The sequence below is a fragment of the Notamacropus eugenii genome, chromosome 6 (genome assembly GCF_028372415.1).
Source record: "Notamacropus eugenii isolate mMacEug1 chromosome 6, mMacEug1.pri_v2, whole genome shotgun sequence".
Taxonomy (NCBI): domain Eukaryota; kingdom Metazoa; phylum Chordata; class Mammalia; order Diprotodontia; family Macropodidae; genus Notamacropus; species Notamacropus eugenii.
The window spans coordinates 230,165,259-230,237,347 of record NC_092877.1 but is presented as its reverse complement, the minus strand read 5'-3'; the positions used below and the strand labels follow the sequence as shown (position 1 = coordinate 230,237,347).

The window sequence follows — 72,089 nt, the reverse complement described above, 5'->3', positions numbered from 1 at the left end:
ATAACTGGCTTTTAAAGACGTCTTCTGCAAAACTACACATATATAGCCTATATTGAATTGCTGGCCTTCTCAGTGAGCATGGTGGGGGAGGGAGGAAGGGAGAGAAGCCAGGAATCAAAGGTTTAGAAACGAATGTTGAGAATTGCTTTTCCATACAACTGGAAAATAAGAAATGCAGATAAAGGGGTATAGAAATCTATCTTGCCATACAAGAAAAGAGAGAAGATGGGGATAAGGGAAGGGAGGGGAGTGATAGAAGGGAGGACACATTGGGGGAAGAGGTAATTAGAATGCACAGCCTATTGGAGTGGGGGGAGGGGAGAGATGGGGAGAAAATTTCGAACTCCCAATTTTGGGGAAAGGAATCTTGAAAACTAAAAATAAATTGAAAAAAGAAATAAAAACAAGGAAGATAGAACAATTTGTCACCAGGATAATACCCTATGACCAGGTGGTTGCTGTTGTTGTTATATCCTTAGTTTCCAAACTTGGAACCACGTTGCCATCAGAGAAATGAGGACATGACATGCCCTTGACTTTGTTTTTAGTGATGGAGGGTTGTACAAGGTGACCAGCCTCACTTCTCCTCCACAGTCATCTGAATCCAGTGATCAAATATTCATCAGGAAGACTGGAGATGACCAGGATGCACTGGGAGACCTTCATACCTGTAGGTCAAGGTCTATGCAGATCCTTCCTTAGGGTGAGGTAATGCTCATTCACGGAATAGGCCTGTTTAAGAAGTAGCCAGGTCGTGTCCCCTTTCGTGGGAAAAAGAAAAGCAAAGACATCAGGCTGGAAGGAAAACAGCAACAGTTGCTATTTATAATCTCTCTTAAGCCAGGAGAGCCCAGAAGACCCTTAGACATGGACCCTGTGATGTCTCCACTTAAAAATGCAGTATGTTTCATATTTTGGGAAAGGAGAGGAAAGGAAATAGGACACGATAGAAAAAAAAAGGAAAGGACAGGAAAAAAAGGGAAGGGAAGGGAACAGGAAGGAAGGGAGATGAAGAGAAGGGAAAGGAAGGGAAAGGAAGGGAAGAGAAAGGAAGGCAAAGGAAGGCAAAGGAAGGGAAAGGAAGGGAAGGGAAAGGAAGGCAAAGGAAGGGAAACAAAAGGAAACAAAGGGAAGGGAAAGGAGGGAAAAGGAGGGAAAGGGATGTGGTTTTGTTTGTTCTTTCCATTCATATTGTTCATTAGTCATTGCTTATATTTCTTTTTGTGTAATATTTTATAATTTCCCCAATTACATTTTGTTCCTTCTTATTAAATAAAATATTTAGAGTTTTCAGCAATCACTTCCACAAAATTTGGATTTCCAAATTTTCTCCCCATCTCTCCACTCTCCCTATCCCAAGAGAGCATACATTCTGATTACCCCTATCCTCAATTTGCCCTTCTTCTATCATCCCATACACACACTCTCTTATACTCTTCCTTTCAATTTTCCTGTACGGGAAGATTGATTTCTATACACCATTGACTGTATATTGTATTTCCCAGTTGCATGTAAAAACAATTTTTAGCATGTATTTTTTGTTACATTCTAAATTTAAAAAAAATATTTTCATAACTATGAGTTCCACTTTCTCTCCCTTCCTCTCTTCCCACCTACCCTCCATGACAAGGCAAACAATTTCAGGTGGGTTGCATGTGTGAAGTCATGCAAAACACTTCCTCAATAGTCATGTTGTGAAAGACCAACATTGTCCTCCATTCTATCCAGTCCCCCCATTTATTCTATCCTTTCCTTTGACCCTGTCCCTCCTCAAAACTGGGTGCACATGATTAACTTCTCCCTGAATCTGCTCTCCTTTCTATCATCTCCATCCCACTCCTGTCTTATTCCGTATGCCTATACTTTCCTGGAGGAGAAGATAAAATTCCATACCGATTTGAGAGAGCATGTTATTGCCTACTTAAGCCAAACCCAATGAGAATAAGGTTCACTCATTCCCTCTCACCTACCTCCTCTCCCTGTCCACACAAAAAGCTTTTCCTTGCCTCTTTTATAGGAGATAATTTACACCATTCTACTTCTCCCTTTCTCTTTCTCCTATTATATTCTTCTTTCACCCCTTAATTTTATTTTTGAGGTCATCCCGTCACATTCAGGGTGAGCCCTGTGTCTTCTGTCATTATGTGTGTGTGTGTGAGTGTGTGTGTATGTAAGTTAAAAATATCTTTCCTTGTAGGAATGTAAACAGTTCAGCTTTAATAAGGTTCTTATATTTATCTTATCTGTTTACCTTCTTCCTGCTTGTCTTGAATCTTGTAGTGGAAAGTCCAGTTTTCTATTCTATTTCTCTGAGTCTTTTCATCAAGAACGCTTGAAAGTCATCTATTTCATTGGATATCTACTTTTCGCCCTGAAGGATTATGCTCAGCTTTACTGAGTAGGTGATTCTTGGCTGTGATCCTATCTCCTTTGACCTCCAGAATATAACACTCCAAATCATTTGATCCTTTAATGTAGAAGCTGCTAAATTTCGCATTATCCTGATTGTCTTTCCACAATATTTGACTTGCTTGTTTCTCGCTGCTTATTATATTTTCTCCTTGACCTGGCAACTCTGGAATTTGGCTATAATATAACCAGGAGTTTTCCTTTGGGGATCTCCTTCATGAAGTGATCAATGGATTCATTCAAATTCTATTTTACTCTCTAGTTCTAGAATGAGTACAGTTTTCCTGTATAATTTCTTGAAATAAAATGTCTAGGCTCTTTTTTTTATCATGACTTTCAGGTAGTCCAATAATTTTTAGGTTGTCTCCCTTGCATCTATATGCTAGGTGAGTTGTTTTTTTTTTTTTTTTAATGAGATAATTCACATTGTCTTCACTCCTTCTGAATTCCACCAACAATGCCCTACTTTGTTTACCTTTCCAGAATTCTTTCAGTATTAACTATTCACAACTTTTGTCATATTTTTAAATTTGTGAATGTCAAGTGAAACCTCAGGGTTCTTGTGATTTGTATTTCTACTCTCACTAGTTATTTGGAGAACTATCTCATATTACTATTAGTTTGTACTTTTTGAGAAAATTTATATGCCATCATTATTTGTTCATCCAGTCCTCAATTCATAGATCCCTTCCTTATTCCTAGATCTTAATCTAAACCTAATTTCTAGGTTTCCTTTGACGTTATCCTAAGAGTTTTAGTCAAAGAGTGAACCTTTAATAAAATTGCTACTGTCATTGGACTGAACCTACACTGTGCCACTATATAATATTCCCTTCTTTAAATATGTAAACATACTGTGTTCTACTAGTCAACTTTTCTTTGTTTTTCACTAGTACCAAACATTCTTGATGGTTACTCCTTTGCATTATTTATTGGAATATTTATTGGACCGCTTTTGTTCCCATTTTTTCGTTGAGAATATTGAGTATTTAATCCTAGAAATATGTTATATCATTAAGTTTTCCTAATTATAAAGCAGTCTTTGGCAATTTGATTGGCATGACATTAAAAGAGCTCTGAGTTTTCATTTTTCTATTTTTTTCTTTTCAAGTCTATCTATTTCTCCTATGACTTTTAGTATTTCTTCTTCCATGATTGTCTTCTTTTTCTCCCAGGATCAAAAGACCACATGGACCATTTTCCTCTTCAGGTGAGCATGTCTCACCAAATTCTTTCTCTCTCGTAACTTTCTTTTCTGAGAAACTGCCCTCAAAGTTAACCATGCACACACCAAGAAAAATGTTCATCCAGGTGATACTGTTGGCTTGCTCCGAAGAATTTTAGTTCTGTGGACTTTCCTTTCTTCTACTGAATCTGGCACTCTCCCTAAAATGTTCAGTTTTTTAGATTTTTCTTTTTTCTAAATAATTTCTTTAATTTCCTTTGTAATTCAAATACTTGTAACAATTTTCTTTCTCAAATATTGTTCTTTCCTTATCATAGAATTATGATAGTTGATTATATTATTTCGTTTTTCTTTACTGTACTAAATTGACTTGAGTTCCTCTCATTTGAAATACTTGCTTGTCCATTTGAATGCTTCTTTATTTGTGTACAATAAATAACCTTGTAGAATAAATGGTCTTCATGAACACCGTGAACTCCTCCTGGAGGACGAACTGGAAAACTTCTTGGAAGACCACCTGGAAAACCTCCTTGATGGTCACCTGGAAAACCTCCTTGGGGACCACCTGGAATACCTTCTTGTGGGTCACCAGGATGACCTCTGTTTTTGATAACCTGGTGGAGTATCAGGGGCTGAATCTCTTGACACAGTATCTCCAAGGGGCCCTGGATGCCCATGTTTTTTCCTAACCACCTTGTTCCTTGACAATGGGCTTGTTGCCCTGTTCCTCTTCAGAATCCCACAGCCACTTGGTGCTGCTACATCTCCTGGATCTTCTGAACTTTGTTCACTCTCTGTGAGGAGACAGCACACCTGGAGAAAACTCAGATGAAGGAAGAGGCTTGATATGCAGTGGATGCAGACAAAATGGTTGATGTCATAGGTTAATTGTCCAAAAAAGGGAGCCCTTGCTACCTTCTCAGAATTATTGAATTAGGGTGACCCAGGTTTACTTGGTGGATGTTTAAGGATCTAAGTGATTCAGTCTTGTCCCAGGCTCAAAGTAAGCCTAGACAAGATCATCTGAAAGAAGATCGTAAAGAGAGAGGAAGGGAATAGGCTTAACCTAAGCTCAGGTAATGACAGCAGTAGAAGACATTGACAACACACGATATCAAAACCATGATTTATCCCTTCAATTGTGTCTTGGTGACGTGTTCCTTACACATGAATCCCTTCAGTTGTAGTTCACTATGAATGGATACTTCCTATGTATTTCTAGTTCATTCCAATTATCTACTTAGTATATGTGTAGGAAAATATATTCAAGCTTCAGGGAACTGTGCAAGAATTTACTTTACATCATGTTCTGTACTTCTTATGAACTGTGTCCATCAGTCAAAATTTATTAAGTGCCTTTCATGTGCTAGTTCCTCTGACTGACTGGTAAAAAGCTAAACAGCTGAGAATTCCCTCTTCTTTAAGGAAGATTCTGTGACATGAAATTTCTAGTACATGGTATAATTAAATGATGTCCTAGAGAAAAAGAGGATATGTGTGGTATAGTTTAGAAGAATGAAGTGAGTGAAGGAGGAACTGAAGAAAACAGAAGGAAATATTTGATTTAAATGTCAGTAGCCTGCCTCCCAAAGATTTATTATGGTTATGAATTGAATTATCATGGATTTCTTACATTCTAGCCATTTAAGAGGGAGAAAGTGAATGAAGCAAGATTCCTGGAAATAAATGGAGACAGGATAAATAGTTATCTGGTTTCTTACAATAAAGATGGAGCTGGATTTCTTATGAGTTGCTTCATCCTGTGACAAAGAGCACATCCCAAACAGCTGTTGCACTGAGTAAAAGAATCATAAAACTGAAAGGAGGCTGAAACACAACCCCCACCAATATATGATATGAAAGCCCTTGGAATGTATTACTTTGTGATGCATATAGAGACAATTTCATTGGAAAAGGCAGTGAAGTCCAGCTGCATGTTAGAATGTTTTCTACCCTGCAGTCTCACCTCTATTCTGTACAAAGTCTTCACCTGGATAATCTATAGGGGGAAATGTGAAATAAGAAGGAAGGACAATTTTTTGTTCTGCATCTTCACTTTAGGCTACAAGTTTTTGCTGTGTTTTCCTCATCTTGGGTTAATATGACTTTAAACCTGAATAAGGCCTTCTGGGGTCTTATAGCTCCAGTTTCAAAAGGAAGGAAATAATCTTATTTCCATACTGTTAGGATTTCAAGAGAGCTAAATATCCTCATGTTCAAAAGATATCTAGCTTATCAGAGGATGTGTTTTTTAAATAAGACTTAAGATCATAGTATTTTCAACTGGAGAATACCCTAATTCTCATCTAATCTAACTGTCATTTTCAAAAGAAATACTGGAGGAACTGAAGGAAGATTGTCAAGCCAACAAGCTTTATTGAGCTGTGAACCATGCACCAAGTACTGTGAGTTACCCAAGGTCATACTGGTAAGAGGTAGAATTTTAACATAGGTGTTTTGGCCCCAAACACATTAATTTTAACCCAGTAAGTTGCCTTTTACAGGAGCACTTGATTAAGAACCGAAGGATTGGAGTTCATATCATAGCTTTCAAACTATTAGTCAGCTATTCCAAGGGAAAGTCATTAAACCTCGATGACCCTGTGTTTCTTCATCTGCAAAATGATGATAATAATCTCAGTGAGAGACAGAATGACACAGAGAAACAAAAGGCAACCTCAGAGCCAAAAAGTCACGCCTTCAAATTCGACCTCTTAACCCTAGTGGTAATATGAACATAGGCAAATTGCTTACTGCTCTCAGAACTCCAAGAAACTCTCTCAGACTCTAAATTGTTGAGTAGATGCAGGTAGATCTACATGGGGAAAAGGAGTTGAAGATTGATTCCCCACTGAATACGTGTTCCATCCCTTGATTTGAGCTATATCTGAAAAAGGTACAACACTAATATAACTTCAGAGGCCTGAGATCCCATAAGATGGACACTATTGATTCTCCACTTGGCTAACTCTATATGTTGCAAATATCTGATAAAAATAATGAAATTGCATTCCAACACCTTGTGTTATTAGGCAGGATGCCAAACACTGGCATATTTGGAAATGTTAAAATTTTGAGTGTGAGGATTCCTTTTCACGGAAAAAAAATATTGTCATGTCATTTCTGGTTAGAATTTCAGGTCCATGAAGGCAGAAACTGTTTCACTCTGATTTTGTTTCACCAGCTTTGCTTTTCTTCCCTAGGAATACATCCTTATTGATTGATTGATTGATTACTGATATTATGCAGATATAGTTCATTTTTCTTGCAGAATGAAGGGGTTTATGGGCGAGGAACAATTCATAAACCTTTCTGGGAAATTTTAGTCTCTGGCAGAGCAGTCTCATGACAGGGGGATCTTATGTACTTTGGAAGCACTGGATAAACACACTCACAAAAAGTCCATGTGGTAAATAAATAATTGAACTGAATGTCTGTAGAGTGGCAAAAGCAGAATGGAAAAATTTAAAATTCAGTCATCTCCACATTTCCAAATGTACTGAGATGTTTTGTCCCAGTAATGGATATGTTTCATTACAGAGAGAACACTTTTGCTTTTCCTTAACAACATTTTGTACCACTTAATTCAATTCAATTCAGTTCAATTCAGTGAGATGTTGTTATTACGTGCCAGTCACTTTTTTAGATGTTGGGTGTACAAAGAAAGAATAAGCAGTTAACGATGTTGAGGAATTTAAATCTATTTGGGAAAACAACATGCAAATAGAAAATGAATGCAAAATATGTAAAAGATAATAATTTCTTAGGTGAAGACAACATCTGAACAAGGAATAAGGAAGGAAATCAAGACTGATTTCCTGTAGGAGTTGATAAATAGAAATTTACCTGAAGGTAGAAATGTAAGAGGTAGAGGTGAATGGCAAACGGACATGCAGTTGCAGGGGGTGGAGGTGAGATATTATTTCTGAAAACTGAAGTACAAAACCGCTGAAGCTCGGGAGAGTCCAACCTCCACCATGGAAGGAGAGCACTACTTTAAGAAAGAGTTAAAAGTCAACTGATATGTGGAGAAAATTACCAAACAATGGAGAAAAATGCTGACTCTAGAAAGTCATTATGGTGACAAGGAAGATCAAATGACACACTTAGAAGAAGATAGCAAAGTCAAAACTCTTACATCCAAGGACTCCAAAAAGAAATATGGATTGGTCTCAGGCCATGGAAGAGCTCAAAAAGGATTTTGAAAATCAAAATAAGTAGGTAAAACATTGGGAAGAGTAATTAGAATTATGCAAGAAGAAAACAGAAAACAGTTTGGAAAAGGAGATACAAACAAGAGATAGAGACCATTATGAAGTGGAAAATGCGTAATTTTGATTACATTAAATTGACAACTTTTTGCACAAGGAATTGCAATGCAACCAAGATAAGGAGGCAAGCAGAAAACTTGGAGAGAATTTTTGCAACTAATGTTGCTGGCAAAGGACTGTATTCTAAAATATATAGAGAACTGAGTCAAATGGAGAAGGATGTAAGTCCTTCCCCAATTGATAAAAGGTCAATGGATAGGAACAGGCAGTTTTCAGAGGAAGAAATTAAATCTTTCTATAACGACAAGAAAAGACGATCTTAATCACTACTGATTACAGAGATGCAAATCAAAACACCTCTGAGGTACTACATCCCACCTATCACATGAGTTAACTTGACAAAAAAGGAAGATGATAAATGTTGGAGAAGGTGTGGGAGAGTTGCAACACTAATTCATTGTTGGTGGAGCTGTGAGCTGATCGAACCACTCTGTAGGGCAATTTGAAACTATGGCCCAAATGGTTACAAAAGTGTTCTTACCTTTTGAACCAACAATATTGCTTCTAGGGCTATATCCCAAAGAGATCACAAAAATGGGAAAGACAAAAATATTTATAGCAGCTCTCTTTGCGGTGACCAAAACCTGGAAATCTAAGGGATGCCCACCAATTGGGGAATGGCTGAACCAGTCGTGGTATATGAATGTAATGGAATACTATAGTAATATAAGAAATGATGAGGAGGAAGACATCTGTGAGGCCTGGAAGGACTTACAAGAATTGACGCTGAGTGAAAAGTGCACAACCAGGAAAACTTTGTACACAGCAGCCACCACAGTGTGTGAGGTGGTAGACTTGGTACTTTATTGCAATGCAAGGACTTAAGTAATTCCCAATGGTCTCTTAAGGCAAAATGCCTTCCACATCCAGGGAAAGAACTATGGAATTCGATGGCAGAATGAAGCAGATCATTTTCTTTTATATAATGTTCTGGTTTGTTTTATGATTTCTCCCATTCATTTTGATTCTTCTGTGTAACATGGCTAAGGTGAAGATGTATTTAATAGGAGTGTTTGTGTACTACCTATATAGAACTATAGGCCATCTCCGGGAGGGAGTGAGGAGGTAGCAGCAATGGGGGAAAGGAAATGAAAATTCTGAGATGTATGGAAGGGATTGTGGAGCACTGGAAACCAATAAAAAAAGAATTTTTTGACTACCTGAAATTGAGGATCAGAAAAACTAGCTGGCATCTCATCTCTCAAGAAATTATCAGGAAAACTGTATTGATGTCCTACAACCAGAGGGCAAAATAATCACTTAAAGACTCCAAAAATCATGTACTGAAAGTGATCCCAAACTGAAGTGCAGCTATTGTCCATGAACAATGTTCTTAACCAGGTACCAACTTGAGTCATTCACTTCATGGTGCTTAACTGCTGTAGTGGCTTCTTCTTAATTTCAGTTGCCCCTGAAAACCAACTCATTATTGCTCTTCTCTGGGAGAGGTATCAATATACTTGGACTCTCCTTCCTTTCAGCACCTATGGAACTATCACTCTGCCCCAAAGGCTTAGCCTTACTGGCAATCACATCTCCCCCTGAAGGAGTAACAAAAGAAGAAATTTCTACAGCACAGAGAAGGATGCTCATTATGAGGCAGGAAAACTAAAAACAGAGGAATGCATACTTGATAACACTACAGGAATAGGGGTTCACCTAAACAGTTTCAGAATACTCCCTAAAAACTGAAAATTCGTTTGGATGGAACACCTTCATTCATTCAGCCACTGAGGACACAGCAAGCTAGTAGAACTTGCCCAACATGTTGAAGGGAGAATTTCATCTGGCTGCCACCACCACCACCATCTACAAGATTAGTTACACCCACCCCAAACACAAAGCATCCAACACTCTGAAGCCATCTTGTGGATGGTTTCATCTCCCAGATATACCCTTTCAAATTTGGCAGGTAGACTTCATTCATTTCCCAGCTGTCCATGGTTACAAAGATGCTTTGCTTATGGTCTCTAGGTTTCCCTGGTGGATGGAAGTATGGCCCTGTTGTACTGACACAGCCTCTGGGGGAGAGCAAATCCTCTTAGAAGAAAACATCATTCCATTATGGGGAGACCCTCAAGAAATGTGTAGTGCTTTAATCCTGGACAATCACTCAATATCTCCATCGTAAGTACCTATCACCACCAACACCCTGCCTTCAGGAATTATTGAAAGAGTTAATGGGGGAGTTAAAACGTCTTCTACTAAATTCTCTGAAAACATGGGTACCCCCTGGTACAAAGCCCTTCCTTTACTCATGTTGAGCCTTAGATCTAGACCATTTCATTCCTACAAGCTTAGTCCCTACGAGATAGTAACAGAATGCCTTATGCCACTGTACCCATGGGTTGGAAGCATAGGAGTCAAAGGTTCATGTACTGGGTTGGCAAAGAAAATCTCAGAAACCCACCAACTTGTTTCACAGTACCATTCTTTGGGAATGCTGCCTGAGACCTGGCTCCTGACACAACACAGTGACTGAGTTTATTGGAAACACCACCAAAGACAAATCTCTCTAGGGCCATGGTGGCAAGGGCCTTTTGAAATCCTGCTCACCACTCCCACTGCTGCCAAACTAAGATGAGTAGAGTCCAGAATCCACATGTCGTATCACAAAAGGTATACACTGAACACTTTGACTGTGAAATCCACTGGTGACTTGATCTTGAAAACGAAATAGATTCCAATGCAACAGATATCTGAGGCAGACAGCTGTTCCCAAGGCCCACAGGCTGAGAAGCAAATGACAACAGATGCAGATCACTAACCCAAGAGACAAGACATGGCCTGAGATTTGCAGTTACACCCTCAATGAACTAAGCTGCTTCTCTCTCTTACGATTGTCCTCTTAGTGCAATTCTTGATGTTGGCAGAAATAGCAGTCTGGGGCTTCTCATTATTGTGGGATTCTACTGTTCATTCTAATGCTGTACCTCAAATCAATACAGCGTATGACACTTATTCTACTCCTAGCCCCCTTACTCTGACCAACAGGCTTAAATGCTTTGCCCTTCCTCCCATACTCCCACCCCAATCAACCAATCACAAGCTCAAGGCAAGGTTTCTCCAAAACACTCCAAGTAACGAACTTTTGGCAAGTTATTCACAGCACTAGTCCTTCACGCTTTAGCCACTGTCTCAGTGTTGGAAACCTGGATAAAGACTCCAATGGGAGGGTCTTATTTTACTGGCTGTCCCAGCATGCTCCCAAAACCCCTGCTCCTCTTTGGGCAGAGAAGTCAGCCAGTCCTCGTCTGTTCCACAGAGCAGCAGTTTTTATGAACGGAGCAGTTCTCATCCCCCACCTTCAACTCTATCCTTAGTCTCATGATGCTATCAAAGTCGCAAGCATTAAAATACCAGCAAGTGCATCTCCCTACGGGAAAAGGGAACACCTTAACCAAGAAATAGAGAACTTAACCACAGAACTGAGGACCCCCAACATATTAGGCCCTCACCTACTGGATTCTTCACGTTCAGGAGTCTCAAGAAACCCACTCTACATTCTGGATGCAGATGGAAACTCAAGCCCCTACCTTGGATCATCAAATCCCATTCCATGTAATTCTGCATTCATCCTCAGCTCCTCCTGGGTTTCTTCCTTGTGTGCCTCCCTTGATTCCTCTGGCCAGTTTTTATGGTCACAGGTTTATCTGAACTGGATTGGAGTATCTTAGACCACTACAAACACTCCTGTGGTAAGTGCCATAAGACAGCTTGCCCGAACAAATCAGGTAGCACACCATTGACCTCTGTCCCAAATAAAGGCAACTGTAAAGGCATCCATTCGGTTTCCAGCATCGACTGGCAATCCCAGAATGCCCTCTTTTTCCCATGCCTGGAAGCACTCTACTCCTTGAGTTTCACTCATTTTGCCTGGAATTCATTCTCTAAAATCTACCTTTCCAATTGAATTGCTCCCTTCCTCAGTACTGTTCTTCTTATGCTGCTCTGCTCTATACCACAGTCTCCCTCCCTTCCAGGAAGGTCTTGGAACCATTGCCTATACAATTCCCAAATTATTCCTATTACCAGAGAATCACTCTGCTCAAAGTTCTCTCTGGTTATGGTTGTCCATAACCACGAGTAGAGGATCAATTTACTGCTCTTGGTGCTCTGTTAGTGGCCACCTGGTCCCGAAATGATACCATAGCCACTTTTGGTACACAGGGTTTCTCTTTTAGAAACCTCTTGGAAGGGTTACCCATGGGCCTACAGCATGCTGGAAGCTCATCACCAGCCTCCAAATGCAGATGGTTCACTTGCCCTCAGAGAACTGCAAAATCTCTGGCTGTTGGACACCCTGATCAATGGGCAAGGAGGAGCATGTGCCCCCACTGGGAGGGAATGCTGTTTCTATTCCAACCAGTCTTCTCACGTAGAGGAGCACCTCAGTGCACTAAATGTGCCCGCAAAAGGTTTATGGAATAGATACCACAACATTCTAAAGCAGGTCTCCCTCTCAACTGTTGCCTAGAAACCTTGACAGCATTCTCCTCTATACTCTTGTTACTCTGTTGTCTCTCTTTCTTATTTGGCATTCTTGGCATTCTTCATGTATCTCAATTAATCACTCTTGATTCACATCCAATCAAAATCGTATTTCAGGTGGATGTTCCTCCTCATTATGCAGAGCCTTCACAGCCTTTGATAAAAAGGAGGGATTGTTATATATTTATGATTTTCACGTTAATTTACATGGTGTGTTTTAATGATGATACTGTCAAGATTGATTGGAACTTCCATATTTCCCAGGAGATTTTCTCTTGGAAGCCATAGCTACAGCCAACGCGCTACACCAGAAACAGATACACCAAAACTCCTGACATTCTAACAATTCACAAATTGCTGAGTTTTGAGCTGCCAACAGGACAAAAACAGAGGCTGCTGCACTACGGTTCCCATCATGCTAACTCTGTTCTTTGTACCCCACTAAATAATCAGAAGGCTCAACCATGCTTAAGACTTGAGACAATCAACTTAAGAACTGCGCACACAGAACTCTAGGCCACCTGCATAGTCCCTAAAATGCATGCATGTGGGAGCCTAACAGGCAAAGTGTTTCAGGACCTAAGAAGAATTGCATTGTGATCTACCTTCTTGTGGGTTTTTTTGGTATATAGCCCTGTCTTTGCACAGTAACAGAAACCTTTGTCCTGAGGGAGAATTTCATAGGCCAACTTGTCTTACTCACTCTGAAATTAATTAAACAATTATTTCATTCCTGATGCACCTGTCTCTATCTTACTCTGCTCAACTTTGTCTATTCCCAGATTAGAACCTTAAGGAGCCTGGACTGCATTTTAAAATTCTTTTGACATATATAGTTATTTGAATACTGTCTCCACCATTAGATTATGAGCTCATTGAGAGCATTTTGCTTTATTTTGTTTCAGTTTAGTTTTTCTCTTTGTTTTCTGCCTTTCTCTGTATCCAAGTGCTTACCATAGTGTTTGGCAGACAGTAGGCACTTAATACATGCACATTGACTGACTGAGAGTGATTGATGGGATCATCAGATTTTCTCTTAGATTTTTAGCTCTATTCACAAAAATAGGAAAAGAGGGAAAAAATCAGAAACGATTTAAAGGAAATGATTGAAGATGATACAAAAGTTTCAGGTACATTCTGTTCTTCAAATCCTTCAAGTAGTATGAATTTGAAAGGGGCTGAAAACTATTTGTTATGTGGATGGGTCCCATCCGTTTTGAAGCATGGCTAACTTTGGGGACTCAAAACTGTGCCACAAATTCCAGGTCAGGGCTGTACATCAATCGAATAATATGGAATCAGTCAAGCACCAAGTAGCCATACTTCTGTCACTGTGTCTAGAAACCAGTATACTGAAAGATGAGTGACATAGAATACGATAAAGAGAAGCAGGAGTCAATTTTTAACTACTTGTGTATTTATTGGTATTGTAAAGAAAGGGAAGGAGAAGATAAAGAGGTATGTACTCTTCCAATATCCGGGTCCACATGAGGATTGAAGGATGCCTCTCAAACATACATCTTCCTTTTCAGGCACTGAAATAAGAAAGGAAGAAGCTTTTAGGAGATGAAAAGTGCTTGACTGGCTCCCTGGCCTACAGGCAATGGCAATGACAAAGTCATACATTACTGCAATTTTGAAAAGAAAACAAAAGAATATTTAGAGAGAGACACTGGACAGGGACAGCTATGAGTAGCACAAAGAAAGCAGGAAAGAATAAGTGATTTTTTGATCTCTCGAATTCTCTCTCTCTCTCTCTCTCTCTCTCTCTCTCTCTCTCTCTCTCTCTCTCTCTTTCTCTCTATTTCTCTTTCTCTCTCTCACTTTTGATCTCTCTCTTGCTTTTGACGTGTCTCTTTCTTGTTCCCTCCCCAATGCTGCCGATCTATGTTTCCCCTGCACCGTCTCTATCGCTGTCCCCATGTGCCAATCCGGGACAAGGAGACATAAAGAAGCAAAATGGAGCACATAGTCTGCAGAAGAGCGAAGCAGAATCAAACTAATAGAAAATAGGAAAGAGGTGAAAAGGTATTCTGGGACTGACAAAATGTCAGTTGACAGTCGCTACATATTCAAACATGGACAATCCTTCACTGAGAAGAAAAATGAAGTACCTTGGTGGTGGGGAGAGGTGATGACTTCCTTACTGGCCACCTTGAGGGCCTCCCTGCTGTCCACCTGGAGGACCTCCCTGAGGACCACCTTGACGGCCTCCCTGCTGGCCACCTGGAGGACCTCCCTGAGGACCACCTTGACGGCCTCCATGCTGGCCACCTTGAGGTCTTCCCTGCTGGGCACCTTGACGGCCTCCCTGCTGGCCACCTTGAGGTCCTCCCTGCTGACCACCAGAAGGACCTCCCTGAGGACCACCTTGACGGCCTCTCTGCTGGCCACCTTGAGGTCCTCCATGCTGGCCACCTTGAGGTCTTCCCTGCTGGCCACCTTGACGGCCTCCCTGCTGGCCACCTCGAGGTCCTCCCTGCTGGCCACCAGAAGGACCTCCCTGAGGACCACCTTGACGGCCTCCCTGCTGGCCACCTTGTGGGCCTCCTTGCTGGCCACCTTGAGGTCCTCCCTGCTGTCCACCTGGAGGACCTCCCTGAGGACCACCTTGACGGCCTCCCTGCTGGCCACCTTGAGGTCCTCCCTGCTGGCCACCTTGTGGGCCTCCTTGCTGACCACCTTGAGGACCTCCTTGTGGGCCACCTGGAGCTGCATCTCCTGATTCGTCATCTTCAGGAGGACCTTGAGTTACAGGTTTTTCATCACCACCTTCTTGATTGCCAGAATCTGGATCATCTTGCTGGGAGTCGTTTGGTGCTGCTGTTGGACTTTCTACATTTTGTTCTTCTAAAAGGATACAGATTAGATAAACAAAAATCAGAAGAAGGAAAAAGTCTGACATGCAGTGAATGCAGACAGAGTGATTTGTCTCATAGGCTAATTGTCCAAAGGATGGAGCCCTTGCTACCTCCCCTGTAGTGTTGAATAAGGGTGACCCAGGCTTACTCGATGGATAACTAAGAAGGATTTGAGAGATCCTTTCTGGTTCCAGTCTTAAAGGAAACCTAGATGAGATTGTGTGATGGAAGATCATATTAGTCATTGGCAAGGCTCAGGCCTAACCTAGACTCATGCAATCACAGCGGTAAAAGATATTGTAAGCTTGTTCTATCAAAAGCATGACTTCTCCCTTTCTGTGTGTCTTAGTCACAGTTATTTCTTATATGTGCATCCCTCATTTGTGGATGGCCTCACGTTCTCTGTGTATGGTTTCCTCTTACATATTTCTTATAAAATTCGACTCTTCTACTTAGTATACTGTGAAGGAATGTCAATGCAATCTTCATCATACAGGTAAAGAATTCACAGCATGTTTTTTTTCTTTCTCATGAACTATGTCCATCAATACATATTTGTTAAGTGCCTAAAATGTGCCAGGTCCTATGACTGACTCATACCTCTGAGTCAAACCTCTCAGTGTGGACTCTTGCCCTATAATTTAAAGAAAATTCTGTCCCATGAAATTCCTACTAAATGGGCCAAGCATATGATGCCCTGGAGTGAGAGAGATCTTATGAACTATGATAAGGAAGAATCAAGTGGGGAAAGAAGGAAACTGAGAAAGAAAAGGAAAGATTGGATTTAAATGAGGGCAGCCTGCAGGATAAAGATTTGTTATGATCATGAATGGCACTGTTAATGATCTCCTACATTTGAGCTATTTCAGAAAGTAAACAGATTGAGGCTGGTAGGTTTATTGTCAGAGAGGAGAAATGGTAGTTTGTTCTTTGGTTTTTCAAAAGTGGGCCAAAGTTTCTTATGAATGGCCTCATCCCTTGATATGGATCACATCCAAAACAGCTGGTGCTCTGAATACTTGAATCTTTCAAAGTGAGGAGAAGCTCAAGTATAGTACTCCACAATTTATGGTACAAAAGTCCTTGGGAATTTTTAATTGATTACCTATGTAACTGAGACAGTTACCACATTAATACAACTTGAGAATACACAGATAACATATATTGCATATTATTATGTTTCCCCACTTATTCTAACTCTATATGACGTCAATACTTCTGAAAAAATAATAAAATTGTATTCAGCACTAATTTTATTGGGCAGAATGCCCAATATTGGCATGTTTAGAAAATTTTGGCTAGTTCTATGTAAACAGTTCCCTTTCTAATTTAAAAAAAAAACCGTTTTGGTGTAATCTCCAGTTAAGATGTTACCTCCATGAAGGCATAAATTTCGTCACTCTAATTTAGTCCTCTACTTTTGTACTGAATCCCCGGAAATAAATGTTTGTTCATTATTGGTGTTAGGAAGACATAGCTTCCTCTTGACCCAGAATCAAGAGCCTGATGACTGAGGCAGAATTCAAAAGTATTTAGGGAATAGTTTAGACTCTGCCTGAGCAGCCCCATTTCAAAGAGAACTTTGGTATATTGGAAGAATTGTACACACACATTGAAAAAAAAGGGCTCCATATAGTAAAGGGAAGAATTGAAATGAATATATATATATGTATACATATATACATATACAGTGTCACAATCTCAATTGAAAATGTCATCTGCATGTTTCCCAAACTTTATTTTTTCCCCCAGGAGTGGAAACATTTCAGAAAACATAAAAAAATTTTAATTGCTTTTCAGTATTTTATGTTAGATAACTGAGTTCATTAAGAATGTATTAAGTGGCTGTTATGTGCCACTTACTTTGTGAAGTGCTGGGTGTGCAAAGAAAGAGTAAACAGTCCCTGAAATTGTGGATTTAAAATTGCATTTTGGAAAAAAATGTACAAAAATAACATGCAAAGTATATAAAAATAATAATTTCTTAGGTGAAGAGAACATCTGAACATGAAGTCGAGCAAGGAAATCAAGAAAGATTTCTTCCTAGAGAAGACAGAAATGCAACATTAACAGAAGCTAGGAATTCCAAGAGGTAAAGACGAGTAACAAATATGAAATAATGGAATGTTATGCATTCCGAATATCAAGGAACATAGATAACTGAAGAAAGGAATAAATAGAGTCTAAAGAGTAAGTTGGAATTGACTTGGTACCCAGGGAAGAAAAGAGATTTGAGGAGTCATCAGAACATGGAAATGAAGACTAACACCTCCTTTTAATCTAACTCTAGGAAGATAAAAATACCTGAATAACTGAGAATGGTAAACTCCAAATGATTTCACTTTAAACATAACCCTGACCTCCACACCAACAACCTCCTCACATGATCCTAGATTCTCTGTGTCTCCCACTTACCTTCATCTGTCAATTGAGCTGCGCTCAGGCCCAGCAGGGCAACTGACAAAAGGAGCAGGAGCCACTTGGTAGCAGCCATGGTGTCGATGCTATCTGTGTTGCATGGACTGAAGGCAACTGCTCTTATAAGGACCTCAGAAAACAATGTCCTCTTTGAAACATCACTCTCAGTCCCTTACCTGAAGAAACTGTTCATATCCTGATCAGTTCCTTCTCTAAGTTTTGGTTGGATTTTGTTTGAGGGCTGGCAAAACTCCTGCCCAAAAAGTCACCACGAAATAAAAGGTAGCCAAAGCCTTTAAAGCCTGCTTGCCTGGAAACACCGCATATGATGTGGTGATAACCGTAATGGCTGGTCTTCAATCCTGTGATTCCCCTGCCTTGCTTGAGGGTAAATTTTGATATCCTGTGTTGCAAAAGTCATTCAAATGTCATTGACTCATGAACTTTCACTGACTTTTTTCCAGTGCCAGGAATGAGCTATCAAGGTCAATATACAATGGAAGGTTAAAAAACAGAAATGAAATTACTAGATACAGTAACTGTTCAAGCAAGCTCCTGCCCCATCTACTCCTATTAAAAGCTACATAAACATCAACCTCTGTTCTCCTTGGTCACCTGAGGATACCAGCCATCATGGCACCTAGCTAGCATACCTCTCCCCATTACTGCTTCTACCCAATATCTTAAATGATATTTCCCAAAACTTAACTAAATTAGGTTTTCAAAAAATATTTGAGGTTCAGAAAACATTTTTCCTCAAAACTAATGTGTCCCTCCATCTTTCCTTCAAATGTTCTACTCACCAAACGTCTCTATCATGAACTACTTCTCCAGGTAAAGAGGTACTCAACCCATTTCCTGACCACATTCATTGGCTTATAGGATCTCATTCATGGACTTACGGAAGGGATTTTAGAGACCATATAGTCCAATTCCCTCATTTTTAGATAAAGAGCATGAAGCCCAGTGGGTGAAGTAACTCATCCACAGTCATGAATAGGTAGCAGAGTCAAAGTGCTAAACCTTTGCCTATCAGTTTTTCTCTTAAGGGACAAATGATTCATCATTTATTATCCGGGACGGAGACTGGTCATTGCAACCAGCCACTATTGGGATTTTTATTTACATAATTATAGTCATTGTACATATCGTTCTCCTAGTTCAGCTTCTGTCACTACATGAATTCACAAAAATACTACAGTGTTTCTCTGATATAATCATAGTCTTCTTATCTGATAATTCAATTAACAAATCACATCTTTACATTTACATGATCATGATATGGTTAGCCGTCCTCTAGTAGAAGGCACTTATGTTATTTCAATTTCATTTTGCACAAATAAAAATAAAGTTTTAATTAGCTTTTTATATACAGAATTATTCCCTCTGATGATTACTTCCTTGATTTATATTCAAAGTACAGATATTGAGAAAAAGGATATAAACAGGTTATTTACAAATCTTTTAAAATTCTAATTGTTTTGAAAAGCATGAAGAGGAATAGCAAGAACCATACATGACTGGAGGAAAGAATAGAATGTAAAGATTAATTTTTGTTTCACTTGTAAGCCAGGGAAGAAAAGAGACTTGAGGAGGCATGAGAACATGAAAAATAAGAGTGCCAACTCCTATTTATCTAACTTCAGGAAGACAAAAGTACCTGAATTCCCACATTGACTGAAACTGTCTAAATGTATCTGTCTTCCCATTGCTATTGATGTTCAGTCCCTTCAGACATGTCTGACTCTTTGTGATCCCATTTGGGGTTTTCTCAGCAAAGATACTGAGTGGTTTGTCATTTCCTCCTCCAGCTCATTTTACAGACTAGGAATTGAAGCAAACAGAGTTAAATGAATTTTGGTATCAGAAAGGACCCTGGCATACCCAGGAGGCCTTGCTGTACAAGTTCTAAGATCTGCTTTTCTAAAAGGAGAGCAACTTTTGAGGGGGTCAACGATCACTTTAATGGAGCACATATATCACTCACTTACTTCAGGGGAAAAAGTCATCACCCTGAACTTCAGAGAAAAAACTAATGGAGAAACACAGATGAACAGGCAGGGTTTCCAACTGCCTGACAGTAAGAAATACACACATCACAGATCAACAGACAGATCCAACTGTATGACCATATACATACATACATACATATGTTTATATGTGTGTGAATATAATATATAACATATAGACATATATACATGTGTGTATATATGTACACATCCAAACACACATGCACATACACATGCACATGTATGCGTTCACACACACACAGACACACACACATAGACACACACATATATATATATATACATATATATGTATATATATATATATACATATATATATATACATATATATATATACATATATATGGTCAAACATCTGGGCTTTCGAAGCTGAGGGCTCCTTTGCTGCTACCCAGAGTGACATATGGCTAAAGAAATACTTCCAGTGAATAAGCTCCAAAGTACAACCTCACCTCAGAGTATTTACACATGTTCAGAGTTGGAGGGCAGGACACTCTAATCCTGTGCCTAAATAGAAATTAACGAAAGATACTGGAGGCCTATTAATGGGTGAGGAAGATCTAATTAACATTACACTTGCCAGTGTGACTTACCCACACTCAAGTGTCTGAGGCAGATTTGAACACAGGAAGATGAATCTTTCAGACTCCATTTCCCAGCACCCTATCCACTAGGCCACATCACTGCCTATTTTCCCTCAAAAATAAACTGTATCCTTCTTTAAATAACTTTGCTAGTGATAGGGTTGTAACACGAGACTTCGGAGTCATTTTCATAGCCATTCATCTAATAATTAATGAAGTGGAACAATCTTTAAAATGGTTGTAGATGGTTTGAAATCCCTTTGGAAAAAACATGTTCAATTGCATACTGTGGCAGACAAGACTGTAGGTTACTTTTACTGAAATAATATTTTACTCTTTTCCCTTTATTATTTCTATAACAATCAATGATCTACTGGGCAACGGAAGGGTGAGATTTATTTTTAAATTAAATTGCTTTACAAGTAAAAGATATAAATATCTTTTTCAGAAAATGCAAATATCCATATTTTCCTTAGCCATCTGATTATTGGGTAATATTTTGACCATCTATTGATTTCATTCTTATAAATGACTTACATATCAGATGATCAGAGACAATTAATGTAAATGGTATCCCACTCCACTATTCATCTTCTTAATCTATTTACATTGACTTTATTCATTTTATATCTAAAACATGTAAAGTGTTTTAGATTTCATATTCTAAAAATTTCACCATGGTCAAAACTGGAAAGTATATATCTTTCTATTTTCTTCTTTCTGCCTTTCTTCTTTCCTTATTTTATTCTTTACTTCCGTAATTTTTTGGATTAGTTTACATATCCATTTCTTCCCTATTGTCACACATGGTGTAATATATAGTCATCACCATGAACTTCAGAGGAAATACTAACAGAGAAACAAAGGTCAACCAACAGACAGACTTTCCAACTGTATGAGAGAAGGCAATACATACATCAGACATCTGCAGACAGATACAACTATGTGACCAGACACACACACACACACACACACACACACACACACACACACACACACCTCTTCTGTAGGCTATATTTGTCCTTCTACAACTTTACAATATGGAGGTGCAACCAGAATGTTGGAGAAAAGCTAAGAGACTGACTGAGTGAGCTCTGCTACCTTTAATTGGGGGGGGACATTAAATAAGTCCTCTAAAGGAATTCTGAAGCAACAGAATCCACAAAAAACATGTAGTTCAACAATTTTCCAAACCAAAGCAGCTTAGAGGGACTTCAGGAAAGGTCCATCTTACTTCGATAAAAGCAGAGTGTATCCCAGGTAATGTGATCTTCACGTAGGTCAGAGGCAGACTTTTCGTCATGGCATAGATCAGAAAATAGGCCCATGCTCCTGGCTCAGGAGGCCAGTGGCACAGGAAGGCAGCTGTGAAGGCTCCAGCCCCAGTGGAGCAGACATCTTGCCAGGCTTGGAACCCACATCACAACAGGCATGACTAATGCCAGGTTGCCCCAACAAAGCAACTGAGGCAACACCCCTGGAGGAACAAAGTCAGAAAGCCAATGTTCATGGCTCTGGCTACCAGTATGGGAAGCTTAAGACAGGACCCCTGGTATCTCAGGAGCAGAGTTCAAATTGAAAAGTCAAGAAACAGACTAGAAAAGTGAGCAAAACAAAAGAGAACCCTGACCATGGAATGACACTACAGAAACACAGAAAATCCAACAATAAACTCATAAGAGGACAACAAAATTGAAACAATTACATGTGAATCCTCATAGAGGAATGTGAGCTGGTATCAAGCACAAAAATCCTGTTAGAAAAGATCAAAAAGGATTTTTTAAAAAATCAAACAAGACAGGCAGAAGAAAAATTGAGGAAACAAATGAGTGATGCAAGAGAATCTAAAAAAAGAGGTCCATAATATGGAAAAGGAAGCACAAAAATTGAATGAAGAAAACAACTCCTTAAAAAATAAAATTGACCAAATGGAAAAGGTGGTACAAAGGCTGAGGAAAAATAATACATAAGAATTAGACTGGGGAAGTTGAAGCTAATAGCACTAGGAGACTTCAAGATTTAGTTAAATAAAACCAAAAGAAAAAAAATCAGAAAAATGTAAAATACCTTACAGGTAAAACAACTGACACAGAAAATAAATCTGGAAGAGGTAAATTAAGAATTACCTCAAAGGCACGATCAGAACAACAGCCTGGACAACTTACTCCAAGACATTATCAGTGAAAAGCCCCAATCCTAGAACAAGAGGGTAAAATAGTCATTGTAAGAATTCATCTATCACCTCCTGAAAAAAAATATAAGATTAAACTTCCAAGAAAAATTGTAGTCAAATTCCAGGATTGTCAAGTCAAGGAAAGAATACTGCAAGTAGCCAGAAAGAAACACCTTAAATATCAAGGAACTACAGACAGGACTGCAAAGTACCTGGCAACTTCTACATTAAAGAAGAAGAAAATTTGGAATATGATAGTTTAGAAGTCAAGAGAGCTTGGATAACAAGCAAGTAATACCAATTACACAGCAAAACTGGGCATATTCTTTCAGAAGAGACAACCAACATTCAATGAAACAGTGAAATTTCAAATTTTTTGATTAAAAGATCAGATATGAACAGAAAATTTAACCTTCAAGTATAAGACTCAAGAGAAGCATAAGATAGTAAGAAAGAATAAAGAAAATACTTATTTAACTAGGTTAAACTGCTCACATTGCTATACAGGTTGATGATACTTGAAATTCTAAAGAACTGTGTCTCTATTTGGGAGGTTATAAATAGAAATATACATAGACATATACCCCTTTATTTCTGAATAAGTTGAATTTGATATGATGATATAAAAAATGAGGAGGTAAATCTATTAAAAATACCAGTATTAAAAATGATAAGGGTGAATTCACAATCAACGAAGAGGAAATTGCAGCAATAATTATGAGTTATTATACCCAACTGTATACTAATAAATCTCAAAATCTAAGTGAAATGGCTGTATAGTTTTTAGATAGATTAATTACTCAGATTAACCAAAGAATAAATATAATATTTCAATAACCCATTTCAGAAATAGAAATTGAATAAGTCATCAGTGAACTCCCTAAGAAAAAAATCTCCATGGCCAGATAGATTTACAAGTGAATTCTATCAAACATGTAAAGAATAATTAATTGCAATACTATATAAACTATTTGCAAAATTCGACAAAGCAAGAGTCTTACCATATTCCTTTAACGAAACAAATATGATGCTAATGCTTAAACCGGGAAGAGCCAAAAGGAAGAAGAAAAGCTACAGACCAATGTCTCTAATGAATATTTGTGAAAAAATTTTAAGTAAAAGAAGATAGAGGGTAGAAGCTGTGGAGTGGGTGGCATTGACTGTGGTTTTCTGGTGGTGTAACCACCCAGTGATCACCCTTCAGGCAGGAGAAGCATCACTGCTTAGGGGCCCCTGCCCTGAGAAGAGGTATATGATTTTTTTTTTCCTGAGGACTGCTTTAGCAGTTGTATCCCAAACATTTTGATGGCAGAATTGAACGCTGGACCTGTAGAACCTCCCTCCTCCATAGCTCATAAAATACCTCTAAAAATGACTCTAAACAAATTCTAGAGCAACACAAGGTACAAAACGATAGAGTGAAAGGTATTTCCAGCTAAGGACAGCCTGGAAGGCTCGCAGGAATGATTTATCGCACCAGGCACTGAGCAGAGCACAGTGCAGACTTGTCCACCTAGCACCAGCAGGAACAGGACTGCAGCAGGCCTCAGCAAAGGAATCCTCAGCAACAGCTGCACTTCCAAGATTCCTCAACCAACAAACACCAAAGACAGCTTCAAAGGTAAGTGAGAAAGCTCTCTCACCAGCATCAGAAAGGAACACTGTCCGGCCTCTCTAGCAGAAGCAACTGCAATGACAGCTTTGATTTTTGGAGGCCTCAGCCTAAAGCCCCTAGGACAACTGAGCCACTGATCTGGGTCTCAGCCCTGAGTGGCTCTCCTGGGTTGAAGAAGAGTACTGCCAGCGCAGCAGGTGGAAGCTCTGAAGGAGGAACTCTACTGGCAGATGCTGGCCAGAACAGAGTGCTTATGGTTGCTCCCAGCTCAGAATGCAGGGTAGGAGAGGAGTAAGCTCCTCTTCTTGATTAGGCCACCTTGGAGGAACTGAGAACTTCCAGGTCCCCAGACTATACCCTCCTCTTCACAAAGGACTCAAAAGTCAAGTAACTGGCTAGGAAAATGCCCAAAACGGGTGGGGGGGGGGGGAAGACTATAGAAAGCTACATTCTGGGTGAACATGGATATTCTTCCATCATTTTGGATGAGGAAGAAAAATGCATTCCAACAGAGGAAGAACCAAAAGTCAATGCTGCTTCATCCAAAACCTCCAAAACTAATATTCAATGGTCTCAGGCCATGGAAAACCTCAAAAAAATATTTTGAAAATGAAGTAAGAGAGGTGGAGGAAAAAATGGGAAAAGAAACGAGAGTGATGCAAGAAAATCATGAGAACTGAGATAACAGCTTGCTACAGGAGACCCAAAAAAATGCTGAAGAAAGAAAAACCTTCAAAAATAGGCTAACTCAGTTGGCAAAAGAGGTCCAAAACGCCAGTGAGGAGAAGAATGCGTTAAAAAGCAGAATTAGCCAAATGGAAAAGGAAGTTCAAAAGCTCACTGAGTAAAATAGTTCATAAGAAATGTGAATGAAGCAGAGGGAAGACAATCACTTCACGAGAAATGAAGAAATTACAAAACAAAACCAAAGCAATGAAAAATAGAAGCAAATGTGAAATATCTCATTGGGAAAACAACTTACATGGAAAATAGATGAAGGAAAGACAATTATAAAATTGTGCGACTACCTGAATCCATGATAAAAAAAAGGGAGCCTAGGCATTATCTTTCATGAAATTTTCAAGGAAAACTGCCCTGATACTCAAGAGGCAGAAGCCAATATAAATATTGAAAATATTCACCAATCACCTGCTGTAAGAGATACAAAAAGAAAACCTCCTAATAATATTGTAGGCAAATCCCAGTGTTTCCAGCTCAAGGAGAAAATATTGTAACAGCTAGAAAGAAAGAATTGTAGTATTGTGGAAATAAAATCAGGATAACAGATCTAACAGATTCCTAATTAAGGGACAGAAGGACTTGGAATATAATATTCCTGAAGTCAAAGGAACTAGGATTAAAACCAAGAATCATCTACACAAAAAAAACTGACTGTAATACTTCAGGAGAAAATATGGTCATTTAATGAAATAGAGGACTTTCAAGCATTCTTGATGAAAAGACCAGAACTGAATAGAAAATTAGACTTTCAAATACTGGAATCAAGAGAAGCATGAAAAGGTAAACAGGAAAGACTAATCACATTGGATTTACTAAAGGTGAACTGTTTACATTCCTACATGCAAAGACAATATTTGTAACTCTTAAAACGTTTCTCACTATGTGGGTAGTTGGAGGGATTATGCACATATATCTAAAGACAGAGAGCACAGAGTGAGTTGAATAGGAAGGGATGTTATCTAAAATAATAAAATTAAGGTGAGAGAGAAGAATATATTGGGAGGAGAAAGGGAGAAATGGAATGGAGCAAATTAACTCTCATGAAAGAGGCAAGAAAAAGGTCTTTTCAATGGAAGGGAGAAGAGTGGAGGTGAGAGGGAAAAAGGGAAGCTTCTTCTCTTCACATTTATCTTAAGGAGGGAATAACATGCACATTCAATGTGATATGAAAACCTATCTTACACTACAAGAAAGCAAGAGAGAAAGGAATAGTTGGGTAGGGTGGATGATAGAAGGGAGGGCCAATGGGAAGAGGGAGTAACTAGAAGTAAATACTTTTGGGGATTGAAAAGGTCAGAGAAGAGTATAAACAGAGAGCAGGATAGGATGGTGGGAAATATAGTTAGTCTTATATAACTGGCTTTTAAAGATGTCTTCTGCAAAACTACACATATATAGCCTATATTGAATTGCTGGCCTTCTCAGTGAGCATGGGTGGGGAGGGAGGAAGGGAGAGAAGTTGGGAATCAAAGGTTTAGAAACGAATGTTGAGAATTGCTTTTCCATACAACTGGAAAATAAGAAATGCACGTAAAGGGGTATAGAAATCTATCTTGCCATACAAGAAAAGAGAGAAGATGGGGATAAGGGAAGGGAGGGGAGTGATAGAAGGGAGGACACATTGGGGGAAGAGGTAATTAGAATGCACAGCCTATTGGAGTGGGGGGAGGGGAGAGATGGGGAGAAAACTTCGAACTCGCAATTTTGGGGAAAGGAATGTTGAAAATTAAAAACAAATTGGAAAAAAAAATAAAAACAAGGAAGATAGAGAAATTTGTCACCAGGATAATACCCTATGACCAGGTGGTTGCTGTTGTTGTTATATTTGTCCTTAGTTTCCAAACTTGGAACCACGTTGCCATCAGAGAAATGAGGACATGACATGCCCTTGACTTTGTTTTTAGTGATGGAGGGTTGTACAAGGTCACCAGCCTCACTTCTCCTCCACAGTCATCTGAATCCAGTGACCAGATATTCATCAGGAAGACTAGAAATAACCAGGATGCACCGGGAGACCTTGGCCCCTGTAGGTCAAGGTCTATGCAGATCCTTACTTAGGGTGAGGTAATGCTCATTCACTGAATAGGCCTGTTTAAGAAGTAGCCAGGTCGTGTCCCCTTTCGTGGGAAAAAGAAAAGCAAAGACATCAGACTGGAAGGAAAACAGCAACAGTTGCTATTTATAATCCCTCTTAAGCCAGGAGAGCCCAGAAGAGCCCTTAGACATGGACCCTGTGATGGCTCCACGTAAGAATGCAGTATGTTTCAGGTTTTGGGATGGGAGAGAAAGGGAAATAGGACACGACAGAAAAAAAGGAAAGGACAGGAAAAAAAGGGAAGGGAAGGGAAGAGAAAGGAAGGGAGAGGAAGAGAAGGGAAAGGAAGGGAAGGGAAAGGAAGGCAAAGGAATGCAAAGGAAGGGAAAGGAAGGGAAGGGAAAGGAAGGCAAAGGAAGGGAAACAAAAGGAAACAAAGGGAAGGGAAAGGAGGGAAAAGGAGGGAAAGGGATGTGGTTTTGTTTGTTCTTTCCATTCATATTGTTCATTAGTCATTGCTTATATTTCTTTTTGTGTAATATTTTATAATTTCCCCAATTACATTTTGTTCTTTCTTATTAAATAAAATATTTATAGTTTTCAGCAATCACTTCCACAAAATTTGGATTTCCAAATTTTCTCCCCATCTCTCCCCTCTCCCTATCCCAAGATAGCATACATTCTGATTACCCCTATCCTCAATTTGCCCTTCTTCTATCATCCCATACACACACTCTCTTATTCTCTTCCTTTCAATTTTCCTGTACGGGAAGATTGATTTCTATACACCATTGACTGTATATTGTATTTCCCAGTTGCATGTAAAAACAATTTTTAGCATGTATTTTTTGTTACATTCTAAATTTAAAAAAAAATATTTTCATAACTATGAGTTCCACTTTCTCTCCCTTCCTCTCTTCCCACCTACCCTCCAGGACAAGGCAAACAATTTCATGTGGGTTGCATGTGTGAAGTCATGCAAAACACTTCCTCAATAGTCATGTTGTGAAAGACCAACATTGTCCTCCATTCGATCCAGTCCCCCTATTTATTCTATTCTTTCCTTTGACCCTGCCCCTCCTCAAAACTGGGTGCACATGATTTACTTCTCCCCGAATCTGCTCTCCTTTCTATCATCTCCATCCCACTCCTGTCTTATTCCCTATGCCTATACTTTCCTGGAGGAGAAGATAAAATTCCATACCGATTTGAGAGAGCATGTTATTGCCTACTTAAGCCAAACCCAATGAGATTAAGGTTCACTCATTCCCTCTCACCTACCTCCTCTCCCTGTCCACTCTAAAAGCTTTTCCTTGCCTCTTTTATAGGAGATAATTTACACCATTCTACTTCTCCCTTTCTCTTTCTCCTATTATATTCTTCTTTCACCCCTTAATTTTATTTTTGAGGTCATCCCGTCACATTCAGGGTGAGCCCTGTGTCTTCTGTCATTATGTGTGTGTGTGTGAGTGTGTGTGTGTGTGTGTAAGTTAAAAATATCTTTCCTTGTAGGAATGTAAACAGTTCAGCTTTAATAAGGTTCTTATAATTTGTCTTTTCTGTTTACCTTCTTCATGCTTGTCTTGAATCTTGTAGCGGAAAGTCCAATTTTCTATTCTATTTCTCTGAGTCTTTTCATCAAGAACGCTTGAAAGTCATCTATTTCATTGGATATCTACTTTTCGCCCTGAAGGATTATGCTCAGCTTTACTGAGTAGGTGATTCTTGGCTGTGATCCTATCTCCTTTGACCTCCAGAATATAACACTCCAAATCATTTGATCCTTTAATGAAGAAGCTGCTAAATTTCGCATTATCCTGATTGTCTTTCCACAATATTTGAACTGCTTGTTTCTGGCTGCTTATTATATTTTCTCCTTGACCTGGCAACTCTGGAATTTGGCTATAATATAACCAGGAGTTTTCCTTTGGGGATCTCCTTCATGAAGTGATCAATGGATTCATTCAAATTCTATTTTACTCTCTAGTTCTAGAATGAGTACAGTTATCCTGTATAATTTCTTGAAATAAAATGTCTAGGCTCTTTTTTTTATCATGACTTTCAGGTAGTCCAATAATTTTTAGGTTGTCTCCCTTGCATCTATATGCTAGGTGAGTTGTTTTTTTGTTTTTTTAATGAGATAATTCACATTGTCTTCGCTCCTTCTGAATTCCACCAACAATGCCCTACTTTGTTTACCTTTCCAGAATTCTTTCAGTATTTTCTACTCACATCTTTTGTCATATTTTTAAATTTGTGAATGTCAAGTGAAACCTCAGGGTTCTTGTGATTTGTATTTCTACTCTCACTAGTTATTTGGAGAACTATTTCATATTGCTATTAGTTTGTACTTTTTGAGAAAATTTATATGCCATCATTATTTGTTCATCCATTCCACAATTCATAGATCCCTTCCTTATTCCTAGATCTTAATCTAAACCTAATTTCTAGGTTTCCCTTGACGTTATCCTAAGAGTTTTAGTCAAAGAGTGAACTTTTAATAAAATTGCTGCTGTCATTGGACTGAACCTACACTGTGCCACTATATAATATTCCCTTCTTTAAATATGTAAACATACTGTGTTCTACTAGTCAACTTTTCTTTGTTTTTCACTAGTACCAAACATTCTTGATGGTTACTCCTTTGCATTATTTATTGGAATATTTATTGGACCGCTTTTGTTCCCATTTTTTCGTTGAGAATATTGAGTATTTAATCCTAGAAATATGTTATATCATTAAGTTTTCCTAATTATAAAGCAGTCTTTGGCAATTTGATTGGCATGACATTAAAAGAGCTCTGAGTTTTCATTTTTCTATTTTTTTCTTTTCAAGTCTATCTATTTCTCCTATGACTTTTAGTATTTCTTCTTCCATGATTGTCTTCTTTTTCTCCCAGGATCAAAAGACCACATGGACCATTTTCCTCTTCAGGTGAGCATGTCTCACCAAATTCTTTCTCTCTCGTAACTTTCTTTTCTGAGCAACTGCCCTCAAAGTTAACCATGCACACACCAAGAAAAATGTTCATCCAGGTGATACTGTTGGCTTGCTCCGAAGAATTTTAGTTCTGTGGACTTTCATTTCTTCTACTGAATCTGGCACTCTCCCTAAAATATTCAGTTTTTTAGATTTTTCTTTTTTCTAAATAATTTCTTTAATTTCCTTTGTAATTCAAATACTTGTAACAATTTTCTTTCTCAAATATTGTTCTTTCCTTATCATAGAACTATGATAGTTGATTATATTATTTCGTTTTTCTTTACTGTACTAAATTGACTTGAGTTCCTCTCATTTGAAATACTTGCTTGTCCATTTGAATGCTTGTTTATTTGTGTACAATAAATAACCTTGTAGAATAAATGGTCTTCATGAACACCGTGAACTCCTCCTGGAGGACGAACTGGAAAACTTCTTGGAAGACCACCTGGAAAACCTCCTTGATGGTCACCTGGAAAACCTCCTTGGGGACCACCTGGAATACCTTCTTGTGGGTCACCAGGATGACCTCTGTTTTTGATAACCTGGTGGAGTATCAGGGGCTGAATCTCTTGACACAGTATCTCCAAGGGGCCCTGGATGCCCATGTTTTTTCCTAACCACCTTGTTCCTTGACAATGGGCTTGTTGCCCTGTTCCTCTTCAGAATCCCACAGCCACTTGGTGCTGCTACATCTCCTGGATCTTCTGAACTTTGTTCACTCTCTGTGAGGAGACAGCACACCTGGAGAAAACTCAGATGAAGGAAGAGGCTTGATATGCAGTGGATGCAGACAAAATGGTTGATGTCATAGGTTAATTGTCCAAAAAAGGGAGCCCTTGCTACCTTCTCAGAATTATTGAATTAGGGTGACCCAGGTTTACTTGGTGGATGTTTAAGGATCTAAGTGATTCAGTCTTGTCCCAGGCTCAAAGTAAGCCTAGACAAGATCATCTGAAGGAAGATCGTAAAGGGATTGGCACGGAATAGGCTTAACCTAAGCTCATGTAATGACAGCAGTAGAAGACATTGACAACACACGATATCAAAACCATGATTTATCCCTTCAATTGTGTCTTGGTGACATGTGTTCCTTACACATGAATCCCTTCAGTTGTAGTTCACTATGAATGGATACTTCCTACGTATTTCTAGTTCATTCCAATTTTCTACTTAGTATATGTGTAGGAAAATATATTCAAGCTTCAGGGAACTGTGCAAGAATTTACTTTACATCATGTTCTGTACTTCTTATGAACTGTGTCCATCAGTCAAAATTTATTAAGTGCCTTTCATGTGCTAGTTCCTCTGACTGACTGGTAAAAAGCTAAACACCTGAGTATTCCCTCTTCTTTAAGGAAGATTCTGTGACATGAAATTTCTAGTACATGGTATAATTAAATGATGTCCTAGAGAAAAAGAGGATATGTGTGGTATAGTTTAGAAGAATGAAGTGAGTGAAGGAGGAACTGAAGAAAACAGAAGGAAATATTTGATCTAAATGTCAGTAGTCTGCCTCCCAAAGATTTATTATGGTTATGAATTGAATTATCATGGATTTCTTACATTCTAGCCATTTAAGAGGGAGAAAGTGAATGAAGCAAGATTCCTGGAAATAAATGGAGACAGGATAAATAGTTATCTGGTTTCTTACAATAAAGATGGAGCTGGATTTCTTATGAGTTGCTTCATCCTGTGACAAAGAGCACATCCCAAACAGCTGTTGCACTGAGTAAAAGAATCATAAAACTGAAAGGAGGCTGAAACACAACCCCCACCAATATATGATATGAAAGCCCTTGGAATGTATTACTTTGTGATGCATATAGAGACAATTTCATTGGAAAAGGCAGTGAAGTCCAGCTGCATGTTAGAATGTTTTCTACCCTGCAGTCTCACCTCTATTCTGTACGAAGTCTTCACCTGGATAATCTATAGGGGGAAATGTGAAATAACAAGGAAGGACAATTTTTTGTTCTGCATCTTCACTTTAGGCTACAAGTTTTTGCTGTGTTTTCCTCATCTTGGGTTAATATGACTTTAAACCTGAATAAGGCCTTCTGGGGTCTTATAGCTCCAGTTTCAAAAGGAAGGAAATAATCTTATTTCCATACTGTTAGGATTTCAAGAGAGCTAAATATCCTCATGTTCAAAAGATATGTAGCTTATCAGAGGATGTGTTTTTCAAATAAGACTTAAGATCATAGTATTTTCAACTGGAGAATACCCTAATTCTCATCTAATCTAACTGTCATTTTCAAAAGAAATACTGGAGGAACTGAAGGAAGATTGTCAAGCCAACAAGCTTTATTGAGCTGTGAACCATGCACCAAGTACTGTGTTACCCAAGGTCATACTGGTAAGAGGTAGAATTTTAACATAGGTCTTTTGGCCCCAAACACATTCCTTTTAACCCAGTAAGTTGCCTTTTACCGGAGCACTTGATTAAGAACCGAAGGATTGGAGTTCATATCATAGCTTTCAAACTATTAGTCAGCTATTCCAAGGGAAAGTCATTAAACCTCGATGACCCTGTGTTTCTTCATCTGGAAATTGATGATAATAATCTCAGTGAGAGACAGAATTACACAGAGAAACAAAAGGCAACCTCAGAGCCAAAAAGTCACACCTTCAAATTCGACCTCTTACCCCTACTGGTCATATGAACATAGGCAAATTGCTTACTGCTCTCAGAACTCCAAGAAACTCTCTCAGACTCTAACTTGTTGAGTAGATGCAGGTAGATCTACATGGGGAGAAGGAGTTGAAGATTGATTCCCCACTGAATACGTGTTCCATCCCTTGATTCGAGCTATATCTGAAAAAAGTACAACACTAATATAACTTCAGAGGCCTGAGATCCCATACGATGGACACTATTGATTCTCCACTTGGCTAACTCTATATGTTGCAAATATCTGATAAAAATAATGAAATTGCATTCCAACACCTTGTATTATTAGGCAGGATGCCAAACACTGGCATATTGGGAAATGTTAAAATTTTGAGTGTGAGGATTCCTTTTCACGGAAAAAAAATATTGTCATGTCATTTCTGGTTAGAATTTCGGGTCCATGAAGGCAGAAACTGTTTCACTCTGATTTTGTTTCACCAGCTTTGCTTTTCTTCCCTAGGAATACATCCTTATTGATTGATTGATTGATTACTGATATTATGCAGATATAGTTCACTTTTCTTGCAGAATGAAGGGGTTTATGGGCGAGGAACAATTCATAAACCTTTCTGGGAAATTTTAGTCTCTGGCAGAGCAGTCTCATGACAGGGGGATCTTATGTACTTTGGAAGCACTGGATAAACACACTCACAAAAAGTCCATGTGGTAAATAAATAATTGAACTGAATGTCTGTAGAGTGGCAAAAGCAGAATGGAAAAATTTAAAATTCAGTCATCTCCACATTTCCAAATGTACTGAGATGTTTTGTCCCAGTAATGGATATGTTTCATTACAGAGAGAACACTTTTGCTTTTCCTTAACAACATTTTGTACCACTTAATTCAATTCAATTCAGTTCAATTCAGTGAGATGTTGTTATTACGTGCCAGTCACTTTTTTAGATGTTGGGTGTACAAAGAAAGAATAAGCAGTTAACGATGTTGAGGAATTTAAATCTATTTGGGAAAACAACATGCAAATAGAAAATGAATGCAAAATATGTAAAAGATAATAATTTCTTAGGTGAAGACAACATCTGAACAAGGAATAAGGAAGGAAATCAAGACTGATTTCCTGTAGGAGTTGATAAATAGAAATTTACCTGAAGGTAGAAATGTAAGAGGTAGAGGTGAATGGCAAACGGACATGCAGTTGCAGGGGGTGGAGGTGAGATATTATTTCTGAAAACTGAAGTACAAAACCGCTGAAGCTCGGGAGAGTGCAACCTCCACCATGGAAGGAGAGCACTACTTTAAGAAAGAGTTAAAAGTCAACTGATATGTGGAGAAAATTACCAAACAATGGAGAAAAATGCTGACTCTAGAAAGTCATTATGGTGACAAGGAAGATCAAATGACACACTTAGAAGAAGATAGCAAAGTCAAAACTCTTACATCCAAGGACTCCAAAAAGAAATATGGATTGGTCTCAGGCCATGGAAGAGCTCAAAAAGGATTTTGAAAATCAAAATAAGTAGGTAAAACATTGGGAAGAGTAATTAGAATTATGCAAGAAGAAAACAGAAAACAGCTTGGAAAAGGAGATACAAACAAGAGATAGAGACCATTATGAAGTGGAAAATGCGTAATTTTGATTACATTAAATTGACAACTTTTTGCACAAGGAATTGCAATGCAACCAAGATAAGGAGGCAAGCAGAAAACTTGGAGAGAATTTTTGCAACTAATGTTGCTGGCAAAGGACTGTATTCTAAAATATATAGAGAACTGAGTCAAATGGAGAAGGATGTAAGTCCTTCCCCAATTGATAAAAGGTCAATGGATAGGAACAGGCAGTTTTCAGAGGAAGAAATTAAATCTTTCTATAACGACAAGAAAAGACGATCTTAATCACTACTGATTACAGAGATGCAAATCAAAACACCTCTGAGGTACTACATCCCACCTATCACATGAGTTAACTTGACAAAAAAGGAAGATGATAAATGTTGGAGAAGGTGTGGGAGAGTTGCAACACTAATTCATTGTTGGTGGAGCTGTGAGCTGATCGAACCACTCTGTAGGGCAATTTGAAACTATGGCCCAAATGGTTACAAAAGTGTTCTTACCTTTTGAACCAACAATATTGCTTCTAGGGCTATATCCCAAAGAGATCACAAAAATGGGAAAGACAAAAATATTTATAGCAGCTCTCTTTGCGGTGACCAAAACCTGGAAATCTAAGGGATGCCCACCAATTGGGGAATGGCTGAACCAGTCGTGGTATATGAATGTAATGGAATACTATAGTAATATAAGAAATGATGAGGAGGAAGACATCTGTGAGGCCTAGAAGGACTTACAAGAATTGACGCTGAGTGAAAAGTGCACAACCAGGAAAACTTTGTACACAGCAGCCACCACAGTGTGTGAGGTGGTAGACTTGGTACTTTATTGCAATGCAAGGACTTAAGTAATTCCCAATGGTCTCTTAAGGCAAAATGCCTTCCACATCCAGGGAAAGAACTATGAAATTCCATGGCAGAATGAAGCAGATCATTTTCTTTTATATAATGTTCTGGTTTGTTTTATGATTTCTCCCATTCATTTTGATTCTTCTGTGTAACATGGCTAAGGTGAAGATGTATTTAATAGGAGTGTTTGTGTACTACCTATATAGAACTATAGGCCATCTCTGGGAGGGAGTGGGGAGGTAGCAGCAATGGGGGAAAGGAAATGAAAATTCTGAGATGTATGGAAGGGATTGTGGAGCACTGGAAACCAATAAAAAAAGAATTTTTTGACTACCTGAAATTGAGGATCAGAAAAACTAGCTGGCATCTCATCTCTCAAGAAATTATCAGGAAAACTGTATTGATGTCCTACAACCAGAGGGCAAAACAATCATTTAAAGACTCCAAAAATCATGTACTGAAAGTGATCCCAAACTGAAGTGCAGCTATTGTCCATGAACAATGTTCTTAACCAGGTACCAACTTGAGTCATTCACTTCATGGTGCTTAACTGCTGTAGTGGCTTCTTCTTAATTTCAGTTGCCCCTGAAAACCAACTCATTATTGCTCTTCTCTGGGAGAGGTATCAATATACTTGGACTCTCCTTCCTTTCAGCACCTATGGAACTATCACTCTGCCCCAAAGGCTTAGCCTTACTGCCAATCACATCTCCCCCTGAAGGAGTAACAAAAGAAGAAATTTCTACAGCACAGAGAAGGATGCTCATTATCAGGCAGGAAAACTAAAAAAAGAGGAATGCATACTTGATAACACTACAGGAATAGGGGTTCACCTAAACAGTTTCAGAATTCTCCCTAAAAACTGAAAATTCGTTTGGATGGAACACCTTCATTCATTCAGCCACTGAGGACACAGCAAGCTAGTAGAACTTGCCCAACATGTTGAAGGGAGAATTTCATCTGGCTGCCACCACCACCACCATCTACAAGATTAGTTACACCCACCCCAAACACAAAGCATCCAACACTCTGAAGCCATCTTGTGGATGGTTTCATCTCCCAGATATACCCTTTCAAATTTGGCAGGTAGACTTCATTCATTTCCCAGCTGTCCATGGTTACAAAGACGCTTTGCTTATGGTCTCTAGGTTTCCCTGGTGGATGGAAGTATGGCCCTGTTGTACTGCCACAGCCTCTGGGGGAGAGCAAATCCTCTTAGAAGAAAACATCATTCCATTATGGGGAGACCCTCAAGAAATATGTAGTGCTTTAATCCTGGACAATCACTCAATATCTCCATCGTAAGTACCTATCACCACCAACACCCTGCCTTCAGGAATTATTGAAAGAGTTAATGGGGGAGTTAAAACGTCTTCTACTAAATTCTCTGAAAACATAGGTACCCCCTGGTACAAAGCCCTTCCTTTACTCATGTTGAGCCTTAGATCTAGACCATTTCATTCCTACAAGCTTAGTCCCTATGAGATAGTAACAGAATGCCTTATGCCACTGTACCCATGGGTTGGAAGCATAGGAGTCAAAGGTTCATGTACTGGGTTGGCAAAGAAAATCTCAGAAACCCACCAACTTGTTTCACAGTACCATTCTTTGGGAATGCTGCCTGAGACCTGGCTCCTGACACAACACAGTGACTGAGTTTATTGGAAACACCACCAAAGACAAATCTCTCTAGGGCCATGGTGGCAAGGGCCTTTTGAAATCCTGCTCACCACTCCCACTGCTGCCAAACTAAGATGAGTAGAGTCCAGAATCCACATGTCGTATCACAAAAGGTATACACTGAACACTTTGACTGTGAAATCCACTGGTGACTTGATCTTGAAAACGAAATAGATTCCAATGCAACAGATATCTGAGGCAGACAGCTGTTCCCAAGGCCCACAGGCTGAGAAGCAAATGACAACAGATGCAGATCACTAACCCAAGAGACAAGACATGGCCTGAGATTTGCAGTTACACCCTCAATGAACTAAGCTGCTTCTCTCTCTTACGATTGTCCTCTTAGTGCAATTCTTGATGTTGGCAGAAATAGCAGTCTGGGGCTTCTCATTATTGTGGGATTCTACTGTTCATTCTAATGCTGTACCTCAAATCAATACAGCGTATGACACTTATTCTACTCCTAGCCCCCTTACTCTGACCAACAGGCTTAAATGCTTTGCCCTTCCTCCCATACTCCCACCCCAATCAACCAATCACAAGCTCAAGGCAAGGTTTCTCCAAAACACTCCAAGTAACGAACTTTTGGCAAGTTATTCACAGCACTAGTCCTTCACGCTTTAGCCACTGTCTCAGTGTTGGAAACCTGGATAAAGACTCCAATGGGAGGGTCTTATTTTACTGGCTGTCCCAGCATGCTCCCAAAACCCCTGCTCCTCTTTGGGCAGAGAAGTCAGCCAGTCCTCGTCTGTTCCACAGAGCAGCAGTTTTTATGAACGGAGCAGTTCTCATCCCCCACCTTCAACTCTATCCTTAGTCTCATGATGCTATCAAAGTCGCAAGCATTAAAATACCAGCAAGTGCATCTCCCTACGGGAAAAGGGAACACCTTAACCAAGAAATAGAGAACTTAACCACAGAACTGAGGACCCCCAACATATTAGGCCCTCACCTACTGGATTCTTCACGTTCAGGAGTCTCAAGAAACCCACTCTACATTCTGGATGCAGATGGAAACTCAAGCCCCTACCTTGGATCATCAAATCCCATTCCATGTAATTCTGCATTCATCCTCAGCTCCTCCTGGGTTTCTTCCTTGTGTGCCTCCCTTGATTCCTCTGGCCAGTTTTTATGGTCACAGGTTTATCTGAACTGGATTGGAGTATCTTAGACCACTACAAACACTCCTGTGGTAAGTGCCATAAGACAGCTTGCCCGAACAAATCAGGTAGCACACCATTGACCTCTGTCCCAAATAAAGGCAACTGTAAAGGCATCCATTCGGTTTCCAGCATCGACTGGCAATCCCAGAATGCCCTCTTTTTCCCATGCCTGGAAGCACTCTACTCCTTGAGTTTCACTCATTTTGCCTGGAATTCATTCTCTAAAATCTACCTTTCCAATTGAATTGCTCCCTTCCTCAGTACTGTTCTTCTTATGCTGCTCTGCTCTATACCACAGTCTCCCTCCCTTCCAGGAAGGTCTTGGAACCATTGCCTATACAATTCCCAAATTATTCCTATTACCAGAGAATCACTCTGCTCAAAGTTCTCTCTGGTTATGGTTGTCCATAACCACGAGTAGAGGATCAATTTACTGCTCTTGGTGCTCTGTTAGTGGCCACCTGGTCCCGAAATGATACCATAGCCACTTTTGGTACACAGGGTTTCTCTTTTAGAAACCTCTTGGAAGGGTTACCCATGGGCCTACAGCATGCTGGAAGCTCATCACCAGCCTCCAAATGCAGATGGTTCACTTGCCCTCAGAGAACTGCAAAATCTCTGGCTGTTGGACACCCTGATCAATGGGCAAGGAGGAGCATGTGCCCCCACTGGGAGGGAATGCTGTTTCTATTCCAACCAGTCTTCTCACGTAGAGGAGCACCTCAGTGCACTAAATGTGCCCGCAAAAGGTTTATGGAATAGATACCACAACATTCTAAAGCAGGTCTCCCTCTCAACTGTTGCCTAGAAACCTTGACAGCATTCTCCTCTATACTCTTGTTACTCTGTTGTCTCTCTTTCTTATTTGGCATTCTTGGCATTCTTCATGTATCTCAATTAATCACTCTTGATTCACATCCAATCAAAATCGTATTTCAGGTGGATGTTCCTCCTCATTATGCAGAGCCTTCACAGCCTTTGATAAAAAGGAGGGATTGTTATATATTTATGATTTTCACGTTAATTTACATGGTGTGTTTTAATGATGATACTGTCAAGATTGATTGGAACTTCCATATTTCCCAGGAGATTTTCTCTTGGAAGCCATAGCTACAGCCAACACGCTACACCAGAAACAGATACACCAAAACTCCTGACATTCTAACAATTCACAAATTGCTGAGTTTTGAGCTGCCAACAGGACAAAAACAGAGGCTGCTGCACTACGGTTCCCATCATGCTAACTCTGTTCTTTGTACCCCACTAAATAATCAGAAGGCTCAACCATGCTTAAGACTTGAGACAATCAACTTAAGAACTGCGCACACAGAACTCTAGGCCACCTGCATAGTCCCTAAAATGCATGCATGTGGGAGCCTAACAGGCAAAGTGTTTCAGGACCTAAGAAGAATTGCATTGTGATCTACCTTCTTGTGGGTTTTTTTGGTATATAGCCCTGTCTTTGCACAGTAACAGAAACCTTTGTCCTGAGGGAGAATTTCATAGGCCAACTTGTCTTACTCACTCTGAAATTAATTAAACAATTATTTCATTCCTGATGCACCTGTCTCTATCTTACTCTGCTCAACTTTGTCTATTCCCAGATTAGAACCTTAAGGAGCCTGGACTGCATTTTAAAATTCTTTTGACATATATAGTTATTTGAATACTGTCTCCACCATTAGATTATGAGCTCATTGAGAGCATTTTGCTTTATTTTGTTTCAGTTTAGTTTTTCTCTTTGTTTTCTGCCTTTCTCTGTATCCAAGTGCTTACCATAGTGTTTGGCAGACAGTAGGCACTTAATACATGCACATTGACTGACTGAGAGTGATTGATGGGATCATCAGATTTTCTCTTAGATTTTTAGCTCTATTCACAAAAATAGGAAAAGAGGGAAAAAATCAGAAACGATTTAAAGGAAATGATTGAAGATGATACAAAAGTTTCAGGTACATTCTGTTCTTCAAATCCTTCAAGTAGTATGAATTTGAAAGGGGCTGAAAACTATTTGTTATGTGGATGGGTCCCATCCGTTTTGAAGCATGGCTAACTTTGGGGACTCAAAACTGTGCCACAAATTCCAGGTCAGGGCTGTACATCAATCGAATAATATGGAATCAGTCAAGCACCAAGTAGCCATACTTCTGTCACTGTGTCTAGAAACCAGTATACTGAAAGATGAGTGACATAGAATACGATAAAGAGAAGCAGGAGTCAATTTTTAACTACTTGTGTATTTATTGGTATTGTAAAGAAAGGGAAGGAGAAGATAAAGAGGTATGTACTCTTCCAATATCCGGGTCCACATGAGGATTGAAGGATGCCTCTCAAACATACATCTTCCTTTTCAGGCACTGAAATAAGAAAGGGAGAAGCTTTTAGGAGATGAAAAGTGCTTGACTGGCTCCCTGGCCTACAGGCAATGGCAATGACAAAGTCATACATTACTGCAATTTTGAAAAGAAAACAAAAGAATATTTAGAGAGAGACACTGGACAGGGACAGCTATGAGTAGCACAAAGAAAGCAGGAAAGAATAAGTGATTTTTTGATCTCTCGAATTCTCTCTCTCTCTCTCTCTCTCTCTCTCTCTCTCTCTCTCTCTTTCTCTCTATTTCTCTTTCTCTCTCTCACTTTTGATCTCTCTCTTGCTTTTGACGTGTCTCTTTCTTGTTCCCTCCCCAATGCTGCCGATCTATGTTTCCCCTGCACCGTCTCTATCGCTGTCCCCATGTGCCAATCCGGGACAAGGAGACATAAAGAAGCAAAATGGAGCACATAGTCTGCAGAAGAGCGAAGCAGAATCAAACTAATAGAAAATAGGAAAGAGGTGAAAAGGTATTCTGGGACTGACAAAATGTCAGTTGACAGTCGCTACATATTCAAACATGGACAATCCTTCACTGAGAAGAAAAATGAAGTACCTTGGTGGTGGGGAGAGGTGATGACTTCCTTACTGGCCACCTTGAGGGCCTCCCTGCTGTCCACCTGGAGGACCTCCCTGAGGACCACCTTGACGGCCTCCCTGCTGGCCACCTGGAGGACCTCCCTGAGGACCACCTTGACGGCCTCCATGCTGGCCACCTTGAGGTCTTCCCTGCTGGGCACCTTGACGGCCTCCCTGCTGGCCACCTTGAGGTCCTCCCTGCTGACCACCAGAAGGACCTCCCTGAGGACCACCTTGACGGCCTCTCTGCTGGCCACCTTGAGGTCCTCCATGCTGGCCACCTTGAGGTCTTCCCTGCTGGCCACCTTGACGGCCTCCCTGCTGGCCACCTCGAGGTCCTCCCTGCTGGCCACCAGAAGGACCTCCCTGAGGACCACCTTGACGGCCTCCCTGCTGGCCACCTTGTGGGCCTCCTTGCTGGCCACCTTGAGGTCCTCCCTGCTGTCCACCTGGAGGACCTCCCTGAGGACCACCTTGACGGCCTCCCTGCTGGCCACCTTGAGGTCCTCCCTGCTGGCCACCTTGTGGGCCTCCTTGCTGACCACCTTGAGGACCTCCTTGTGGGCCACCTGGAGCTGCATCTCCTGATTCGTCATCTTCAGGAGGACCTTGAGTTACAGGTTTTTCATCACCACCTTCTTGATTGCCAGAATCTGGATCATCTTGCTGGGAGTCGTTTGGTGCTGCTGTTGGACTTTCTACATTTTGTTCTTCTAAAAGGATACAGATTAGATAAACAAAAATCAGAAGAAGGAAAAAGTCTGACATGCAGTGAATGCAGACAGAGTGATTTGTCTCATAGGCTAATTGTCCAAAGGATGGAGCCCTTGCTACCTCCCCTGTAGTGTTGAATAAGGGTGACCCAGGCTTACTCGATGGATAACTAAGAAGGATTTGAGAGATCCTTTCTGGTTCCAGTCTTAAAGGAAACCTAGATGAGATTGTGTGATGGAAGATCATATTAGTCATTGGCAAGGCTCAGGCCTAACCTAGACTCATGCAATCACAGCGGTAAAAGATATTGTAAGCTTGTTCTATCAAAAGCATGACTTCTCCCTTTCTGTGTGTCTTAGTCACAGTTATTTCTTATATGTGCATCCCTCATTTGTGGATGGCCTCACGTTCTCTGTGTATGGTTTCCTCTTACATATTTCTTATAAAATTCGACTCTTCTACTTAGTATACTGTGAAGGAATGTCAATGCAATCTTCATCATACAGGTAAAGAATTCACAGCATGTTTTTTTTCTTTCTCATGAACTATGTCCATCAATACATATTTGTTAAGTGCCTAAAATGTGCCAGGTCCTATGACTGACTCATACCTCTGAGTCAAACCTCTCAGTGTGGACTCTTGCCCTATAATTTAAAGAAAATTCTGTCCCATGAAATTCCTACTAAATGGGCCAAGCATATGATGCCCTGGAGTGAGAGAGATCTTATGAACTATGATAAGGAAGAATCAAGTGGGGAAAGAAGGAAACTGAGAAAGAAAAGGAAAGATTGGATTTAAATGAGGGCAGCCTGCAGGATAAAGATTTGTTATGATCATGAATGGCACTGTTAATGATCTCCTACATTTGAGCTATTTCAGAAAGTAAACAGATTGAGGCTGGTAGGTTTATTGTCAGAGAGGAGAAATGGTAGTTTGTTCTTTGGTTTTTCAAAAGTGGGCCAAAGTTTCTTATGAATGGCCTCATCCCTTGATATGGATCACATCCAAAACAGCTGGTGCTCTGAATACTTGAATCTTTCAAAGTGAGGAGAAGCTCAAGTATAGTACTCCACAATTTATGGTACAAAAGTCCTTGGGAATTTTTAATTGATTACCTATGTAACTGAGACAGTTACCACATTAATACAACTTGAGAATACACAGATAACATATATTGCATATTATTATGTTTCCCCACTTATTCTAACTCTATATGACGTCAATACTTCTGAAAAAATAATAAAATTGTATTCAGCACTAATTTTATTGGGCAGAATGCCCAATATTGGCATGTTTAGAAAATTTTGGCTAGTTCTATGTAAACAGTTCCCTTTCTAATTTAAAAAAAAAACCGTTTTGGTGTAATCTCCAGTTAAGATGTTACCTCCATGAAGGCATAAATTTCGTCACTCTAATTTAGTCCTCTACTTTTGTACTGAATCCCCGGAAATAAATGTTTGTTCATTATTGGTGTTAGGAAGACATAGCTTCCTCTTGACCCAGAATCAAGAGCCTGATGACTGAGGCAGAATTCAAAAGTATTTAGGGAATAGTTTAGACTCTGCCTGAGCAGCCCCATTTCAAAGAGAACTTTGGTATATTGGAAGAATTGTACACACACATTGAAAAAAAAGGGCTCCATATAGTAAAGGGAAGAATTGAAATGAATATATATATATGTATACATATATACATATACAGTGTCACAATCTCAATTGAAAATGTCATCTGCATGTTTCCCAAACTTTATTTTTTCCCCCAGGAGTGGAAACATTTCAGAAAACATAAAAAAATTTTAATTGCTTTTCAGTATTTTATGTTAGATAACTGAGTTCATTAAGAATGTATTAAGTGGCTGTTATGTGCCACTTACTTTGTGAAGTGCTGGGTGTGCAAAGAAAGAGTAAACAGTCCCTGAAATTGTGGATTTAAAATTGCATTTTGGAAAAAAATGTACAAAAATAACATGCAAAGTATATAAAAATAATAATTTCTTAGGTGAAGAGAACATCTGAACATGAAGTCGAGCAAGGAAATCAAGAAAGATTTCTTCCTAGAGAAGACAGAAATGCAACATTAACAGAAGCTAGGAATTCCAAGAGGTAAAGACGAGTAACAAATATGAAATAATGGAATGTTATGCATTCCGAATATCAAGGAACATAGATAACTGAAGAAAGGAATAAATAGAGTCTAAAGAGTAAGTTGGAATTGACTTGGTACCCAGGGAAGAAAAGAGATTTGAGGAGTCATCAGAACATGGAAATGAAGACTAACACCTCCTTTTAATCTAACTCTAGGAAGATAAAAATACCTGAATAACTGAGAATGGTAAACTCCAAATGATTTCACTTTAAACATAACCCTGACCTCCACACCAACAACCTCCTCACATGATCCTAGATTCTCTGTGTCTCCCACTTACCTTCATCTGTCAATTGAGCTGCGCTCAGGCCCAGCAGGGCAACTGACAAAAGGAGCAGGAGCCACTTGGTAGCAGCCATGGTGTCGATGCTATCTGTGTTGCATGGACTGAAGGCAACTGCTCTTATAAGGACCTCAGAAAACAATGTCCTCTTTGAAACATCACTCTCAGTCCCTTACCTGAAGAAACTGTTCATATCCTGATCAGTTCCTTCTCTAAGTTTTGGTTGGATTTTGTTTGAGGGCTGGCAAAACTCCTGCCCAAAAAGTCACCACGAAATAAAAGGTAGCCAAAGCCTTTAAAGCCTGCTTGCCTGGAAACACCGCATATGATGTGGTGATAACCGTAATGGCTGGTCTTCAATCCTGTGATTCCCCTGCCTTGCTTGAGGGTAAATTTTGATATCCTGTGTTGCAAAAGTCATTCAAATGTCATTGACTCATGAACTTTCACTGACTTTTTTCCAGTGCCAGGAATGAGCTATCAAGGTCAATATACAATGGAAGGTTAAAAAACAGAAATGAAATTACTAGATACAGTAACTGTTCAAGCAAGCTCCTGCCCCATCTACTCCTATTAAAAGCTACATAAACATCAACCTCTGTTCTCCTTGGTCACCTGAGGATACCAGCCATCATGGCACCTAGCTAGCATACCTCTCCCCATTACTGCTTCTACCCAATATCTTAAATGATATTTCCCAAAACTTAACTAAATTAGGTTTTCAAAAAATATTTGAGGTTCAGAAAACATTTTTCCTCAAAACTAATGTGTCCCTCCATCTTTCCTTCAAATGTTCTACTCACCAAACGTCTCTATCATGAACTACTTCTCCAGGTAAAGAGGTACTCAACCCATTTCCTGACCACATTCATTGGCTTATAGGATCTCATTCATGGACTTACGGAAGGGATTTTAGAGACCATATAGTCCAATTCCCTCATTTTTAGATAAAGAGCATGAAGCCCAGTGGGTGAAGTAACTCATCCACAGTCATGAATAGGTAGCAGAGTCAAAGTGCTAAACCTTTGCCTATCAGTTTTTCTCTTAAGGGACAAATGATTCATCATTTATTATCCGGGACGGAGACTGGTCATTGCAACCAGCCACTATTGGGATTTTTATTTACATAATTATAGTCATTGTACATATCGTTCTCCTAGTTCAGCTTCTGTCACTACATGAATTCACAAAAATACTACAGTGTTTCTCTGATATAATCATAGTCTTCTTATCTGATAATTCAATTAACAAATCACATCTTTACATTTACATGATCATGATATGGTTAGCCGTCCTCTAGTAGAAGGCACTTATGTTATTTCAATTTCATTTTGCACAAATAAAAATAAAGTTTTAATTAGCTTTTTATATACAGAATTATTCCCTCTGATGATTACTTCCTTGATTTATATTCAAAGTACAGATATTGAGAAAAAGGATATAAACAGGTTATTTACAAATCTTTTAAAATTCTAATTGTTTTGAAAAGCATGAAGAGGAATAGCAAGAACCATACATGACTGGAGGAAAGAATAGAATGTAAAGATTAATTTTTGTTTCACTTGTAAGCCAGGGAAGAAAAGAGACTTGAGGAGGCATGAGAACATGAAAAATAAGAGTGCCAACTCCTATTTATCTAACTTCAGGAAGACAAAAGTACCTGAATTCCCACATTGACTGAAACTGTCTAAATGTATCTGTCTTCCCATTGCTATTGATGTTCAGTCCCTTCAGACATGTCTGACTCTTTGTGATCCCATTTGGGGTTTTCTCAGCAAAGATACTGAGTGGTTTGTCATTTCCTCCTCCAGCTCATTTTACAGACTAGGAATTGAAGCAAACAGAGTTAAATGAATTTTGGTATCAGAAAGGACCCTGGCATACCCAGGAGGCCTTGCTGTACAAGTTCTAAGATCTGCTTTTCTAAAAGGAGAGCAACTTTTGAGGGGGTCAACGATCAATTTAATGGAGCACATATATCACTCACTTACTTCAGGGGAAAAAGTCATCACCCTGAACTTCAGAGAAAAAACTAATGGAGAAACACAGATGAACAGGCAGGGTTTCCAACTGCCTGACAGTAAGAAATACACACATCACAGATCAACAGACAGATCCAACTGTATGACCATATACATACATACATACATATGTTTATATGTGTGTGAATATAATATATAACATATAGACATATATACATGTGTGTATATATGTACACATCCAAACACACATGCACATACACATGCACATGTATGCGTTCACACACACACAGACACACACACATAGACACACACATATATATATATATACATATATATGTATATATATATATATACATATATATATATACATATATATATATAAATATATATGGTCAAACATCTGGGCTTTCGAAGCTGAGGGCTCCTTTGCTGCTACCCAGAGTGACATATGGCTAAAGAAATACTTCCAGTGAATAAGCTCCAAAGTACAACCTCACCTCAGAGTATTTACACATGTTCAGAGTTGGAGGGCAGGACACTCTAATCCTGTGCCTAAATAGAAATTAACGAAAGATACTGGAGGCCTATTAATGGGTGAGGAAGATCTAATTAACATTACACTTGCCAGTGTGACTTACCCACACTCAAGTGTCTGAGGCAGATTTGAACACAGGAAGATGAATCTTTCAGACTCCATTTCCCAGCACCCTATCCACTAGGCCACATCACTGCCTATTTTCCCTCAAAAATAAACTGTATCCTTCTTTAAATAACTTTGCTAGTGATAGGGTTGTAACACGAGACTTCGGAGTCATTTTCATAGCCATTCATCTAATAATTAATGAAGTGGAACAATCTTTAAAATGGTTGTAGATGGTTTGAAATCCCTTTGGAAAAAACATGTTCAATTGCATACTGTGGCAGACAAGACTGTAGGTTACTTTTACTGAAATAATATTTTACTCTTTTCCCTTTATTATTTCTATAACAATCAATGATCTACTGGGCAACGGAAGGGTGAGATTTATTTTTAAATTAAATTGCTTTACAAGTAAAAGATATAAATATCTTTTTCAGAAAATGCAAATATCCATATTTTCCTTAGCCATCTGATTATTGGGTAATATTTTGACCATCTATTGATTTCATTCTTATAAATGACTTACATATCAGATGATCAGAGACAATTAATGTAAATGGTATCCCACTCCACTATTCATCTTCTTAATCTATTTACATTGACTTTATTCATTTTATATCTAAAACATGTAAAGTGTTTTAGATTTCATATTCTAAAAATTTCACCATGGTCAAAACTGGAAAGTATATATCTTTCTATTTTCTTCTTTCTGCCTTTCTTCTTTCTGCCTTTCTTCTTTCCTTATTTTATTCTTTACTTCCGTAATTTTTTGGATTAGTTTACATATCCATTTCTTCCCTATTGTCACACATGGTGTAATATATAGTCATCACCATGAACTTCAGAGGAAATACTAACAGAGAAACAAAGGTCAACCAACAGACAGACTTTCCAACTGTATGAGAGAAGGCAATACATACATCAGACATCTGCAGACAGATACAACTATGTGACCAGACACACACACACACACACACACACACACACACACACACCTCTTCTGTAGGCTATATTTGTCCTTCTACAACTTTACAATATGGAGGTGCAACCAGAATGTTGGAGAAAAGCTAAGAGACTGACTGAGTGAGCTCTGCTACCTTTAATTGGGGGGGGACATTAAATAAGTCCTCTAAAGGAATTCTGAAGCAACAGAATCCACAAAAAACATGTAGTTCAACAATTTTCCAAACCAAAGCAGCTTAGAGGGACTTCAGGAAAGGTCCATCTTACTTCGATAAAAGCAGAGTGTATCCCAGGTAATGTGATCTTCACGTAGGTCAGAGGCAGACTTTTCGTCATGGCATAGATCAGAAAATAGGCCCATGCTCCTGGCTCAGGAGGCCAGTGGCACAGGAAGGCAGCTGTGAAGGCTCCAGCCCCAGTGGAGCAGACATCTTGCCAGGCTTGGAACCCACATCACAACAGGCATGACTAATGCCAGGTTGCCCCAACAAAGCAACTGAGGCAACACCCCTGGAGGAACAAAGTCAGAAAGCCAATGTTCATGGCTCTGGCTACCAGTATGGGAAGCTTAAGACAGGACCCCTGGTATCTCAGGAGCAGAGTTCAAATTGAAAAGTCAAGAAACAGACTAGAAAAGTGAGCAAAACAAAAGAGAACCCTGACCATGGAATGACACTACAGAAACACAGAAAATCCAACAATAAACTCATAAGAGGACAACAAAATTGAAACAATTACATGTGAATCCTCATAGAGGAATGTGAGCTGGTATCAAGCACAAAAATCCTGTTAGAAAAGATCAAAAAGGATTTTTTAAAAAATCAAACAAGACAGGCAGAAGAAAAATTGAGGAAACAAATGAGTGATGCAAGAGAATCTAAAAAAAGAGGTCCATAATATGGAAAAGGAAGCACAAAAATTGAATGAAGAAAACAACTCCTTAAAAAATAAAATTGACCAAATGGAAAAGGTGGTACAAAGGCTGAGGAAAAATAATACATAAGAATTAGACTGGGGAAGTTGAAGCTAATAGCACTAGGAGACTTCAAGATTTAGTTAAATAAAACCAAAAGAAAAAAAATCAGAAAAATGTAAAATACCTTACAGGTAAAACAACTGACACAGAAAATAAATCTGGAAGAGGTAAATTAAGAATTACCTCAAAGGCACGATCAGAACAACAGCCTGGACAACTTACTCCAAGACATTATCAGTGAAAAGCCCCAATCCTAGAACAAGAGGGTAAAATAGTCATTGTAAGAATTCATCTATCACCTCCTGAAAAAAAATATAAGATTAAACTTCCAAGAAAAATTGTAGTCAAATTCCAGGATTGTCAAGTCAAGGAAAGAATACTGCAAGTAGCCAGAAAGAAACACCTTAAATATCAAGGAACTACAGACAGGACTGCAAAGTACCTGGCAACTTCTACATTAAAGAAGAAGAAAATTTGGAATATGATAGTTTAGAAGTCAAGAGAGCTTGGATAACAAGCAAGTAATACCAATTACACAGCAAAACTGGGCATATTCTTTCAGAAGAGACAACCAACATTCAATGAAACAGTGAAATTTCAAATTTTTTGATTAAAAGATCAGATATGAACAGAAAATTTAACCTTCAAGTATAAGACTCAAGAGAAGCATAAGATAGTAAGAAAGAATAAAGAAAATACTTATTTAACTAGGTTAAACTGCTCACATTGCTATACAGGTTGATGATACTTGAAATTCTAAAGAACTGTGTCTCTATTTGGGAGGTTATAAATAGAAATATACATAGACATATACCCCTTTATTTCTGAATAAGTTGAATTTGATATGATGATATAAAAAATGAGGAGGTAAATCTATTAAAAATACCAGTATTAAAAATGATAAGGGTGAATTCACAATCAACGAAGAGGAAATTGCAGCAATAATTATGAGTTATTATACCCAACTGTATACTAATAAATCTCAAAATCTAAGTGAAATGGCTGTATAGTTTTTAGATAGATTAATTACTCAGATTAACCAAAGAATAAATATAATATTTCAATAAGCCATTTCAGAAATAGAAATTGAATAAGTCATCAATGAACTCCCTAAGAAAAAAATCTCCATGGCCGGATAGATTTACAAGTGAATTCTATCAAACATGCAAAGAATAATTAATTGCAATACTATATAAACTATTTGCAAAATTCGACAAAGCAAGAGTCTTACCATATTCCTTTAACGAAACAAATATGATGCTAATGCTTAAACCAGGAAGAGCCAAAAGGAAGAAGAAAAGCTACAGACCAATGTCTCTAATGAATATTTGTGATAAAATTTTAAGTAAAAGAAGATAGAGGGTAGAAGCTGTGGAGTGGGTGGCATTGACTGTGGTTTTCTGGTGGTGTGACCACCCAGTGATCACCCTTCAGACAGGAGAAGCATCATTGCCTAGGGGCCCCTGCCCTGAGCAGAGCTATATGATTTTTTTTTTCCTGAGGACTGCTTTAGCAGTTGTATCCCAAACATTTTGATGGCAGAATTGAACGATGGACCTGTAGAACCTCCCTCCTCCATAGCTCATAAAATACCTCTAAAAATGACTCTAAACAAATTCTAGAGCAACACAAGGTACAAAACGATAGAGTGAAAGATATTTCCAGCCCAAACTATCCTGGAAGGCTGACAGGAATGATTTATCTCACCAGGCACTGAGCAGAGCACAGTCCAGACTTGTCCACCTAGCACCAGCAGGAACAGGAATGGAGCAGGACTCAGCAAAGGAATCCTCAGCAACAGCTGCAGTTCCAAGATTCCTCAACCAACAAACACCAAAGACAGCTTCAAAGGTAAGTGAGAAAGCTCTCTCATCAGCATCAGAAAGGAACACTATCCAGCCTCTCTAGTAGAATCAACAGCAATGACAGCCTTGATTCCTGGAGGCCTCAGCCTAAAGCCCCTAGGACAATTGAGCCACTGATCTGGGTCTCAGCCCTGAGTGGCTCTCCTGGGTTGAAGAAGAGTACTGCCAGTGCAGCAGGTGGAGGCTCTGGAGCAGGAACTCTACTGGCAGATGCTGGCCAGAACAGAGTGCTTATAGTTGCTCCCAGCTCAGAGTGCAGGGTAGGAGAGGAGTAAGCTCCTCTTCTTGATTAGGCCACCTTGGAGGAACTGAGAACTTCCAGGTTCCCAGACTATACCCTCCTCTTCACAAAGGACTCAAAAGTCAAGTAACTGGCTAGGAAAATGCCCAAAAAGGGTGGGGGGGGGGGAAGACTGTAGAAGGCTACATTCTGGGTGAACACGGATTTTCTTCCATCATTTTGGATGAGGAAGAAAAATGCATTCCAACAGAGGAAGAACTAAAAGTCAATGCTTCTTCATCCAAAACCTCCAAAACTAATATTCAATGGTCTCAGGCCATGGAAAACCTCAAAAAAAATTTTGAAAATCAAGTAAGAGAGGTGGAGGAAAAAATGGGAAAAGAAACGAGAGTGATGCAAGAAAATCATGAGAACTGAGATAACAGCTTGCTACAGGAGACCCCAAAAAATGCTGAAGAAAGAAAAACCTTCAAAAATAGGCTAACTCAGTTGGCAAAAGAGGTCCAAAACGCCAGTGAGGAGAAGAATGCGTTAAAAAGCAGAATTAGCCAAATGGAAAAGGAAGTTCAAAAGCTCACTGAGTAAAATAGTTCATAAGAAATGTGAATGAAGCAGAGGGAAGACAATCACTTCACGAGGAATGAAGAAATTACAAAACAAAACCAAAGCAATGAAAAATAGAAGCAAATGTGAAATATCTCATTGGGAAAACAACTTACATGGAAAATAGATGAAGGAAAGACAATTATAAAATTATGGGACTACCTGAATCCATGATAAAAAAGGGAGCTTAGGCATTATGTTTCATGAAATTTTCAAGGAAAACTGCCCTGATACTCAAGAGCCAGAAGCCAAAATAAATATTGAAAATATTCACCAATCACCTGCTGTAAGAGATCCAAAAAGAAAACCTCCTAATAATGTTGTAGGCAAACCCAGTGTTTTCAGCTCAAGGAGAAAATATTGTAACAGCTAGAAAGAAAGAATTGTAGTATTGTGGAAATAAAATCAGGATAACAGATCTAACAGATTCCTAATTAAGGGACAGAAGGACTTGGAATATAATATTCCTGAAGTCAAAGGAACTAGGATTAAAACCAAGAATCATCTAGGCAAAAAAACTGACTGTAATACTTCAGGAGAAAATATGATCATTTAATGAAATAGAGGACTTTCAAGCATTCTTGATGAAAAGACCAGAACTGAATAGAAAATTAGACTTTCAAATACTGGAATCAAGAGAAGCATGAAAAGGTAAACAGGAAAGACTAATCACATTGGATTTACTAAAGGTGAACTGTTTACATTCCTACATGCAAAGACAATATTTGTAACTCTTAAAACGTTTCTCACTATGTGGGTAGTTGGAGGGATTATGCACATATATCTAAAGACAGAGAGCACAGAGTGAGTTGAATAGGAAGGGATGATATCTAAAAAAATAAAATTAAGGTGAGAGAGAAGAAATATTGGGAGGAGAAAGGGAGAAATGGAATGGAGCAAATTATCTCTCATGAAAGAGGCAAGAAAAAGGTCTTTTCAATGGAAGGGAGAAGAGTGGAGGTGAGAGGGAAAAAGTGAAGCTTCTTCTCTTCACATTTATCTTAAGGAGGGAATAACATGCACATTCAATGTGGTATGAAAACCTATCTTACACTACAAGAAAGCAAGAGAGAAAGGAATAGTTGGGTAGGGTGGATGATAGAAGGGAGGGCCAATGGGAAGAGGGAGTAACTAGAAGTAAATACTTTTGGGGATTGAAAAGGTTAGAGAAGAGTATAAACAGAGAGCAGGATAGGATGGTGGGAAATATAGTTAGTCTTATATAACTGGCTTTTAAAGACGTCTTCTGCAAAACTACACATATATAGCCTATATTGAATTGCTGGCCTTCTCAGTGAGCATGGTGGGGGAGGGAGGAAGGGAGAGAAGCCAGGAATCAAAGGTTTAGAAACGAATGTTGAGAATTGCTTTTCCATACAACTGGAAAATAAGAAATGCAGATAAAGGGGTATAGAAATCTATCTTGCCATACAAGAAAAGAGAGAAGATGGGGATAAGGGAAGGGAGGGGAGTGATAGAAGGGAGGACACATTGGGGGAAGAGGTAATTAGAATGCACAGCCTATTGGAGTGGGGGGAGGGGAGAGATGGGGAGAAAATTTCGAACTCCCAATTTTGGGGAAAGGAATCTTGAAAACTAAAAATAAATTGAAAAAAGAAATAAAAACAAGGAAGATAGAACAATTTGTCACCAGGATAATACCCTATGACCAGGTGGTTGCTGTTGTTGTTATATCCTTAGTTTCCAAACTTGGAACCACGTTGCCATCAGAGAAATGAGGACATGACATGCCCTTGACTTTGTTTTTAGTGATGGAGGGTTGTACAAGGTGACCAGCCTCACTTCTCCTCCACAGTCATCTGAATCCAGTGATCAAATATTCATCAGGAAGACTGGAGATGACCAGGATGCACTGGGAGACCTTCATACCTGTAGGTCAAGGTCTATGCAGATCCTTCCTTAGGGTGAGGTAATGCTCATTCACGGAATAGGCCTGTTTAAGAAGTAGCCAGGTCGTGTCCCCTTTCGTGGGAAAAAGAAAAGCAAAGACATCAGGCTGGAAGGAAAACAGCAACAGTTGCTATTTATAATCTCTCTTAAGCCAGGAGAGCCCAGAAGACCCTTAGACATGGACCCTGTGATGTCTCCACTTAAAAATGCAGTATGTTTCATATTTTGGGAAAGGAGAGGAAAGGAAATAGGACACGATAGAAAAAAAAAGGAAAGGACAGGAAAAAAAGGGAAGGGAAGGGAACAGGAAGGAAGGGAGATGAAGAGAAGGGAAAGGAAGGGAAAGGAAGGGAAGAGAAAGGAAGGCAAAGGAAGGCAAAGGAAGGGAAAGGAAGGGAAGGGAAAGGAAGGCAAAGGAAGGGAAACAAAAGGAAACAAAGGGAAGGGAAAGGAGGGAAAAGGAGGGAAAGGGATGTGGTTTTGTTTGTTCTTTCCATTCATATTGTTCATTAGTCATTGCTTATATTTCTTTTTGTGTAATATTTTATAATTTCCCCAATTACATTTTGTTCCTTCTTATTAAATAAAATATTTAGAGTTTTCAGCAATCACTTCCACAAAATTTGGATTTCCAAATTTTCTCCCCATCTCTCCACTCTCCCTATCCCAAGAGAGCATACATTCTGATTACCCCTATCCTCAATTTGCCCTTCTTCTATCATCCCATACACACACTCTCTTATACTCTTCCTTTCAATTTTCCTGTACGGGAAGATTGATTTCTATACACCATTGACTGTATATTGTATTTCCCAGTTGCATGTAAAAACAATTTTTAGCATGTATTTTTTGTTACATTCTAAATTTAAAAAAAATATTTTCATAACTATGAGTTCCACTTTCTCTCCCTTCCTCTCTTCCCACCTACCCTCCATGACAAGGCAAACAATTTCAGGTGGGTTGCATGTGTGAAGTCATGCAAAACACTTCCTCAATAGTCATGTTGTGAAAGACCAACATTGTCCTCCATTCTATCCAGTCCCCCCATTTATTCTATCCTTTCCTTTGACCCTGTCCCTCCTCAAAACTGGGTGCACATGATTAACTTCTCCCTGAATCTGCTCTCCTTTCTATCATCTCCATCCCACTCCTGTCTTATTCCGTATGCCTATACTTTCCTGGAGGAGAAGATAAAATTCCATACCGATTTGAGAGAGCATGTTATTGCCTACTTAAGCCAAACCCAATGAGAATAAGGTTCACTCATTCCCTCTCACCTACCTCCTCTCCCTGTCCACACAAAAAGCTTTTCCTTGCCTCTTTTATAGGAGATAATTTACACCATTCTACTTCTCCCTTTCTCTTTCTCCTATTATATTCTTCTTTCACCCCTTAATTTTATTTTTGAGGTCATCCCGTCACATTCAGGGTGAGCCCTGTGTCTTCTGTCATTATGTGTGTGTGTGTGAGTGTGTGTGTATGTAAGTTAAAAATATCTTTCCTTGTAGGAATGTAAACAGTTCAGCTTTAATAAGGTTCTTATATTTATCTTATCTGTTTACCTTCTTCCTGCTTGTCTTGAATCTTGTAGTGGAAAGTCCAGTTTTCTATTCTATTTCTCTGAGTCTTTTCATCAAGAACGCTTGAAAGTCATCTATTTCATTGGATATCTACTTTTCGCCCTGAAGGATTATGCTCAGCTTTACTGAGTAGGTGATTCTTGGCTGTGATCCTATCTCCTTTGACCTCCAGAATATAACACTCCAAATCATTTGATCCTTTAATGTAGAAGCTGCTAAATTTCGCATTATCCTGATTGTCTTTCCACAATATTTGACTTGCTTGTTTCTCGCTGCTTATTATATTTTCTCCTTGACCTGGCAACTCTGGAATTTGGCTATAATATAACCAGGAGTTTTCCTTTGGGGATCTCCTTCATGAAGTGATCAATGGATTCATTCAAATTCTATTTTACTCTCTAGTTCTAGAATGAGTACAGTTTTCCTGTATAATTTCTTGAAATAAAATGTCTAGGCTCTTTTTTTTATCATGACTTTCAGGTAGTCCAATAATTTTTAGGTTGTCTCCCTTGCATCTATATGCTAGGTGAGTTGTTTTTTTTTTTTTTTTAATGAGATAATTCACATTGTCTTCACTCCTTCTGAATTCCACCAACAATGCCCTACTTTGTTTACCTTTCCAGAATTCTTTCAGTATTAACTATTCACAACTTTTGTCATATTTTTAAATTTGTGAATGTCAAGTGAAACCTCAGGGTTCTTGTGATTTGTATTTCTACTCTCACTAGTTATTTGGAGAACTATCTCATATTACTATTAGTTTGTACTTTTTGAGAAAATTTATATGCCATCATTATTTGTTCATCCAGTCCTCAATTCATAGATCCCTTCCTTATTCCTAGATCTTAATCTAAACCTAATTTCTAGGTTTCCTTTGACGTTATCCTAAGAGTTTTAGTCAAAGAGTGAACCTTTAATAAAATTGCTACTGTCATTGGACTGAACCTACACTGTGCCACTATATAATATTCCCTTCTTTAAATATGTAAACATACTGTGTTCTACTAGTCAACTTTTCTTTGTTTTTCACTAGTACCAAACATTCTTGATGGTTACTCCTTTGCATTATTTATTGGAATATTTATTGGACCGCTTTTGTTCCCATTTTTTCGTTGAGAATATTGAGTATTTAATCCTAGAAATATGTTATATCATTAAGTTTTCCTAATTATAAAGCAGTCTTTGGCAATTTGATTGGCATGACATTAAAAGAGCTCTGAGTTTTCATTTTTCTATTTTTTTCTTTTCAAGTCTATCTATTTCTCCTATGACTTTTAGTATTTCTTCTTCCATGATTGTCTTCTTTTTCTCCCAGGATCAAAAGACCACATGGACCATTTTCCTCTTCAGGTGAGCATGTCTCACCAAATTCTTTCTCTCTCGTAACTTTCTTTTCTGAGCAACTGCCCTCAAAGTTAACCATGCACACACCAAGAAAAATGTTCATCCAGGTGATACTGTTGGCTTGCTCCGAAGAATTTTAGTTCTGTGGACTTTCCTTTCTTCTACTGAATCTGGCACTCTCCCTAAAATGTTCAGTTTTTTAGATTTTTCTTTTTTCTAAATAATTTCTTTAATTTCCTTTGTAATTCAAATACTTGTAACAATTTTCTTTCTCAAATATTGTTCTTTCCTTATCATAGAATTATGATAGTTGATTATATTATTTCGTTTTTCTTTACTGTACTAAATTGACTTGAGTTCCTCTCATTTGAAATACTTGCTTGTCCATTTGAATGCTTCTTTATTTGTGTACAATAAATAACCTTGTAGAATAAATGGTCTTCATGAACACCGTGAACTCCTCCTGGAGGACGAACTGGAAAACTTCTTGGAAGACCACCTGGAAAACCTCCTTGATGGTCACCTGGAAAACCTCCTTGGGGACCACCTGGAATACCTTCTTGTGGGTCACCAGGATGACCTCTGTTTTTGATAACCTGGTGGAGTATCAGGGGCTGAATCTCTTGACACAGTATCTCCAAGGGGCCCTGGATGCCCATGTTTTTTCCTAACCACCTTGTTCCTTGACAATGGGCTTGTTGCCCTGTTCCTCTTCAGAATCCCACAGCCACTTGGTGCTGCTACATCTCCTGGATCTTCTGAACTTTGTTCACTCTCTGTGAGGAGACAGCACACCTGGAGAAAACTCAGATGAAGGAAGAGGCTTGATATGCAGTGGATGCAGACAAAATGGTTGATGTCATAGGTTAATTGTCCAAAAAAGGGAGCCCTTGCTACCTTCTCAGAATTATTGAATTAGGGTGACCCAGGTTTACTTGGTGGATGTTTAAGGATCTAAGTGATTCAGTCTTGTCCCAGGCTCAAAGTAAGCCTAGACAAGATCATCTGAAAGAAGATCGTAAAGAGAGAGGAAGGGAATAGGCTTAACCTAAGCTCAGGTAATGACAGCAGTAGAAGACATTGACAACACACGATATCAAAACCATGATTTATCCCTTCAATTGTGTCTTGGTGACGTGTTCCTTACACATGAATCCCTTCAGTTGTAGTTCACTATGAATGGATACTTCCTATGTATTTCTAGTTCATTCCAATTATCTACTTAGTATATGTGTAGGAAAATATATTCAAGCTTCAGGGAACTGTGCAAGAATTTACTTTACATCATGTTCTGTACTTCTTATGAACTGTGTCCATCAGTCAAAATTTATTAAGTGCCTTTCATGTGCTAGTTCCTCTGACTGACTGGTAAAAAGCTAAACAGCTGAGAATTCCCTCTTCTTTAAGGAAGATTCTGTGACATGAAATTTCTAGTACATGGTATAATTAAATGATGTCCTAGAGAAAAAGAGGATATGTGTGGTATAGTTTAGAAGAATGAAGTGAGTGAAGGAGGAACTGAAGAAAACAGAAGGAAATATTTGATTTAAATGTCAGTAGCCTGCCTCCCAAAGATTTATTATGGTTATGAATTGAATTATCATGGATTTCTTACATTCTAGCCATTTAAGAGGGAGAAAGTGAATGAAGCAAGATTCCTGGAAATAAATGGAGACAGGATAAATAGTTATCTGGTTTCTTACAATAAAGATGGAGCTGGATTTCTTATGAGTTGCTTCATCCTGTGACAAAGAGCACATCCCAAACAGCTGTTGCACTGAGTAAAAGAATCATAAAACTGAAAGGAGGCTGAAACACAACCCCCACCAATATATGATATGAAAGCCCTTGGAATGTATTACTTTGTGATGCATATAGAGACAATTTCATTGGAAAAGTCAGTGAAGTCCAGCTGCATGTTAGAATGTTTTCTACCCTGCAGTCTCACCTCTATTCTGTACAAAGTCTTCACCTGGATAATCTATAGGGGGAAATGTGAAATAAGAAGGAAGGACAATTTTTTGTTCTGCATCTTCACTTTAGGCTACAAGTTTTTGCTGTGTTTTCCTCATCTTGGGTTAATATGACTTTAAACCTGAATAAGGCCTTCTGGGGTCTTATAGCTCCAGTTTCAAAAGGAAGGAAATAATCTTATTTCCATACTGTTAGGATTTCAAGAGAGCTAAATATCCTCATGTTCAAAAGATATGTAGCTTATCAGAGGATGTGTTTTTCAAATAAGACTTAAGATCATAGTATTTTCAACTGGAGAATACCCTAATTCTCATCTAATCTAACTGTCATTTTCAAAGGAAATACTGGAGGAACTGAAGGAAGATTGTCAAGCCAACAAGCTTTATTGAGCTGTGAACCATGCACCAAGTACTGTGAGTTACCCAAGGTCATACTGGTAAGAGGTAGAATTTTAACATAGGTGTTTTGGCCCCAAACACATTAATTTTAACCCAGTAAGTTGCCTTTTACAGGAGCACTTGATTAAGAACCGAAGGATTGGAGTTCATATCATAGCTTTCAAACTATTAGTCAGCTATTCCAAGGGAAAGTCATTAAACCTCGATGACCCTGTGTTTCTTCATCTGCAAAATGATGATAATAATCTCAGTGAGAGACAGAATGACACAGAGAAACAAAAGGCAACCTCAGAGCCAAAAAGTCACGCCTTCAAATTCGACCTCTTAACCCTAGTGGTAATATGAACATAGGCAAATTGCTTACTGCTCTCAGAACTCCAAGAAACTCTCTCAGACTCTAACTTGTTGAGTAGATGCAGGTAGATCTACATGGGGAAAAGGAGTTGAAGATTGATTCCCCACTGAATACGTGTTCCATCCCTTGATTTGAGCTATATCTGAAAAAGGTACAACACTAATATAACTTCAGAGGCCTGAGATCCCATAAGATGGACACTATTGATTCTCCACTTGGCTAACTCTATATGTTGCAAATATCTGATAAAAATAATGAAATTGCATTCCAACACCTTGTGTTATTAGGCAGGATGCCAAACACTGGCATATTTGGAAATGTTAAAATTTTGAGTGTGAGGATTCCTTTTCACGGAAAAAAAATATTGTCATGTCATTTCTGGTTAGAATTTCAGGTCCATGAAGGCAGAAACTGTTTCACTCTGATTTTGTTTCACCAGCTTTGCTTTTCTTCCCTAGGAATACATCCTTATTGATTGATTGATTGATTACTGATATTATGCAGATATAGTTCATTTTTCTTGCAGAATGAAGGGGTTTATGGGCGAGGAACAATTCATAAACCTTTCTGGGAAATTTTAGTCTCTGGCAGAGCAGTCTCATGACAGGGGGATCTTATGTACTTTGGAAGCACTGGATAAACACACTCACAAAAAGTCCATGTGGTAAATAAATAATTGAACTGAATGTCTGTAGAGTGGCAAAAGCAGAATGGAAAAATTTAAAATTCAGTCATCTCCACATTTCCAAATGTACTGAGATGTTTTGTCCCAGTAATGGATATGTTTCATTACAGAGAGAACACTTTTGCTTTTCCTTAACAACATTTTGTACCACTTAATTCAATTCAATTCAGTTCAATTCAGTGAGATGTTGTTATTACGTGCCAGTCACTTTTTTAGATGTTGGGTGTACAAAGAAAGAATAAGCAGTTAACGATGTTGAGGAATTTAAATCTATTTGGGAAAACAACATGCAAATAGAAAATGAATGCAAAATATGTAAAAGATAATAATTTCTTAGGTGAAGACAACATCTGAACAAGGAATAAGGAAGGAAATCAAGACTGATTTCCTGTAGGAGTTGATAAATAGAAATTTACCTGAAGGTAGAAATGTAAGAGGTAGAGGTGAATGGCAAACGGACATGCAGTTGCAGGGGGTGGAGGTGAGATATTATTTCTGAAAACTGAAGTACAAAACCGCTGAAGCTCGGGAGAGTGCAACCTCCACCATGGAAGGAGAGCACTACTTTAAGAAAGAGTTAAAAGTCAACTGATATGTGGAGAAAATTACCAAACAATGGAGAAAAATGCTGACTCTAGAAAGTCATTATGGTGACAAGGAAGATCAAATGACACACTTAGAAGAAGATAGCAAAGTCAAAACTCTTACATCCAAGGACTCCAAAAAGAAATATGGATTGGTCTCAGGCCATGGAAGAGCTCAAAAAGGATTTTGAAAATCAAAATAAGTAGGTAAAACATTGGGAAGAGTAATTAGAATTATGCAAGAAGAAAACAGAAAACAGCTTGGAAAAGGAGATACAAACAAGAGATAGAGACCATTATGAAGTGGAAAATGCGTAATTTTGATTACATTAAATTGACAACTTTTTGCACAAGGAATTGCAATGCAACCAAGATAAGGAGGCAAGCAGAAAACTTGGAGAGAATTTTTGCAACTAATGTTGCTGGCAAAGGACTGTATTCTAAAATATATAGAGAACTGAGTCAAATGGAGAAGGATGTAAGTCCTTCCCCAATTGATAAAAGGTCAATGGATAGGAACAGGCAGTTTTCAGAGGAAGAAATTAAATCTTTCTATAACGACAAGAAAAGACGATCTTAATCACTACTGATTACAGAGATGCAAATCAAAACACCTCTGAGGTACTACATCCCACCTATCACATGAGTTAACTTGACAAAAAAGGAAGATGATAAATGTTGGAGAAGGTGTGGGAGAGTTGCAACACTAATTCATTGTTGGTGGAGCTGTGAGCTGATCGAACCACTCTGTAGGGCAATTTGAAACTATGGCCCAAATGGTTACAAAAGTGTTCTTACCTTTTGAACCAACAATATTGCTTCTAGGGCTATATCCCAAAGAGATCACAAAAATGGGAAAGACAAAAATATTTATAGCAGCTCTCTTTGCGGTGACCAAAACCTGGAAATCTAAGGGATGCCCACCAATTGGGGAATGGCTGAACCAGTCGTGGTATATGAATGTAATGGAATACTATAGTAATATAAGAAATGATGAGGAGGAAGACATCTGTGAGGCCTAGAAGGACTTACAAGAATTGACGCTGAGTGAAAAGTGCACAACCAGGAAAACTTTGTACACAGCAGCCACCACAGTGTGTGAGGTGGTAGACTTGGTACTTTATTGCAATGCAAGGACTTAAGTAATTCCCAATGGTCTCTTAAGGCAAAATGCCTTCCACATCCAGGGAAAGAACTATGAAATTCCATGGCAGAATGAAGCAGATCATTTTCTTTTATATAATGTTCTGGTTTGTTTTATGATTTCTCCCATTCATTTTGATTCTTCTGTGTAACATGGCTAAGGTGAAGATGTATTTAATAGGAGTGTTTGTGTACTACCTATATAGAACTATAGGCCATCTCTGGGAGGGAGTGGGGAGGTAGCAGCAATGGGGGAAAGGAAATGAAAATTCTGAGATGTATGGAAGGGATTGTGGAGCACTGGAAACCAATAAAAAAAGAATTTTTTGACTACCTGAAATTGAGGATCAGAAAAACTAGCTGGCATCTCATCTCTCAAGAAATTATCAGGAAAACTGTATTGATGTCCTACAACCAGAGGGCAAAACAATCATTTAAAGACTCCAAAAATCATGTACTGAAAGTGATCCCAAACTGAAGTGCAGCTATTGTCCATGAACAATGTTCTTAACCAGGTACCAACTTGAGTCATTCACTTCATGGTGCTTAACTGCTGTAGTGGCTTCTTCTTAATTTCAGTTGCCCCTGAAAACCAACTCATTATTGCTCTTCTCTGGGAGAGGTATCAATATACTTGGACTCTCCTTCCTTTCAGCACCTATGGAACTATCACTCTGCCCCAAAGGCTTAGCCTTACTGGCAATCACATCTCCCCCTGAAGGAGTAACAAAAGAAGAAATTTCTACAGCACAGAGAAGGATGCTCATTATCAGGCAGGAAAACTAAAAAAAGAGGAATGCATACTTGATAACACTACAGGAATAGGGGTTCACCTAAACAGTTTCAGAATTCTCCCTAAAAACTGAAAATTCGTTTGGATGGAACACCTTCATTCATTCAGCCACTGAGGACACAGCAAGCTAGTAGAACTTGCCCAACATGTTGAAGGGAGAATTTCATCTGGCTGCCACCACCACCACCATCTACAAGATTAGTTACACCCACCCCAAACACAAAACATCCAACACTCTGAAGCCATCTTGTGGATGGTTTCATCTCCCAGATATACCCTTTCAAATTTGGCAGGTAGACTTCATTCATTTCCCAGCTGTCCATGGTTACAAAGACGCTTTGCTTATGGTCTCTAGGTTTCCCTGGTGGATGGAAGTATGGCCCTGTTGTACTGCCACAGCCTCTGGGGGAGAGCAAATCCTCTTAGAAGAAAACATCATTCCATTATGGGGAGACCCTCAAGAAATATGTAGTGCTTTAATCCTGGACAATCACTCAATATCTCCATCGTAAGTACCTATCACCACCAACACCCTGCCTTCAGGAATTATTGAAAGAGTTAATGGGGGAGTTAAAACGTCTTCTACTAAATTCTCTGAAAACATAGGTACCCCCTGGTACAAAGCCCTTCCTTTACTCATGTTGAGCCTTAGATCTAGACCATTTCATTCCTACAAGCTTAGTCCCTATGAGATAGTAACAGAATGCCTTATGCCACTGTACCCATGGGTTGGAAGCATAGGAGTCAAAGGTTCATGTACTGGGTTGGCAAAGAAAATCTCAGAAACCCACCAACTTGTTTCACAGTACCATTCTTTGGGAATGCTGCCTGAGACCTGGCTCCTGACACAACACAGTGACTGAGTTTATTGGAAACACCACCAAAGACAAATCTCTCTAGGGCCATGGTGGCAAGGGCCTTTTGAAATCCTGCTCACCACTCCCACTGCTGCCAAACTAAGATGAGTAGAGTCCAGAATCCACATGTCGTATCACAAAAGGTATACACTGAACACTTTGACTGTGAAATCCACTGGTGACTTGATCTTGAAAACGAAATAGATTCCAATGCAACAGATATCTGAGGCAGACAGCTGTTCCCAAGGCCCACAGGCTGAGAAGCAAATGACAAGAGATGCAGATCACTAACCCAAGAGACAAGACATGGCCTGAGATTTGCAGTTACACCCTCAATGAACTAAGCTGCTTCTCTCTCTTACGATTGTCCTCTTAGTGCAATTCTTGATGTTGGCAGAAATAGCAGTCTGGGGCTTCTCATTATTGTGGGATTCTACTGTTCATTCTAATGCTGTACCTCAAATCAATACAGCGTATGACACTTATTCTACTCCTAGCCCCCTTACTCTGACCAACAGGCTTAAATGCTTTGCCCTTCCTCCCATACTCCCACCCCAATCAACCAATCACAAGCTCAAGGCAAGGTTTCTCCAAAACACTCCAAGTAACGAACTTTTGGCAAGTTATTCACAGCACTAGTCCTTCACGCTTTAGCCACTGTCTCAGTGTTGGAAACCTGGATAAAGACTCCAATGGGAGGGTCTTATTTTACTGGCTGTCCCAGCATGCTCCCAAAACCCCTGCTCCTCTTTGGGCAGAGAAGTCAGCCAGTCCTCGTCTGTTCCACAGAGCAGCAGTTTTTATGAACGGAGCAGTTCTCATCCCCCACCTTCAACTCTATCCTTAGTCTCATGATGCTATCAAAGTCGCAAGCATTAAAATACCAGCAAGTGCATCTCCCTACGGGAAAAGGGAACACCTTAACCAAGAAATAGAGAACTTAACCACAGAACTGAGGACCCCCAACATATTAGGCCCTCACCTACTGGATTCTTCACGTTCAGGAGTCTCAAGAAACCCACTCTACATTCTGGATGCAGATGGAAACTCAAGCCCCTACCTTGGATCATCAAATCCCATTCCATGTAATTCTGCATTCATCCTCAGCTCCTCCTGGGTTTCTTCCTTGTGTGCCTCCCTTGATTCCTCTGGCCAGTTTTTATGGTCACAGGTTTATCTGAACTGGATTGGAGTATCTTAGACCACTACAAACACTCCTGTGGTAAGTGCCATAAGACAGCTTGCCCGAACAAATCAGGTAGCACACCATTGACCTCTGTCCCAAATAAAGGCAACTGTAAAGGCATCCATTCGGTTTCCAGCATCGACTGGCAATCCCAGAATGCCCTCTTTTTCCCATGCCTGGAAGCACTCTACTCCTTGAGTTTCACTCATTTTGCCTGGAATTCATTCTCTAAAATCTACCTTTCCAATTGAATTGCTCCCTTCCTCAGTACTGTTCTTCTTATGCTGCTCTGCTCTATACCACAGTCTCCCTCCCTTCCAGGAAGGTCTTGGAACCATTGCCTATACAATTCCCAAATTATTCCTATTACCAGAGAATCACTCTGCTCAAAGTTCTCTCTGGTTATGGTTGTCCATAACCACGAGTAGAGGATCAATTTACTGCTCTTGGTGCTCTGTTAGTGGCCACCTGGTCCCGAAATGATACCATAGCCACTTTTGGTACACAGGGTTTCTCTTTTAGAAACCTCTTGGAAGGGTTACCCATGGGCCTACAGCATGCTGGAAGCTCATCACCAGCCTCCAAATGCAGATGGTTCACTTGCCCTCAGAGAACTGCAAAATCTCTGGCTGTTGGACACCCTGATCAATGGGCAAGGAGGAGCATGTGCCCCCACTGGGAGGGAATGCTGTTTCTATTCCAACCAGTCTTCTCACGTAGAGGAGCACCTCAGTGCACTAAATGTGCCCGCAAAAGGTTTATGGAATAGATACCACAACATTCTAAAGCAGGTCTCCCTCTCAACTGTTGCCTAGAAACCTTGACAGCATTCTCCTCTATACTCTTGTTACTCTGTTGTCTCTCTTTCTTATTTGGCATTCTTGGCATTCTTCATGTATCTCAATTAATCACTCTTGATTCACATCCAATCAAAATCGTATTTCAGGTGGATGTTCCTCCTCATTATGCAGAGCCTTCACAGCCTTTGATAAAAAGGAGGGATTGTTATATATTTATGATTTTCACGTTAATTTACATGGTGTGTTTTAATGATGATACTGTCAAGATTGATTGGAACTTCCATATTTCCCAGGAGATTTTCTCTTGGAAGCCATAGCTACAGCCAACACGCTACACCAGAAACAGATACACCAAAACTCCTGACATTCTAACAATTCACAAATTGCTGAGTTTTGAGCTGCCAACAGGACAAAAACAGAGGCTGCTGCACTACGGTTCCCATCATGCTAACTCTGTTCTTTGTACCCCACTAAATAATCAGAAGGCTCAACCATGCTTAAGACTTGAGACAATCAACTTAAGAACTGCGCACACAGAACTCTAGGCCACCTGCATAGTCCCTAAAATGCATGCATGTGGGAGCCTAACAGGCAAAGTGTTTCAGGACCTAAGAAGAATTGCATTGTGATCTACCTTCTTGTGGGTTTTTTTGGTATATAGCCCTGTCTTTGCACAGTAACAGAAACCTTTGTCCTGAGGGAGAATTTCATAGGCCAACTTGTCTTACTCACTCTGAAATTAATTAAACAATTATTTCATTCCTGATGCACCTGTCTCTATCTTACTCTGCTCAACTTTGTCTATTCCCAGATTAGAACCTTAAGGAGCCTGGACTGCATTTTAAAATTCTTTTGACATATATAGTTATTTGAATACTGTCTCCACCATTAGATTATGAGCTCATTGAGAGCATTTTGCTTTATTTTGTTTCAGTTTAGTTTTTCTCTTTGTTTTCTGCCTTTCTCTGTATCCAAGTGCTTACCATAGTGTTTGGCAGACAGTAGGCACTTAATACATGCACATTGACTGACTGAGAGTGATTGATGGGATCATCAGATTTTCTCTTAGATTTTTAGCTCTATTCACAAAAATAGGAAAAGAGGGAAAAAATCAGAAACGATTTAAAGGAAATGATTGAAGATGATACAAAAGTTTCAGGTACATTCTGTTCTTCAAATCCTTCAAGTAGTATGAATTTGAAAGGGGCTGAAAACTATTTGTTATGTGGATGGGTCCCATCCGTTTTGAAGCATGGCTAACTTTGGGGACTCAAAACTGTGCCACAAATTCCAGGTCAGGGCTGTACATCAATCGAATAATATGGAATCAGTCAAGCACCAAGTAGCCATACTTCTGTCACTGTGTCTAGAAACCAGTATACTGAAAGATGAGTGACATAGAATACGATAAAGAGAAGCAGGAGTCAATTTTTAACTACTTGTGTATTTATTGGTATTGTAAAGAAAGGGAAGGAGAAGATAAAGAGGTATGTACTCTTCCAATATCCGGGTCCACATGAGGATTGAAGGATGCCTCTCAAACATACATCTTCCTTTTCAGGCACTGAAATAAGAAAGGAAGAAGCTTTTAGGAGATGAAAAGTGCTTGACTGGCTCCCTGGCCTACAGGCAATGGCAATGACAAAGTCATACATTACTGCAATTTTGAAAAGAAAACAAAAGAATATTTAGAGAGAGACACTGGACAGGGACAGCTATGAGTAGCACAAAGAAAGCAGGAAAGAATAAGTGATTTTTTGATCTCTCGAATTCTCTCTCTCTCTCTCTCTCTCTCTCTCTCTCTCTCTCTCTCTCTCTCTCTCTCTCTTTCTCTCTATTTCTCTTTCTCTCTCTCACTTTTGATCTCTCTCTTGCTTTTGACGTCTCTCTTTCTTGTTCCCTCCCCAATGCTGCCGATCTATGTTTCCCCTGCACCGTCTCTATCGCTGTCTCCATGTGCCAATCCGGGACAAGGAGACATAAAGAAGCAAAATGGAGCACATAGTCTGCAGAAGAGCGAAGCAGAATCAAACTAATAGAAAATAGGAAAGAGGTGAAAAGGTATTCTGGGACTGACAAAATGTCAGTTGACAGTCGCTACATATTCAAACATGGACAATCCTTCACTGAGAAGAAAAATGAAGTACCTTGGTGGTGGGGAGAGGTGATGACTTCCTTACTGGCCACCTTGAGGGCCTCCCTGCTGTCCACCTGGAGGACCTCCCTGAGGACCACCTTGACGGCCTCCCTGCTGGCCACCTGGAGGACCTCCCTGAGGACCACCTTGACGGCCTCCATGCTGGCCACCTTGAGGTCTTCCCTGCTGGGCACCTTGACGGCCTCCCTGCTGGCCACCTTGAGGTCCTCCCTGCTGACCACCAGAAGGACCTCCCTGAGGACCACCTTGACGGCCTCTCTGCTGGCCACCTCGAGGTCCTCCCTGCTGGCCACCAGAAGGACCTCCCTGAGGACCACCTTGACGGCCTCTCTGCTGGCCACCTTGAGGTCCTCCCTGCTGGCCACCTTGTGGTCCTCCTTGCTGACCACCTTGAGGTCCTCCCTGCTGGCCACCTTGACGGCCTCCCTGCTGGCCACCTTGTGGGCCTCCTTGCTGGCCACCTTGAGGTCCTCCCTGCTGGCCACCTTGTGGGCCTCCTTGCTGACCACCTTGAGGTCCTCCCTGCTGGCCACCTTGACGGCCTCCCTGCTGGCCACCTTGTGGGCCTCCCTGCTGGCCACCTTGAGGTCCTCCTTGCTGACCACCTTGAGGTCCTCCCTGCTGGCCACCTTGACGGCCTCCCTGCTGGCCACCTTGTGGGCCTCCTTGCTGACCACCTTGACGGCCTCCCTGCTGGCCACCTTGAGGTCCTCCCTGCTGGCCACCTTGTGGTCCTCCTTGCTGACCACCTTGAGGTCCTCCCTGCTGGCCACCTTGACGGCCTCCCTGCTGGCCACCTTGTGGGCCTCCTTGCTGGCCACCTTGAGGTCCTCCCTGCTGGCCACCTTGTGGGCCTCCTTGCTGACCACCCTGAGGTCCTCCCTGCTGGCCACCTTGACGGCCTCCCTGCTGGCCACCTTGTGGGCCTCCCTGCTGGCCACCTTGAGGTCCTCCTTGCTGACCACCTTGAGTTCCTCCCTGCTGGCCACCTTGACGGCCTCCCTGCTGGCCACCTTGTGGGCCTCCTTGCTGACCACCTTGACGGCCTCCCTGCTGGCCACCTTGAGGTCCTCCCTGCTGGCCACCTTGTGGTCCTCCTTGCTGACCACCTTGAGGTCCTCCCTGCTGGCCACCTTGACGGCCTCCCTGCTGGCCACCTTGTGGGCCTCCCTGCTGGCCACCTTGTGGGCCTCCTTGCTGACCACCTTGAGGTCCTCCCTGCTGGCCACCTTGACGGCCTCCCTGCTGGCCACCTTGTGGGCCTCCTTGCTGACCACCTTGAGGTCCTCACTGCTGGCCACCTTGACGGCCTCCCTGCTGGCCACCTTGAGGTCCTCCTTGCTGGCCACCTTGAGGACCTCCTTGTGGGCCACCTGGAGCTGCATCTCCTGATTCATCATCTTCCGGAGGACCTTGAGTTACAGGTTTTTCATCACCACCTTCTTGATTGCCAGAATCTGGATCATCTTGCTGGGAGTCGTTTGGTGCTGCTGTTGGACTTTCTACATTTTGTTCTTCTAAAAGGATACAGATTAGATAAACAAAAATCAGAAGAAGGAAAAAGTCTGACATGCAGTGAATGCAGACAGAGTGATTTGTCTCATAGGCTAATTGTCCAAAGGATGGAGCCCTTGCTACCTCCCCTGTAGTGTTGAATAAGGGTGACCCAGGCTTACTCGATGGATAACTAAGAAGGATTTGAGAGATCCTTTCCGGTTCCAGTCTTGAAGGAAGCCTAGATGAGATTGTGTGATGGAAGATCATATTAGTCATTGGCAAGGCTCAGGCCTAACCTAGACTCATGCAATCACAGGGGTAGAAGATATTGTAAGCTTGTTCTATCAAAAGCATGACTTCTCCCTTTCTGTGTGTCTTAGTCACAGTTGTTTCTTATATGTGCATCCCTCATTTGTGGATGGCCTCACGTTTTCTGTGTATGGTTTCCTCGTACATATTTCTTACAAAGTTCGACTCTTCTACTTAGTATACTATCAAGCAATGTCAATGCAATCTTCATCATACAGGTAAAGAATTCACAGCATGTTTTTTTTTCTTTCTCATGAACTATGTCCACCAATACATATTGATTAAGTGCCTAAAATGTGCCAGGTCCTATGACTGACTCATACAGAGTCAAACCTCTCAGTGTGGACTCTTGCCCTATAATTTAAAGAAAATTCTGTCCCATGAAATTCCTACTAAATGGGACAAGCATATGATGCCCTGGAGTGAGAGAGATCTTATGAACTATGATAAGGAAGAATGAAGTGGGGAAAGAAGGAAACTGAGAAAAGAAAAGGAAAGATTGGATTTAAATGATGGCAGCCTGCAGGATAAAGATTTGTTATGATCATGAATGGCACTGTTAATGGTCTCCTACATTTGAGCTATTTCAGAAAGTAAACAGATTGAGGCTGGTAGGTTTATTGTCAGAGAGGAGAAATGGTAGTTTGTTCTTTAGTTTTTGAAAAGTGGGCCAAAGTTTCTTATGAATTGCCTCATCCCTTGATATGGATCACATCCAAAACAGCTGGTGCTCTGAATACTTGAATCTCTCAAAGTGAGGAGAAGCTCAAGTATAGTACTCCACAATTTATGGTACAAAAGTCCTTGGGAATTTTTAATTGATTACCTATGTAACTGAGACAGTTACCACATTAATACAACTTGAGAATACACAGATAACATATATTGCATATTATTATGTTTCCCCACTTAGGCTAACTCAATATGACGTCAATACTTCTGAAAAAATAATAAAATTGTATTCAGCACTAATTTTATTGGGCAGAATGCCCAATATTGGCATGTTTAGAAAATTTTGGCTAGTTCTATGTAAACACTTCCCCTTCTAATTAAAAAAAAACCATTTTGGTGTAATCTCCAGTTAAGATGTTACCTCCATGAAGGCATAAATTTCTTCACTCTAATTTAGTCCTCTACTTTTGCACTGAATCCCCGGAAATAAATGTTTGTTCATTATTAGTGTTAGGAAGACATAGCTTCCTCTTGACCCAGAAGCAAGAGCCTTATGAGTGAGGCAGAATTCAAAAGTATCTAGGGAATAGTTTAAACTCTGCCTGAGCAGCCCCCTCTCAAAGAGATCTTTGGTATATTGGAGGAATTGTACACACACATTGAAAAAAAAGGGGTCCGTATAGTAAAGGGAAGAATTGAAATATATATATATATATGTATGTATGTATGTATGTATGTATGTATGTATATATATATGTATGTATATATACATATATTCAGTGTCACATTCTGGATGGAAAATGTCATCTGCATGTTTCCCAAAGTTTATTTTTTCCCCACAAAACTGGAAACATTTCAGAAAAGATAAAAAAATTTTAATTGCTTTTCAGTATTTTATGCTAGATAATTGAGTTCATTAAGAATGTATTAAGTAGCTGTTATGTGCCACTTACTTTGTGAAGTGCTGGGTGTGCAAAGAAAGAGTAAACAGTCCCTGAAATTGTGGAAATAAAATTCTATTTTGGAAAATATGTACAAAAATAACATGCAAAGTATATAAAAATAATTATTTCTTAGGTGAAGAGAACATCTGAACATGAAGTCGAGCAAGGAATCAAGAAAGATTTCTTATTAGAGAAGACAGAAGTGCAACGTTAACAGAAGCTAGGAATTCCAAGAGGTAAAGACGAGTAACAAATATGAAATAATGGAATGTTATGCATTCCGAATAGCAAGGAACATAGATAACTGAAGAAAAGAAGAAATACAGTCTAAAGAGTAAGTTGGACTTGACTTGGTACCCAGAGAAGAAAAGAGATTTGAGGAGTCATCAGAACATGGAAATGAAGAAGAACACCTCCTTTTAATCTAACTCTAGGAAGACAAAAGTACCTGAATAACTGAGAATGGTAAACTCCAAATGATTTCACTTTAAACATAACCCTGACCTCCACACCAACAACCACCTCACATGGTCCTAGATTCTCTGTGTCTCCCACTTACCTTCATCTGTCAATTGAGCTGCGCTCAGGCCCAGCAGGGCAACTGACAAAAGGAGCAGGAGCCACTTGGTAGCAGCCATGGTGTCGATGCTATCTGTGTTGCATGGACTGAAGGCAACTGCTCTTATAAGGACCTCAGAAAACAATGTCCTCTTTGAAACATCACTCTCAGTCCCTTACCTGAAGAAACTGTTCATATCCTGATCAGTTCCTTCTCTAAGTTTTGGCTGGATTTTGTTTGAGGGCTGGCAAAACTCCTGCCCAAAAAGTCACCACGAAATAAAAGGTAGCCAAAGCCTTTAAAGCCTGCTTGCCTGGAAACACCGCATATGATGTGGTGATTACCGTAATGGCTGGTCTTCAATCCTGTGATTCCCCTGCGATGCTTGAGGGTAAATTTTGATATCCTGTGTTGCAAAAGTCATTTAAATGTCATTGACTCATGAACTTTCACTGACTTTTTTCCAGTGCCAGGAATGAGCTATCAAGGTCAATATACAATGGAAGGTTAAAAAACAGAAATGAAATTACTAGATACAGTAACTGTTCAAGCAAGCTCCTGCCCCATCTACTCCTATTAAAAGCTACATAAACATCAACCTCTGTTCTCCTTGGTCACCTGAGGATACCAGCCATCATGGCACCTAGCTAGCATACCTCTCCCCATTACTGCTTCTACCCAATATCTTAAATGATATTTCCCAAAACTTAACTAAATTAGGTTTTCAAAAAATATTTGATGTTGAGAAAACTTTTTTCCTCAAAACTAATGTGTCCCTCCATCTTTCCTTCAAATGTTCTACTCACCAAACGTCTCTATCATGAACTACTGCTCCAGGTAAAGAGGTACTCAACCCATTTCCTGACCACATTCATTGGCTTATAGGATCTCATTCATGGACTTACGGAAGGGATTTTAGAGACCATATAGTCCAATTCCCTCATTTTTAGATAAAGAGCATGAAGCCCAGTGGGTGAAGTAACTCATCCACAGTCAGGAACAGGTAGCAGAGTCAAAGTGCTAAACCTTTGCCTATCAGTTTTTCTCTTAAGGGACAAATGATTCATCATTTATTATCCGGGACAGAGACTGGTCATTGCAGCTAGCCACTATTGGGATTTTTATTTACATAATTATAGTCATTGTACATATCGTTCTCCTAGTTCAGCTTCTGTCACTACATGAATTCACAAAAATA

General features: G+C 39.6%; 2 protein-coding genes across 2 annotated transcripts; both read right to left on the bottom strand.

Moving 5' to 3' along the window:
- Positions 1-13,812: 13,812 nt before the first annotated feature.
- On the bottom strand, positions 13,813-38,516 carry LOC140512275 (uncharacterized). Its single transcript, XM_072621490.1, has 3 exons — positions 38,145-38,516; positions 14,532-15,267; positions 13,813-13,952 (listed from the first exon to the last, which is right to left on the bottom strand). The coding sequence occupies exons 2-3, from the start codon at positions 15,148-15,150 to the stop codon at positions 13,813-13,815; spliced, it is 759 nt and encodes a 252-aa protein (XP_072477591.1). The 5' UTR covers positions 15,151-15,267; positions 38,145-38,516.
- On the bottom strand, positions 30,367-64,694 carry LOC140512274 (uncharacterized). Its single transcript, XM_072621489.1, has 4 exons — positions 64,323-64,694; positions 40,708-41,443; positions 40,014-40,138; positions 30,367-30,594 (listed from the first exon to the last, which is right to left on the bottom strand). The coding sequence occupies exons 2-4, from the start codon at positions 41,324-41,326 to the stop codon at positions 30,367-30,369; spliced, it is 972 nt and encodes a 323-aa protein (XP_072477590.1). The 5' UTR covers positions 41,327-41,443; positions 64,323-64,694.
- Positions 64,695-72,089: the final 7,395 nt, after the last annotated feature.

Excerpts from the sequence above, each read along its gene's own strand:
- LOC140512274 (XM_072621489.1), bottom strand. The coding sequence starts at position 41,326 with ATGACGAATCAGGAGATGCAGCTCCAGGTGGCCCACAAGGAGGTCCTC. Across the intron at positions 40,139-40,707 it reads CACCTCTCCCCACCACCAAG|TGCCTGAAAAGGAAGATGTA; the intron begins GTACTTCATTTT and ends TTCTTATTTCAG. Across the intron at positions 30,595-40,013 it reads CAATACCAATAAATACACAA|GTGTGCTGTCTCCTCACAGA; the intron begins GTAGTTAAAAAT and ends AGTTTTCTCCAG.
- LOC140512275 (XM_072621490.1), bottom strand. The coding sequence starts at position 15,150 with ATGACGAATCAGGAGATGCAGCTCCAGGTGGCCCACAAGGAGGTCCTC. Across the intron at positions 13,953-14,531 it reads CACCTCTCCCCACCACCAAG|TGCCTGAAAAGGAAGATGTA; the intron begins GTACTTCATTTT and ends TTCTTATTTCAG.